General features: G+C 36.5%; 3 protein-coding genes across 3 annotated transcripts; 2 read left to right on the top strand and 1 right to left on the bottom strand.

The window, feature by feature from the left end:
* Positions 1 to 16,797: 16,797 nt before the first annotated feature.
* On the bottom strand, positions 16,798 to 41,184 carry LOC141607192 (uncharacterized). The gene is made up of 4 exons (XM_074426552.1): positions 40,008 to 41,184; positions 39,378 to 39,893; positions 38,259 to 38,789; positions 16,798 to 17,960 (listed from the first exon to the last, which is right to left on the bottom strand). The coding sequence occupies exons 1-4, from the start codon at positions 41,182 to 41,184 to the stop codon at positions 16,798 to 16,800; spliced, it is 3,387 nt and encodes a 1,128-aa protein (XP_074282653.1).
* Positions 41,185 to 55,549: 14,365 nt separating this feature from the next.
* On the top strand, positions 55,550 to 57,203 carry LOC141607191 (uncharacterized). The gene is made up of 2 exons (XM_074426551.1): positions 55,550 to 56,281; positions 56,364 to 57,203. The coding sequence occupies exons 1-2, from the start codon at positions 55,550 to 55,552 to the stop codon at positions 57,201 to 57,203; spliced, it is 1,572 nt and encodes a 523-aa protein (XP_074282652.1).
* A 924-nt stretch (positions 57,204 to 58,127) lies between these two features.
* LOC141607190 (uncharacterized) lies at positions 58,128 to 59,621 on the top strand. Its single transcript, XM_074426550.1, has 3 exons — positions 58,128 to 58,679; positions 58,977 to 59,275; positions 59,369 to 59,621. The coding sequence occupies exons 1-3, from the start codon at positions 58,128 to 58,130 to the stop codon at positions 59,619 to 59,621; spliced, it is 1,104 nt and encodes a 367-aa protein (XP_074282651.1).
* The last annotated feature ends 12,468 nt before the right edge of the window (positions 59,622 to 72,089 follow it).

Here is a 72,089-nt window from a genome sequence, read left to right as displayed (position 1 = left end):
ACAGAACACTGTTCATCAGCAGTTATAACCTTCCCCGGGTCTGATTTCAACACTTACGGTCACTCATATGAACGACCGCTCCTCAAATTAATTAAATTTACCGCCTCATGTGGATTTTTCTCAGTTTGGGACGGTAAATGACCCTGCTTCCTTGTGGATTGGTTAGCGGCTAACTGGGCAACTTGGGTTTCAAGTGCCTTTATAGATGCATCTTTTTGTTGGTCGCATAACTTCCACTGCTTTGTCAAAGACTGCAACATAGTCTTCAACTCACCTATCTCACTTACTCCACCAGAAGATGACGCACCTTGATTAGGTGTAGGAAAGGAAGGAGGCTTCTGAAAGCCTTGTTGAGCCTTGTGAGGAGGGACATATGACTACTGCTGGTGCGGAGGAGGGGTAGGATTGAGCACATTTTACTTGTCCACCTCAAATTGGGATGGACTGCCCCTTGGTTATTATAATAGGAACCCCCTCCTTGCATGTATTGTTGAAAAGCGAGGACCTGTTCCTTCTCTGTAAGATAGCTAACAGCAGTATGGCCGTCATTACTACCACACCTCTCACATGTGACGGTCTCCCCTCTAGAAAGCATATGGACCGTCTGAGGCTCCCCAGCAGAATGCAACTCCAACTTATCAGATCGTCCGTGAAAGTGATAAAATATCTATAGCCATCTCTAGCGGTGATTGACATAGGTCCACATACATCAGTATGTATGAGTCCTAATAGGTCACTAGCGCGCATTCCAACACCTTTGAAGGAAATTCGAGTCATTTTGCCGATAAGACATGATTCACACGTGCCAAATGAAGAAAAAACAAATGTGGGGATAGTCCCATTCTCAATGAGTTTCTTTACACGTTTTTCATTTATGTGTCCCATTCGACAATGCCATAGATAAGTTTGATCTTTGTCACCAACCTTTAATTTCTTATTATTCACATGTAATATATCTGTGGTTTGATCTAAGATATAAATTCCATTCATGGAAACTGCTTTGCCATAAACCATTTCATTAAAAGAGAAAATACAGTTCTTGTCCTTTATTGAAAATTAAAAACCGTTTTTATCAAGTACGGAAATAGAAATAATATTCTTAGATAAACTAGGTACATAGTAAAAGTTATATAAATATAACTCAAAACCACTCGGGAGCTGGATTACGTATGTTCCCATTGAGACTGCAGCAACTCGTGCTCCATTCCCAACTCGCAGGTCCACATCACCCTTTGCGAGAGATGTGATGTTTTTTAGGCCCTGCAAATGATTACACAGATGAGAACTACAACCAGTATCAACTACCCATGTTCCGAAACTTACATGGTTAATCTCAATCATATGAATATAAGATAACATACCAACATGAGTGACGCGGCCTGCTTTTATGTCCTCACGGTACATGGGACAGTTCCCCTCCAATGCCCAGTCTTGTGACAATGGTGGCACTCAACGTTACCGTGCTTGCTCTTTGCCTTGCCTAGTGAGCCACTAGTCTCACCAGGCCCACTCTTACCATTTCCTGACTTTTTAAACTTTGGCTTTCCTACAGTTAGGTCGCCGTGAGCCTTGCCCTTGCCCTTATTCTTGTTGGAAATCATGAGAACATCTTGCTTCATGCTCCCATTCAATTTCATATCCTTCTCGGTCTGTACGAGAAGTGAGTGTAGCTCATGAGGACTTTTCTTCATGTCATTCATGTAGTAATTTGCCCTGAAAAGGGTAAAACCATCATGAAGTGAATGAAGCATACGGTCAATGACTATGCTCTCACTGATTTTGCAATCAAGTGCCTCCAGTTTCTCGACATTCTCAATCATGTTAAGAACGTGTGGGCTAACCGGTTGGCCCTTCTGGAGTTTCGCATCAAAGAAGCGACAGGTATGCTCATAAGTAACGATTCTCGGTGCTTTTGAGAACTCATTAGTGAGCGTGGTGAAAATCTTGTTTGCACCTTGGGCAATGAAGCGTCTTTGCAAATTGGTTTCCATTGCAAAAATGAGTATGTTCTTTATCCCACCAGCTTCCATGACGAAGTCACTGTAAGCAAGTGACTCGTTGACTCTTGCATTGGGGCCTGGGTTTGGCGGTATTGGCTCAGTTAAGTACTTGAGCTTACCGTCAGCAATGGCAGCATTCCGTAATGATGCCTCCCAGTCTGCAAAGTTGGACCCGTCATTCTTCAGTCGTGTGGACTGATTCATGTGGTCCATGAAAGTTTTGAGCCAGGACTCGCGTGCAAGTGTGGCACTTGGCATATGGATATCATTATTTCCAGCCATTTGTTGTAAGCAGTATTATCAATATAAAACGAATTCTACACTGCGAAAAGAAGAATAAAAACATAATAAGCATACTCATCGTTATGATTTAAGTCTAATGCAAAATTGTTATAAGCGAAGACTCAAGCATTTATACAATTGACCTCCCTCAATAATTATATAAATGATCCCAAGACTCAATTATCTGTAGATTGATAAGCCAACCTCTTGGCTAATTCTACTGTTAGAATTCTTGGTTGATATATTTCTGTAAATTCTATCTTTAGTCCATCATAATCACGAGAAACTCTTCGGATTATAATGTTGAGGTAAAATAAGTCAACACAAACTACTTACCCAACGTAGAAGGGGTCACATGGAGAGTAAGGTCCTATATGCCTACTGACACGCCTAAAATGTCGCAATAAAAGAAGGCCAAATTAACAATTTATATACCACTAAACACACTAATTAACACTAATTATAAACTAGTAAAATAGTAAGCAAGGGATCGAACCCAAGAGAAGATGGGTTTTGCAATAGTGAAATTAAAAGAGCAATTAGAACAATTGTGACAACAATAACAACAAATATGTAAAAAGGGGGGTTTTTGGTTGAGTTTTCAAGGACAATTAAAAGAAATTCAAACAAGAGTATGAGGCAAGCAATCAAACAAGTGAGTTTTAAGATGGAAATTAATCAATTTTAAGAGAGACTTAACCCGACTCAAAGTTAGGCACTTTAGTTGACAAAACCCCTCAATCAATCCTTCTAATCAATATTATTGTCCTATTAGTGAGCTTAAATCTCCAAATTCCCTTAATTAGAAGTCAATCACAAGGAAATCACACTTAATAATTGACCCAACTTATCAACTCTTCTAGTGGAAATCACACACATAGATTCATTAACAAGAAGATGAAGCAATAGGAATCTAATAGGTGGAATTACTCACAATGAAATCACAATTAATGAGCAATCACAACTTAATCTCTCTAATGTTGATTAAACCAAGAAGAAATCACATTCATTAGTCTAATAACAAGTTGTTGCAACATGGGATTACAAGGAAATCACACTTAATAAACCCAACAACATATAAATTAATGAACTTGGAAAGATTATGTAACAAGAAAATCACACTTAATCACAATAATCTAACAAGGATTCCAAAATTAAGCAATTAAACACAAGAGATTAAGAACAATAATAATAATTAAGGAAGGATTAAGGAGTCTTACAACCAAAGATTAAGCCTTTGAGTCGGATTAAGAAAGGGAGATTAGTTCTCCATGCTTAGATCTAAACCCGATTCAAAAAGATGAATAATTCCCAAAATTACAACTTGATTAATTAAAAGAGCATAAGATGATCTAAACCTACTTGCAAATATCCTATTTATAGTCTAACGTAACCTAATAATTATGGGCTTAACAAAGGAAAGGCCCGTAATACAAAACGCCATCAAACCCAGATTTTTCGCACCGTGCGAGTTCTGGTGTCTGGAAACTCGCACGGTGCGAGTTTGGTCCTGGAACGCGCCTTTCTTTCGTGCTTTACTTGGTCCTTGAAAGGCTTTCTTATGGTACTTCTTCAATGCTTGTTCTTGGCTCTTCCGTGGACACTTCTCTCGATCTCTTGGCTTCTTATTCTTCACTTGAAATTATGCTAAATGGTAAAGCATTCGGAATTGGCTAAATAACGCCAAAATCGTCGAAAACCATCCCTAAATGCTACCAAATGAGCTCAAAATGGTGCCAAAACTTAGTAGAAATAGGAGCTCATCAAACACCCCACACTTAGCCCTTTGCTCGTCCCGAGCAAACTAGAGTAAACCTAATCACCACCTAGGCCAAGAAGTATGGGCACTCCTAATTCCCCTCTCTTCATCTCGCTCTTCCTACTTATATCATCCCTCGACCAAGCACATGGTCACTTTTCTTCATAGCTCCAACAAGTGATTAAATGACCCGAATTCCACCAATACGGACCTCTCTGTTAGATTTCTATATCTCGTTACTTGACATATTCATATATGTGTTGATTTAATTTAGTCATAAAATTAAATGTTGATCTTATGCATGCAAACAATAAAAGAATAAGAAAGAAATCATCATCTTACATTGAAGATTTCGGATTATTTGGGCACAAGTGAGTTCTCCTACTCACTTGTTCTTGAGCTTCCTTAAATGGATGAACAAGGATTCAAGTAGAGAATCCCTCCCAAGGATTTATACCCAAAGTAACAACTTAATAAAATTAATATTATTATTACTAGAACAATATTAATTTTGTATAAAATTGAGTCAAAAATCTTTATTTTGGTCTCTTAATTTTCGGTTAAGAGAGGAAGAAGTTTGGAGTTTTATTTCTCTAGTTTTCTTAGAGAGCTCGCTTATTTCTTACACTAGAAATATTGTGAGAATTATGAATGAATAATAATAGAGAAAAACTCTCTATTTTGTCCTTCAAAAACCGGTGGGAAGGAGAGAGAGGGAGCCAATGCATGGTCAAGTTTTTCTATCCAAGAAAACATAGGCTTGCATGGCTATGGCTAGGTGCAATTATATTGTTTTCCACTCAAAAATATAACATAATTTAAACACCATACTCCCTCATAATTTCGGTCTATTTAAGATAAAATGGACTCCATTTTATCTTTGTCAATTTGTCAATTTGTCACATGTCGCATGTCATGTAAAATTGTTATGCATTTTTAACATATTAAAAATCAACGCATTAATAAAAATACGTCATATACAAAATCGACTTAGTAATTCATAATTACTTGAACCAAAATAATTTACCAATTATAAATCACAACATCTTGTATTTATAATAAATTATTCATTCAAATGCAATTGTTTCATTAAACAATAATTTCATCTAAGTAATAAAACAATTCAATCACTTAGACCGTATCTTATTTAATCAAATTATAATAAGATACGTAAATATTACTTCCAAAATCGTCCGTCAATTTTAAGTAATTTAATTAACCTGTATCGTCATACGATCAATTAAATATTCAATTAAGAGTGTTACTCTTTAGGTATGACCTAAGGGGATCAACTGATCACCACCGTCGCACGACAGTAATGTCAAACTCTAGTCATCCAATCATTACCGATATGTGTGGACCAGTTGACAGTAAAATATTACTTCCCAATTGTATTCTTTAAAATGAGACTTAAACATGTGATCATTATGATCGACAGTTGTGATCGCATTATTGTCGGAGGACACATATTCCAACAATATCCCACTTGTCCTCGACAAGTGTGCGTCACCAATTCTCTTGTCCTATTACTATCTCCCACTCAATGCAAGGTGTCTTTCAGGTCGTACTTGCAAGTGATCATATCGAGAGTGGTTTCCTCGATCTAGAGAATAACTGATTGACCGGATTTATCTACCATAGATATCTTCCGAGCGTGGCCACGCATTTCCAGTTCATTACTCCTCGAGTGGCCCTGAGATATTGTTATAACCCTGACTAGGGGTGGACAATTCCTATCGCACTCATTCCCTTCGACTAGCCACAGCCATCATAACCCAAAATATGCCCATTTGACCCCATTTACGAAGGTCGTAGTAACACAAATCAAAGTTAATCAGAATCGTGCCATCTTAGGCGAATAGTCTTTAGTCAAAAGAATCGACTCATTAGAATACTATAGTAGCTCTCGCCACGACCAGGCTATATAAATTTGCCAGAACTCTATAAGCGGTCATAAGGCCCGACAAGGTGTCCCTAACAGTCTGCCTATGTGATCGACTAGTCATTCTCATATGACTCCATGGCACTTGAACTTGCCATCAATCGCATCACATTCTAATCACTTCGAGACGTCACCTCATGTAAGTTACTATGGGCGAATACAATGCTAATCCGCGTTCACTTTAACGGGGTTCAATTGTCTCTACAACCCGTTTGGATACAACAATGTATAAAGAAAGGATAAAAGACAAATTCGATTATGAACATGAACAAAAACAACACTTTTATTTCATTTCAAAATCTAACATAAACTTGGTACACGTTTAAGTCCCATGGACGCAACATGTCCATCATGCTTGGCCTGCGATAAAGGCTTGGTGAGCGGATCGGCTATGTTGTCATCCGTCCCAACCTTACAAATCGCAATTTCCTTTCTTTCAATGAAATCTCTTATTACATGATATTTTCTAAGTACATGTCTAGATCTATTACTAGACTTTGGCTCCTTAGCTTGGAAGATCGTCCCACTATTATCACAATAGAGAGTGATGGGATCATTGGCGGTAGGTACTACTCTTAGACCTTCCGTGAATTGCACGATCCACACACTTCCTTGGCGGCTTCCGATCCGCAATGTACTCAGCCTATGTTGTTGAATCGCGATTCTGACTTCCTTGAAGCTTCTCCAGCTAACGACACCACCATTGAGCATGAAAACGAAACCAGCTTGTGATTTCATGTCATCTCTATCCGTTTTAAAACTCGAGTCCGTGTATCCATTAACACGTAGCTCGGTATCTCCTCCAAACACTAAGATAGAATCCTTAGTTCTTCTCAAGTACTTAAGGATGTTCTTGACGGCTATCCAGTGACTCTCACCTGGATTTCCTTGATATCTACTCGTCATGCTCAAGGCATACGAGACATCAGGACGTGTGCATATCATGGCGTACATGATTTATCCAACAACGGAAGCATAAGGCATCATCTTCATGCGTTCAACATCATGGGGTTCGGAGGGAGATTGAGTCTTGCTCAATATAGTCCCAGTTACCATAGGTACCAAACCCCTTTTAGATTTGTCCATGCTGAACCGTCGAAGAATCTTATCAACATAAGATTCTTCACTTAGTGCCAATATCCTCTTGGATCTATCTCTATGGATCCGGATACCTAATATGCGTTGTGCCTCTCCTAAATCCTTCATTTGGAAGTGGTTACCTAACCACTTATTAACAGAAGACAACATTGGAATATCATTTCCAATGAGTAGTATGTCATCGACATACAAGATTAGGAACACAACATTGCTCCCACTAAATTTCATGTATAAACATGGTTCCTCAACACTTCGAGTGAAACCATTCTCCTTTATAACATGATTGAATCGATGATTCCAACTTCTAGATGCTTGCTTAAGACCATAAATGGATCTCTTAAGCTTCCACACTTTGTTAGGATTCTTAGAATCAACAAAACCTTTGGGTTGTATCATGTACACCTCCTCTTCTAAATGCCCATTTAGAAAAGCGTTTTTGACATCCATTTGCCATATTTCATAATCATGAAATGCGGCAATCGCTAATAAAATCCGTATGGATCTTAGCATGGCTACGGGGGCGAAGGTCTCATCATAATGGAGACCTTGGACTTGGGTAAATCCTTTTGCCACTAGCCTAGCTTTGTAGACATCATCATGTCCTTCTATACCATTCTTGACTTTGAAAATCCATTTGCATTGGAGAGGTCTTGCCCCTTTAGGCAAATCTACCAAGTCCCAAACTTGGTTTTCATGCATAGAATCCATTTCGGACTTCATGGCTTCAAGCCATAAGGAGGAATTAGGACTAGAGATTGCGGCCTTGTAGGTAGCGGGCTCGTCACTTTCTAAAAGCAACACATCGAGTGTTCCATCTTCTTCGATAAGTCCCACATATCGATCGGGATGGCGAATAACTTGACCCGTTCTTCTTAGTGGAGGAGGGACAACCGCGTTAGACGACGAAGGAACATCTTCTTGCGTCTCTACCTCGGTTTGTGGCTCTTGAACTTCATCAAGTTCAAAATTTCTCCCACTATGTCTCTTAGAAATAAAGTCTCTTTCTAAGAAGACAACCTCGCAAGACACAAACACTTTGTCATCTTGAGGTTTGTAGAAGTAGTATCCTCGAGAATTCGAGGGGTAACCTACAAAGGTGCATTTTTCGGATCTTGGGGCAAGCTTGTTGTCATTTTTTGTCTTGACGTAAGCATCACATCCCCAAATTTTTATGTAGGACAGATTAGGAACTCTTCCTTTCCACATCTCAAATGGAGTCTTTCCGGTGGTCTTAGTGGGACTATTATTCAAAGATATAATTGCAGTTTGGATTGCAAATCCCCAAAACGAGTTTGGTAACTCGGTTTGACTCATCATGGATCGAACCATATCAAGTAGGGTTCGATTTCTCCTTTCGGCAACACCATTGAGTTGTGGTGTTCCAGGTGGAGAAAGTTGTGATATAATACCACAACCTTTCAAGTGTGAATCGAATTCAAGGCTAAGATATTCTCCACCACGATCGGAACGTAGTGCTTTTATCTTTTTGTCCAATTGGTTCTTTACTTTGTTTTGAAATTCCTTGAATTTCTTAAACGCTTCACTCTTATGTTTCATTAAATAGACATACCCATGTCTACTCAAGTCGTCGGTGAAGGTTATGAAGTAGTCATAATTTCCTCGAGCGGTGATACTCATTGGTCCACACACATCGGTATGTATGAGTCCCAATAGTTCACTAGCTCGTGTCCCTTTACCACTAAAAGGATTACGAGTCATTTTGCCAAGAAGGCAATATTCGCATGTTCCATATGATTGAAAATCAAATGGTGTAATCACATTAGTCGAAATTAATCTTTTGATGCGATTCTCGTTTATGTGACCTAATCGACAATGCCAAATGAACGCTTCATTTGGGTCACTTGATTTGACTTTCTTTGATTGAATGTTATAGATATGATTAGTCGGATTTGAGGTTTCTAAAATGTAAATGCCATTAATAGAAGAAGCTTGGCCTATAACCAAGTCGTTCCTTGAAATAGTACAACGATTGTTCTTAATGACAAAACAAAAAACGTCCATGTCTAACATAGCGATTGAAATAATGTTTTTAGAGAGTGTAGGCACATAAAAACAATTATTTAAATACAACTCAAATCCGTTAGGAAAAGCTAATACATAAGTTCCTTTGGATTCGGCCGCTACTCGAGCTCCATTTCCAAGGCGTAGATCCACATATCCTTTGCTAAGCCTCTTCACGTCTCTTAAACCCTGTAAATGATTACAAAGGTGAGAACCACAATCGGTATCCAGTACCCATGTCGTAGTGGAAGTATAATTTATATCAATAACATAAATTTCCTTAGGAATTTTACCTATTGGAACGATGATTCCTTCCCTTATATTTCGCAAATATACGGGACAATTCCTAAGCCAATGTCCCATGCCATAGCAATAATGGCACTCATCATCAACTTGCTTGAAGTTTTTCACTTTCTTTCCCTTCTTCTTGAACTTTTTGCCCTTTGAAGCAAGAACTTGATTGCTTGAGCTCCCACTAGTTTTGGCATCTTTATCTTCCAGAGACAAAGATCCTATAGATTGTATGAGGCGGTCTTCCTGAGACCGGCTCACATGAGATCTAGTAGTAGTAGTAGGTGGTCTAGTAGAAGTGATGAAGTTAAGGTTTCCATCCGAACCTATCCCAAAATGAATTTCTCTAGTAGTGTCGAAATCATTGTTGGAGCAAACGTCGTCAAAAACATTGTGGCATGACTCAATAGTTATCGGTGCGGTAGCGTTTGATGGATTCATTGTAATGAACTACAAGTATGGAGGAAAAGGAAATATTAACATTTGTCTTTTTGAATCATACTCGTAAATAAATTAACAAGATATGAGCATTTATATAGTGACCTCTACCCAACTATTATAAATGATTCCGAGATCCAAATTCATATTAACTTGGGCACGGGATAGCCGATGAAACCCTTATCATTATAACTCGGTGGACTAACTCTTTAATCGATTCTACTTTTAGAATTCTCGGTCGATAAAATTACTCTAATATTTATCTATAGCCCGGAACACATGCGACTACGGTCACGAATACTTCCGTTGAGATCAATCCAAGTTTCAAATAAATGTGTTCATGATCCAAATTCACATCCACTTGGGGACGGGATAGCCGATGAAACCCTCATCGACACGAATTCGGTGGATAGACATTTATCACCCACTTCCCCTACGTAACAAGGTTTGTACCCCGGGATGGCCGAGTGCACTCCCTCGCGAAATAGGTTTTCATGGTTTCTACTTTTTGGTAAGGCTATGTCTCAATTGTTTATTTTTAGCGAGAGGTCATGTCAATTTATTATCTATCACGTTTTACGTGAACTAAAGCGGTGAACTACGATAATTTTAATTGACACGGTCGATAAACTCGATTAAAATGACAATGCATGTTTTAGTTATGGCGATTTAGCGATGCATGCAACATATAAATAAAATGCAAAGCATAAATTAAATCCTAGTATGGCCTTCCTAAAATAGAAAATCTAATTAATTATTACAAATTCGGAAACCAACTCCATTGGTCCCTTGAACTTCGGTTATAGTACGCATCTCGAGGTAACACCGTCTTTATGTATCGCCTTCTTGAGTGACACCGTCTTCAAGGAACTCCGGAATAAATAAATTACATAACAAATTACATAATTTCCTATTATACATTTGTAATTAAAATAAAATAAATCTATTAAATTACAAAACGGTGATACGAGATCACAATAAATTACAACCGAATCGATATTCCCATATATTTCGGGTAATACCAATTAAAAACTAAGGCCATACTAAGTAAAAATTACATAATTCAAAAATTACATAAAATAAAATTATGACAATCATAAATAAAATGCAGCATTATAATATGTATGAACATGCCCAATTTTATGCTAAATTGCCTTTAAGGAGCCAATATCGTATATTAAATGGTTTTTACGGATTTGCGTGATTCAACCTTTTAAAATCACAATAAAATACATAAATTCATATTTATGCACAAGTTAATTACCCTAACCTCTTAGGACTCAAAATTAGTCTCCACTAACTATTTGACTATAATTAACTCATATATTTTTTTTTTAAATTGTTCATTAATGGACTCAAAATTACAATAAAATGCTATAAACTCCAAATAAATCATAAAAATTTCAAATAAATTCAAAATTCAAAATTTAAACTTATGAACATTCTGGAAAAATACCATGACACTCATAATATTCAAAAACTTAGGTTAAAAATTTCGAAATTTATCGGGAAAAACAATGTTGCGGTTTATCGGATTTATCAATTATAATCATAAAAACATGAGAAAAATAATATTCATCAAATTTTCAATTTTAGATCTGAAAAAGATAATAAAATGCAACATGTGACGTTTTTCCTTAGTCATGAAGTATGTTTTAGCAATTATTCACTAATTAAGTCACTATTTATGCTATTTTTCATCAAAAATTCATAAATCATGCACGAAGACTTCATTATAGCCTATTATTTTACACACATCTTGTAAAATTTCATGTGACAACATACTAAATTTATATGACCAGAATCGAAATTTATCTCATATTAACCTATTTTTCATTTAAATACGATTTATATCATGAAAAATCCATATTTCGAGCATAAAAACTCCAAAAATTCTGAAACTTTACAGGTCATCTCAAAATAATATATGAGAAAACATATCCAAAACCCACTAAAAAATTCGAAGTTTAGCTAATTTTAGTCCGAAAATGACATTTTAATCATAAAATCACATTTTTAATGCCATTATTATATATGATGAACAATAAAAATCCATAAATTAACCAAAATATCCTAAATACATTTTAGGATCATAAACTTTAACATGCATAATTTATTTCGTGATATATCATAATAACACAATTTTACAAGTTTTATATGTTAATCGTATAACTCGGAAAAACTATAACCGATTTGCATGCAAACAACCAAAGGCTCTTGATACCGCTTGTTAGATTTCTATATCTCGTTACTTGACATATTCATATATGTGTTGATTTAATTTAGTCATAAAATTAAATGTTGATCTTATGCATGCAAACAATAAAAGAATAAGAAAGAAATCATCATCTTACATTGAAGATTTCGGATTATTTGGGCACAAGTGAGTTCTCCTACTCACTTGTTCTTGAGCTTCCTTAAATGGATGAACAAGGATTCAAGTAGAGAATCTCTCCCAAGGATTTATACCCAAAGTAACAACTTAATAAAATTAATATTATTATTACTAGAACAATAATAATTTTGTATAAAATTGACTCAAAAATCTTTATTTTGGTCTCTTAATTTTCGGTTAAGAGAGGAAGAAGTTTGGAGTTTTATTTCTCTAGTTTTCTTAGAGAGCTCACTTATTTCTTACACTAGAAATATTGTGAGAATTATGAATGAATAATAATAGAGAAAAACTCTCTATTTTGTCCTTCAAAAACCGGTGGGAAGGAGAGAGAGGGAGCCAATGCATGGTCAAGTTTTTCTATCCAAGAAAACATAGGCTTGCATGGCTATGGCTAAGGTGCAATTATATTGTTTTCCACTCAAAAATATAACATAATTTAAACACCATACTCCCTCTTAATTTCGGTCTATTTAAGATAAAATGGACTCCATTTTATCTTTGTCAATTTGTCACATGTCACATGTCATGTAAAATTGTTATGCATTTTTAACATATTAAAAATCAACGCATTAATAAAAATACGTCATATACAAAATCGACTTAGTAATTCATAATTACTTGAACCAAAATAATTTACCAATTATAAATCACAACATCTTGTATTTATAATAAATTATTCATTCAAATGCAATTGTTTCCTTAAACAATAATTTCATCTAAGTAATAAAACAATTCTATCACTTAGACCGTATCTTATTTAATCAAATTATAATGAGATACCTAAATATTACTTCCAAAATCGTCCGTCAATTTTAAATAATTTAATTAACCCGTATCGTTATACGATCAATTAAATATTCAATTAAGAGTGTTACTCTTTAGGTATGACCTAAGGGGATCAACTGATCACCACCGTCGCACGACAGTAATGTCAAACTCTAGTCAGCCAATCATTACCGATATGTGTGGACCAATTGACAGTAAAATATTACTTTCCAATTGTATTCTTTAAAATGACACTTAAACATGTGATCAATATGATTGACAGTTGTGGTCGCATTATTGTCGGAGGACACATATTCCAACACTCTCTTCTCTCACTCCCCCTCCTTATGTCATCCCTCTTCTAAGATGATCCTAAGTCCACCAATTCAACCACTCACCTTTTCCCAAACTCATCACATCCTCCTTATTACTCCCCCTTATCACTCCACTTGGTTCAACACAAGGCTACCATGGTCATCAAAGCCTCTCCTAATCTATCAATTGGCAACCTCAAACACCTCCATTTCAACAATTCTCCAACAACTCACAACTCAACAACCAAACTCAAACTCTCCAACCATGCATAAGACAAGTCAAAACAACTCAACTCCACACAACAAGTATGCCAAGCACTAGTAACAAAGTAAGCTTCCAAATCCCCCTCCTAGTCTTGGCATACTACTAACCTACCCTTCCGGCCTTCTAGAGCTCCACCACTTATGTTACCAACACTAAATGGAAATCGTCATGTATGTACATGATTTCAAGGCTTCAAAGAGGTCACAAGATGTTTTTCAATTTTTTCCTACTTCTCTCATTTTGCCTAAACCGCCCTTTCGGGTTTTCGGTTTTGCTCTTTTCCTCAGCTCTACTCTCGTGGCTCGCACTCTTTTCTTCATTTTCACCGGAGCGCCCTTTCGGGTTTTCACTCCGGCCTCGGCCACTTTCCCACTTTTGCCTAGGATGCCCTTTCAGATTTTCATCCTAGCCGGGGTTTTTTTTTTAATTTTAAAAATGATATACAATGCATGGAATTGAATATATTACAATATATACATGATACCAACTCATGCCCACCCCACCCTTAAATCTTCACTTTGTCCCCAAAGTGTGAGGTGAACACCCTAAACTCACTCAAGAGTGTGAGCTTGAGGCACCTCCATAGTCCGGAGGTCCTCCCCTTCTTCTTGATTCTCTTCTTCTTCTAAACCTAGCCATTTCGGCTCTTGTTTCCTCAACCTTAGTCTCACCATACCCTTGATATTGGGTGGGGAATTGTTGCATGAATTGAGCATTCATCACGGCCACCATATCAAAAGTTGCGTTTGAAGTATAACGCATCTCTTCCAAATCCTCTTGGTAGTGGTGGTAGCGGTTTTCGGTGATTCCCCACCGAGCATTCTCCGTAAGTTGTATTTGAGAAAGGGTAGACTCAAGGTTGGTGACACGGTTTGTGATGCTGGTTTGCCATGTTTGGAAGGCCGGGTAGTTGAATTGAGGGTCCGAAAAAGGATATTGTTGTTGTTGTTGTGGCATTTGGGGTGGAGTAAAATGGGGCTCATCAAACGGGGCATTAGGCATGGGTTCATCAAATGGTGCATCATTACGAGGCATGTCACCAAAAGTCAAAGCCCCCCCCCCCCCCACTTGCGGTTGCTCTCCTCCCTCATCCTCACCCGGCTCAACTACTTGGGCTCTATCAACCCAAAGGTACACAAAGGCATCGTCGGGAGGCATGTAGAAATCTTGTGCACTACCCCAGCCTAAGGGTGAGTTAGGGGGACGGGGTAGGAACATGTAATGCTTGGAGTTTTGCCCACCCATGCACCAAATGACCAAGGGGGTGATTTTGTCAACCACCTCAATCATGTGTGCGTGCTTCAAGTAATGGTAGTCTAGGAGACCACTACCATCAAGTTCATAAGCATTGGGTGGAAATGGTACACCCGTCTTTTGCACAATCAATTCGATCATGCCCCCAATAAAAATGGTCCCTTTTGGATTCTTTTGTAGTTCAAGGTAACCACTCACAAACAAGTCCACCCAATCCGATACTCCCCTCCCTTCTCGGGTCATCAACCATAGGCGTTGAATTTGTTGATATTGCATTTTTGTTGGTTCGGTCATGACCAAGAAGTTGGTGTTTATATGGCGGCTTAGGAGGCGCAAAACCGGGTTGGGAATGGTGGTGTTCTTTGAATTTCCATGACGCACATCTCCCGTGATATCATTCCAAAAGGCACTCATCAATTGTTTGTCAAGGTTTTCTTTGATGGGGGCTTTGGTGATATGTAGGGCCTCTCGTACCTCATCATATGTCAAGGTATGGGTAAGGCGGCATGCCCGAAATTTGATCCCCGGGGTCTTGTCCCTTCCCAATTTCACTTTTTCCAACGAAGAAAGAAACTCAAAGGTAACACCCCTTCGGGTGGGTGCGGCAATTTTAATGTAGGATTCAAGCCCGGCCTTTTCTAAGAGCATTCGGGTTATGGGAAGCATTCCCAACTCGGTAAAAAGGTTTTCATCAAGAAATTTTGTTTGTGCTACGGTTGACACCGAAGCAAAAGCTTTCCAATTTATGAGGGCCTTGTCTCGGAGGCCCTCCTTACCCGAGTATTCATTCTCATCATATGTCTAGGCTCCCTTTGGTCCTTTTGAGGAAGAAGCCTCGGTAGCTTTACCCTTGCCCATTGTAGAACAATTACTTTTCAGAAAAACACAATTTTTTTGGAAATGATTTGGGTGAGGCAAAAGAACAAACACCTAATATGCACTACAAAAAATGATGTGCTAATTAGTTATTTGTTGGAATAAAAACACCTCACAATTTAAAAGATTGTTTAAGGACAAATTTCAACACAATTAAACAACTAAATTTCGATTTTGAAGCACTCAAATTCGAAATTTAGGTAACTATGAATGACAAGGAGAAGAATAAGGTGTTATACCTCCCTTTGATCCTTGTTTGTGTTGTTGGTTGATGAATGCTAACCAAAAATGCTTAAATTCGTCCCTTCAATCCAATTTGCAACCCAAAAATCTTGAATTCTTCAATTCCTCGAAACCCTAGGTCGAAATAGTTGATGGTGTTGTGATTTTTCTGCAATTACCTTGCCCAAATTGATGTTGGGTAATGAAAGTTGATAAAACTTGAAGGTTAATTGCTTGAATTTGATGATTTGAGAAGGGTTTGATGAGTGATTTTGAGGGAGATTAGGGTTAGGGTGAAGAGAGAGGGTGAATGCTAAAGTAATTGGGGAAGAACAATGCTAGGTGTCGTTCAAAATTGAGCTGAAATGGCACTTATACGGTTTCTCGCACGGTGCGAGTTTTACACTCAGAAATGTCGCACCGTGCGACTTTGCTGCTGGAAGTGACTTTTTTGTTGCTTAATTCTCCACTCTAGCCAATTCTTTTACCCATCATTCTTCCTTCTTTTCTTCACATATGCCCTTGAGTTGGTATACTATCACTAAAACACACATTAAACCATCCTAACATGCTAAAAACATTAACGAAAATGTAAATGATTTAATTATAATGCAAGAATTAAAGGATGCGATTAATTTAAACATGCAAAATGCAATAAAAACAATGCAATGCGGAATTTAAATATGCAAGGGAAAGAAATATTTACAAACTTTTGCCGTTTATTTAACGTCGATGGCTCGACAAAGTTGCATCTTCATTAATTTGAGTAAACTGGATCAACAAGGTGGAGTGTTTCCACTTCACCCACTTCAATTCCTTCATGATAATGCTTAAGCCTTTGACCATTCACTTTCAACACCTTCCCAGATTTCAATCATTTGATTTCAATTGCTCCATATGGGAAGACACGAACCACTTCATATGGTCCCATCCACCTAGACCTCAATTTCCCGGAGAAAAGTCTAAGCCGATTTTGAAAGAGTAAGACTTTCTCTCCCACTTGAAACACTCTTCTTGAAATCATATTATCGTGCCATGCTCTTGTTCTTGCCTTGTAAATGGAAGCATTCTCATAAGCATCATTCCGAATTTCTTCCAATTCTTGAAGTTGAAGTTTCCTATGAAGGCCCGCTTCATTCATTTGCAAGTTGAACGACTTGACCGCCCAATAAGCTCGATGCTCAACCTCTACGGGTAGATGACACGGTTTCCCAAAGAGTAAGCGGTAAGGTGACATCCCGATTGGAGTTTTGTAAGCCGTGCGAAAGGCCCACAAGGCATCATCCAACCTCAAGCTCCAATCCTTGCGGTCGGGATTCACCGTCTTCTCAAGGATAGCCTTAATCTCCCTATTAGAAACCTCGGCTTGACCGTTGGTTTGAGGGAGATAGGCGGTTGAGACTTTATGAAGTACCCCATACTTTTTTAGAAGAGCTCCAATGGCTTTGTTGCAAAAGTGAGTGCCACGGTCGCTTATCAAGGCTTTTGGAAAGCCAAACCGATAAAAGATGTTGGTTTTGATAAATTCTCCAACTACCTTTGCATCATCGGTCTTGGTGGCTTTAGCCTCCACCCACTTGGACACATAGTCCACCGCCAAAAGTATATAAACATTGCCACAAGATGCGGGAAATGGTCCCATGAAGTCATTACCCCACACATCAAATATTTCACAATAGATCATGGGTGTTTGTGGCATTTGTCCTCTTTTTGAAATGTTGCCAACTCTTTGGCATCTATCACATGTCTTCACTATGGCATGAGCATCTCGGAATAATGTGGGCCAAAAGAAACCGCTTTCCAAGACCTTTCTAGCCGTCTTCTTGGCTCCAAAATGCCCACCGCAAGCATACTCGTGACAAAATTTAAGAATTGGAAGGATTTCGGTATCCGGGACACATCTCCTAATAACTTGATCGGCACAAAATTTCCAAAGATATAGGTCATCCCACACATAGTATGTAGCATCACTCTTGATCTTATCTCGTTGGGAGTGAGAAAGACCCTTTGGAAACTCTTGTAAGACCAAAAAGTTGACTATATGGGCATACCATGGTTCAATGGAGGACAATGCTAGGAGTGTGTCATCCGGAAAGGAAGCATGTATTGGTGATTCCAAGACTTCTTGAGGCTTCTCTTGCACAATTCTACTTAGGTGATCCGCCACCGTGTTAGTTGTTGATGTGACCATAATTAGAGCACATTTAGTCCCCGAATTAGCCTTGTTCCCATGCTTTTTAGTGCATATTTCGGTCATTTATTATCTTTAGTTCTTTGTTTTGCATATTCTTTGAGGTTTTGTGTCCTTGGTAGGAAAGGAGTGCAAACCTTGCATTTTCATGGCAAAATGAGACTAAATTGATTGAATTCAATGACCAAGCATCAAGGAGAGACAAGATTAGAAGGCCTTTGTACATACTATAGTAGATGGGCAATGATGAGAAAAGATCCTTGCATCCCTAAGGATTTTATGAAGAAAAGGGAAGAAAAGAAGAAGAAATGAGACTGCACAGCAATCCGTGCGTCTTCCCCAGAAAACGCCCGTCTCCCTCACCACAATCCGTGCGTCTTCTCCCCAAGACGCCCGGGCAGCAACTCCAGAAGACGCCCGTCTTCACTCCAAGACGCCCGGGCAAAGACCACAGAATCCGCCCGTCCCGTGCTAAAGACGCACGGATTCCCAGGCAGACAATTTCGCTTCTTCAAGCTTCAAGAAAGATGCCCATCCTTCCAAAAATACCGGCGTTTCCTTAAGTAGGGACTTAATCGCCATTTAAGCCCTTAGTTAACCCTAATTCCTGTTGGAATATGTGTCTTCCGACAATAATGCGATCACGACTGTTGATCATGATGATCACATGTTTAAATCTCATTATAAAGAATACAATTGGGAAGTAATATTGTTACTGTCAACTGGTCAACATATATCGGTAATGATTGGTCGACTAGAGTTTGACATTCGTCGTGCGACGGTGGTGATCGATTGACCCCCTAGGTCATACCTATAGGGCAACGCTCTTAATTGATTATTTAATTAATCGTATAACGTTACGAGTTAATTAAATTATTTGAAAATTGACGGACGATTTTGGAAGTAAAATTTACGTATCATATTAAAATGTGATTAAATGAGATACGGTCTGAGTAATCGAATTGTATCATTACTCGGATGAAATTATTGTTTAAAGAAACAATTCAAATTGAATGAATTTTTATAAATACAATCAGTTGTGATTTATAAATGGAAAAATATTTTGGTACAAGTAATTATGAAATTACTAAGTCAATTTTGTATGTGACGTATTTTAATAATACGTTGATTTTTAATATGTTAAAAATACACAACAAATTTATGCTACATGTGACATGTTACATATTGACAAATTGACAAAAATAATATGGATCCCATATTATCAAGTGTACCGAAATTAAGGGGTGGTTTAAGCTAATATTGTGTTTGATTAAGATAATGGAAAACACAATGATTACCTACATTCCTAGCCATGCAACCCTAATGCTCATTGTAAAGAACAATTCAAGCATGCATTGGCTCCCCTTAATCCCTCCTCCCACCCGGTTTTCCACTAAGAAAGGCAAAGGTTTTTGCCTTATATTTTTCAAATACACTACATTCATTTAGTTAGTGTATTATTCATTCAACCACTCATCTAAAATAAGAGTTTTTAGAGAGATAATAAGCTCCCATTCTTCCTTCTTCAAAACCGAAAATAATTAAGTGTTTATAATATTTTGGGTCAATTTTCTACTAAATTAATATTGTACTAGTTCATATAATATTAATTTTATTAAGAGTAAAGCCTTGGGTATTAAGCTTAGGGAGAGATCCTATACTTGGATCTTTGTTCTTCCATTAAAGGAAAGCTCAAGAACAAAAGAAAAGGAGATTTCTTTTGTGCCCATAAAACCGAAACATCCAATGTAAGAACATGATTTCTCCTCTATTTTGCTCATTTGTTTGCATGCATAAAATCCATATTTAATTTTATGACAAATTAAATCAAATTAAATCATAACATATATGAATATGTAAGTATTTAGATCTACTTTTCCTTCAATCGGTATCAAGAGCCACGGTTGTTTGCATGCAAATCGGTTAAAAGTTTTTCCGAGTTATAAAGATTAACATATAAAACTTGTAAAATTTGTGTTATTATGATATATCATGAAATTAATTCATGCATGTTAATATTTCAGGTCCTAAAATGTTTTAGGATATTTTGGTTAATTTTACGGATTTTTATTGTTCATATTATACAATAATGGCATTTAAATATGATTTTATGAGTAAAAATGTCATTTTCGGTCTAAAATTAGCTATACTTCGAATTTTCCAGTGATTTTTGGATATGTTGTCACATATATTATTTTGAGATAACCTGTAAATTTTCATAATTTTTGGACTTGTTATGCTCAAAAAATGGATTTTTCATTATTAAATTCGGATTTAGGTGAAAAATAGGTTAATATGAGTTAAATTTCTAATCTGGTCATAGAAATTTAATATGTTGTCACATGAAATTTTACAAGATGTGTGTAAAATAATTGGCTATAAAGAAGTCTTTTTGCATGATTTATGGATTTTTGAAGAAAAATAGCATAAATAGTGACATTATTAGTGAAAAATTAATAAAACATAATCTATGACTTAGGAAAAACGTCTAATGTTGCATTTTATTATCTTTTTCAGATCTAAAATTGAAAAGTTAATGAATATAATTTTTCCATGTTTTTATGATTATTTTAGTTAAAACCGATAAACCGCAACATTGTTTTTCCGGAAAAATTTCGAAATTTTTAACCTAATATTTTGAACATTATGAGTGTCATGGTATTTTTCCAGAATGTTCATGAGTTTAAATTTCAAATTTTGAATTTATTTGAAATTTTGTGATTTATTTGAAGTTTATAGCTTATTTTTGTAATTTTTAGTCCATTAATGAACAATTTTATAAATATGAGTTAATTATGGTCAAATTATTAGTGAAGACTAAATTTTGAGTCCTAAGAGGTTAGGGTAATTAACTTATGTATAAATATGAATTTATGTAATTTTTGTGATTATAAAATGTTGAAATCACGCAAATCCGTAAAAACCGAGTAATATACGATATTGGCTAATTAAAGGCGATTTAGCATAAAATTGGGCATGTTCATACATATTATAATGCTGCATTTTCTTTATGATTGTCATAATTTTTAATTTATGTAATTTTGAATTATGTAATTTTACTTAGTATGGCCTTAGATTTAATTGGTATTTCCCGAAATGTATGGGAATATCGATTCGGTTGTAATTTTATTGTGATCTCGTATCACCGTTTTGTAATTTAATAAATTTATTTTATTTTAGTTACAAATGTATAATAGGAAATTATGTAATTTATTATGTAATTTTATTCATTCTGGAGTTCCCAAAGACGGATTTCTTCAAGAATGGCGATACATAAAGACGGTGTTACCTCGAGATGCGTGCCACAACCGAAGTTCAAGGGACCAATGGAGTTGGTTTCCGAATATGTAATAGTTAAATAGTTTTTCTATTTTAGGAAGGGCCATACTAGGATTTATTTATTTATTTTTATGCTTGCATTTTATTTTATGTCACATGCATCGCTAAATCGCCATAACTAAAACATGCATCATCATCTTCTTTATCGAGTTTATCGACCGTGTCAATTAGAATTATCGTAGTTCACCGCTTTAGTTCACTTAAAACGTGATAGATAATAAATTGACATGACCTCTCGCTAAAACAATTAATTGAGACATAGCCTTACCAAATAGTAGAAACCATGAAAACCTATTTCGCGAGGGAGTGCACTCGGCTACCCCGGGGTACAAACCTTGTTACGTAGGGGAAGTGGGTGATAAATGTCTAATCCACCGAATTCATGTTGATAAAGGTTTCATCGGCTACCCCGTGCCTAAGTTGATGTGGGTTTGGATAATGGATACATTTATTCGAAATTTGGATTGAACTCAACAAAAGTAATTGATAAGGGTTTCATCGGCTACCCCGTGCCCTTGTTGATGTGTTTTGGGCTATAGATAAACATTAGAGTAAGTTTATCGACCAAGAGTTCTAAAAGTAGAATCGATTAAAAAGTTAATCCACCGAGTTATATTGATAAAGGTTTCATCGGCTACCCTGTGCCTAAGTCGATATGAATTTGGGTCTTGGAATCATTTATCTAGTTGGGTAGAGGTCACTAGAAAAATGCATAAAACTTGTTTAAATTAAATTTTTACGAGTATTATTATTATTAAAACAACATTTGTTTTACTCCTATTTTGTTTTGTAGACCGCTTCTATTTCTCATAACAAATGGCAAATCCAAACACCAACGCCACGCCTCTCACTAATACTTCATGGCTCCGATCCTTTAGGGATCGATGTAAACTTGAAAAGAATGGGTCAAATTTCTCCGATTGGGATGCCCAACTCAAATTAGCCGCCCAAGGTGACGACAAGCTTCGTTACCTTACCGAGGCCTCTCCACCCGAACCTAACACTAGGTCGACCACCGCCACTAGGGAAGCATATGAGGCTTACCATAAGAAGTCCGCCGCAATGAAAAATGTCTTGATATTTGCGATGGAGGCGGACCTCCAAAGGAGAGCCTTTAAAATGGGCAATGCTAATGAGATTTACTCCAAACTTGTGACCATGTTTTAACAAACTCCGCGGATCGTCCAATATGAGGCGGCCGCGGCATTCTTTGATCTCGACTTCAAAGAGGGCCAAAAGGTTAGCCCTCATGTGCTCAAACTCATGGAGCTTGTCGAGACCTTGAAAATTCAAAAGGTTGAAATCCCCAAAGAACTCATTGTAGATAGGATTCTACACTCCTTGTCCAAAGTGAAAGCGTATGTTCAATTCCGGGTGAATTTTAACATGCAAGACAAGGATGTGTCTCTTGAGGAGTTGCACAAGTTACTTGTGCAAGCCGAAAGGGACATGGGGTTAAATGTGAACCCTCCCAAGGATGTGCTTAACATAAGCACTAAGAGTAAGGGGAAGTTCAAGAAGAATGGGAGAAAGGGCAAGAAGCAAGCTCCCACATTCACCAAAGCTAAGACTTGTGAAGCTAGCACCTCAAAGATCAAGAAGGGTCCTCTTGATAAATGCCATTATTGTAATGGTATGGGACATTGGAAAAGAAATTGTTCCAAATACCTTGGTGATATTAAGGCTGGAAAGATCACTCCAAAGAGGTAAATGACTATCCTTCTTTTATGTTTCTAATTCAACTATGGTATTATGATGCAAAGTTGTGATAATGTATCTCCCTTTTTATTGTAAATAGGGCCTCCACTAAGCAAAGACAAGGGAAAGGAAAAGCAAGCATGAGAAACCATCAAGAAGCTAGGGATAGCTTTCATGGAGCTTTGCTTTTCATTGTCTTATTTTAAATTATGTTTTGAATTTTAGAACCTTGAGTTTCCGTGTTCGACATGGAAAGGTATTTTGGATAATGGTTTGTATTTTGGATAATAGTGACTTGGTTTGCAACCCAAGTCACCCGTTTTATCATTTATCCTTTTATGTTCTAAAATTCATCTTTAAATGCTTGCTCTTAGAAACATAAGATCATTCGCTTAAAGTGATCTAATAGACAAATATAATGACGGGTTTCATTATATGTCCACATGCTTAAGGCTTGTGTATGATCATTTATAAAGCAATTTTGAGTCTATGAACTCTCTTAAAGGAATGTCAATCACCAAGTACACATATGAAATCTAATACTATTAGTCAAACTATGAGGTAGTTCTCCTTATACTTCAACATCATTATTTGTGTCTCATATGCTATCTTTGAATCTATAGTGTATTTATTCTAAAGATAGAGTGGGAGAAAAATGAGGACACAACACACAAGGCAAGATAAAATTGTGTACTTGTGTAAATAAAGATCTACGCAAGAGAGAATGATTTGAATAAAGGTATATCTATTCACAATTGTATACCGAATAGATGAGATCTATGGTCTCAAGTAAGTTCTATATGACTAAAGAGACCATGTGAAGTAATCGAAAGAACATATTCTTGAGATAACTATGTGAGGACACCAAAAGAAAGTTTTGGAAGAAAAAATGACTAATGTAAAGTCTTACCAAGTTTTTGACTAAGTTCTATATGATAAATTTTGACCAATAGTTTCAACCTTGAGATTTACTTAAGAGCCTAAATGAATCAAAGTTACATACTAGTTATGATCGAGTTGCAAAATTTGATATACCGATATCTTCAATGGCCAAAGTTTTAACCTCGCAAATGTCATTGCTTAACCTCATTATCAAATGGTTAAACCTCCTTCCAAAAGGGTTTTTGCGAAGGACGTATTCTAGATATTGTTTATATTCGAATAATGACATTGCTACACATCATTATGACATGAGTGTATTGAAGATCTAAAATCTCTTTCCGTAAGGTTGAGATGAGACCACTTCAAAATAGGTATTTTGAAAGGATATGATGGGAACATATATGGTTTTATCCTAATAACTTGGCAATGCAATTTATATTTCAATTCTTGACAAATTTCGATTGAGAAGTCAATTTCAAAATGTGTGAAATTGAGTGGGAGTTAAGAAATTCTCATGTGGAGACATGGAATTTAGTGGGAGCTATCATCCTTTGAATGTTTACAACTCATCACTCATTAAAAAATGACGAGCTAATACCTTCTTTCATAAAGAAGCATTTGAGTTTTCAATTCTGGATGAAAATGGACTATGATGAATCCAATTACATCAAGGGATGTTGGATTAGTATTAAGAGATACACATCGTATCAACATTCACATAGGTTATTCATGTAAATGAAAATGGAATTGCCATTAGCAGTCATGGTCGTTCATTGAACCTATGAACGGTTGATCTCATGATTATTAGTAACTAATGTTTCCGCCATTAGAATAATCATGTACATGTCCAATTATGAATCATATGCATAAGAGCATGATGATGGATGGTAAGCCATAATAGAAACGTCATGAATTCTCGAATAGAATCCGATGAGCGATTTCGGTGTTTGTCAGAATGCTCTTATATGTGTCAAGAGGTTGCGCATATTAATGAAAATCCGAGCACATGTAAGGATTTATGAGAATCCTTAACCTTTCAAGCTAGAAAGAGAAATAAGAAGTTTTGGAAAGATACTTAGTTGAATAAGAAGTTACTCAAAACTAATCCTTCCTAACTATGCTAGGACTTGTGAGAAGTGCTAGGCTAATCATCTTGTCAAATTGTTGCAAGACTCTACAAAACATGTACCTAGTGCATTGTGTGTGGATGGAGTACTTGATCGGTACAAGTTATATCATTCACCACAAATTCGTTCGTTATGTGATAATCGATAAGAAAGTTCTTTCAAGTTAAAGAACCAAAACCAAGGTCGGGAACCTTGATGTGTACTTGGTAAGATTCATGCTATGAGAGAGAACATGAATGTAAAGGAAATTGCAAGTTTAAGAAGTTTGAACATATGGACACATGGCATGTTAAACTTCTATTGCAATCAATGAGTGTTTACACTTACGACATACATCACAAGGTTGTAATATGATATTGACTACCCGAGTGTGATGTCGACATTTGTCGTTTGAGTTATTATTAACTCACCTTGTACATTGTTATATCCAAACGGGTTGTAGAGACAATTGAACCCCGTTAAAGTGAACATGGATTAACATTGTATTTGCCCATAGTTACTTGTATGAGGTGACGTCTCGAAGTGACTAGAGTGTGATGCGATTGATGGCAAGTTCAAGTGCCATAGAGTCATGTGAGATGACTAGTCGATCACATAGGCAAACTGTTAGGAACATTTTGTCGGGCCTAATGACCGCTTATAGAGTTCTGGAAATTTATATAACCTGGTCGTGGCGAGAGCTACTATAGTATTCAAATGAGTCGATTCTTTTGACTAAAGACTATTCGCCTAAGATGGCACAGTTTCAGATTAACTTTGATTTGTGTTACTACGACCTTCGTAAATGGGGTCAAATGGGCATATTTTGGGTTATGATGGTTGTGGCTAGTCGAAGGGAATGAGTGTGATAGGAATTGTCCACCCCTAGTCAGGGTTATAACAATATCTCAGGGCCACTCGAGGAGTAATGAACTGGAAATGCGTGGCCACGCTCGGAAAGTATCTATGATAGATAAGTCCGGTCAATCAGTTATTCTCCAGATCGAGGAAACCACTCTCGATATGATCACTTGCAAGTACGACCTGAAAGACACCTTGCATTGAGTGGGAGATAGTAATAGGACAAGAGAATTGGTGACGCACACTTGTCGAGGACAAGTGGGAGATTGTTGGAATATGTGTCCTCCGACAATAATGCGATCACGACTGTTGATCATGATGATCACATGTTTAAATCTCATTATAAAGAATACAATTGGGAAGTAATATTGTTATGTCAATCGGTCAACATATATCGGTAATGATTGGTCGACTAGAGTTTGACATTACTGTCGTGCGACGGTGGTGATCGATTGACCCCTAGGTCATACCTATAGGGCAACGCTCTTAATTGATTATTTAATTAATCGTATAACGTTACGAGTTAATTAAATTATTTGAAAATTGACGGACGATTTTGGAAGTAAAATTTACGTATCATATTAAAATGTGATTAAATGAGATACGGTCTGAGTAATCGAATTGTATCATTACTCGGATGAAATTATTGTTTAAAGAAACAATTCAAATTGAATGAATTTTTATAAATACAATCAGTTGTGATTTATAAATGGAAAAATATTTTGGTACAAGTAATTATGAAATTACTAAGTCAATTTTGTATGTGACGTATTTTAATAATACGTTGATTGTTAATATGTTAAAAATACACAACAAATTTATGCTACATGTGACATGTTACATATTGACAAATTGACAAAAATAATATGGATCCCATATTATCAAGTGTACCGAAATTAAGGGGTGGTTTAAGCTAATATTGTGTTTGATTAAGATAATGGAAAACACAATGATTACCTACATTCCTAGCCATGCAACCCTAATGCTCATTGTAAAGAACAATTCAAGCATGCATTGGCTCCCCTTAATCCCTCCTCCCACCCGGTTTTCCACTAAGAAAGGCAAAGGTTTTTGCCTTATATTTTTCAAATACACTACATTCATTTAGTTATTGTATTATTCATTCAACCACTCATCTAAAATAAGAGTTTTTAGAGAGATAATAAGCTCCCATTCTTTCTTCTTCAAATCCGAAAATAATTAAGTGTTTATAATATTTTGGGTCAATTTTCTACTAAATTAATATTGTACTAGTTCATATAATATTAATTTTATTAAGAGTAAAGCCTTGGGTATTAAGCTTAGGGAGAGATCCTATACTTGGATCTTGGTTCTTCCATTAAAGGAAAGCTTAAGAACAAAAGAAAAGGAGATTTCTTTTGTGCACATAAAACCGAAACATCCAATGTAAGAACATGATTTCTCCTCTATTTTGCTCATTTGTTTGCATGCATAAAATCCATATTTAATTTTATGACAAATTAAATCAAATTAAATCATAACATATATGAATATGTAAGTATTTAGATCTACTTTTCTTTCAATTCCTACACCTAATCCCCACTATAAATACCCCATTAGTCTAATTAGAAGAGCATGTTCTTCTTAGCAATATTTAGTGTAGTTAATATCAATCAAATCTCTCTTTAATATTGTAATCAACAATTAATCAAGTTTTAATACAAGTTTTATTTCCTTAATCTCTCTCTTGTTCATCCTTTATTTTTGGGTAATTGAAGATTATTTGGGTTATTATTGGGAGATTGACAACCTTCCAATCAAGCATCAAGTACTTCTTTTATTCTTTGCTTTATTATTGGAATCATTAGTAGGTATAATTCTCTTAATCCCTTTTTAATTATTGCTAATTACTTTCATTTATTCATGATGTTTCACTTTGTTGGTATGATTGACAACCTTGCAAGCATGTTCAACATGATAATGAGTGAGTAGTTCCTTAGCTAGGGTTAATGGGTAATTAGGGGAAACCAACATGGGGAATGATTCATGCTTAAATTAATATGCTTTCATGGTTTATTTGCTTGCTTGCTTTGATCTCAACTCATGCACATGTTATATTTGATGAAATGCGAGCCTATGAATCCTTGCATTTTTTACCCATCGCCTATCTTTTCAATGAGACTTGTAAGACATAAACCAACTCGAGTCTCATTAGACCATGCATGTTGTTGAGTAGGGAAGACTAAGTCGACTTGTAAGTGTTGTACAATCTAATCGATTCGGCTTCGGGACCCAAACTTTCCTAGGATTGTAAGATATAAACCAACTCAATCCATCACAACAATAATTGCTTGCTTATAATTTGAGAACATGTTTGTATGATCAATTCCCATGAATCCCCTATGACCCCATGACACCCTAGTGCTTTTTATCAATTGTTTACATCCCTTTTAATTCATCTTGCTTGTTTACTTTCATTGCTATTTAGTTTAGTGATCTTCTATTCAAACCCCAATTGTGACACCCCTAAGACACCACTAGTTGCAATAGAAATCTCATCTCAATTCCCGTCCCTTGGGATCCGACCTTTACTTGCCTCTTTACTAATTGTAGAGTTGTTTGTGAAGTTATAAATTGTGTTTTGGTCTAGGTGCTCCTAACGACAAGTTACCGAAAAGATTGTCCCGACCAAAAATGGCGCCGTTGCCGGGGACGGTGTTAACTTGATTTAGATTTTCTTACATTGTTATTAGTTGTGTCTTTCTTTGCCTTGGGGAAGTAAAACTCCTCAAGGTTTGTTCTAATTGTTTTCAAGTTGTTTGATATTTTGCAAGATGGACCTTATAGATTGTTTTGTAGAGGACCACTTAAGTATACCTTTCTTCAAAGATCCCATGCAAGCATTGGAAGCTTTGGAAGCAAGTGAGGCTAAAAATATGTATTGGGAATTGGAGGTAGATCTTTTTGAGGCCGCTCTAGCTAACAAAGAACTTACTCATGCACAATCCTAGTTGGGGCATAACATCCTTGTGGAAGCATGTCAAGTGTCAACCTATAGAGGATGAGCAATCCATCCTAGAAGACATCTTACAAGCTCAAGAGCAAGGGGAATGCATCATGGAACTCGAATGTGATGAGATTGATGAGAATGAAGAACAAGTTGAATATGCTATGAGAATGGAATGTCTAATGGAAATGAAGCAAATTCTCAATGAAACCCCAAAGGAGGAAAGTGAGGTACAAACTCCTATCTTAAAACCCCTTCCCCCAAATTTGAAATATGCTTACCTTGATAAATCAAAGACCAAGCCCGTGATTGTTAATGATAGACTTGATGAGAACCAATTGGGAAAATTGCTTGATGTGTTGAAAAAACATGAGAAGGCTATAGGTTATAGTCTAGATGACCTTAAGGGGATAAGTCCCAACTTTTGCATGCATAGAATTCATCTAGAGGAAGACCATGGACCTACCATTCAACCTCAAAGAAGATTAAACCCCCACATGCAAGAAGTTCTCAAAGGAGAGGTTATGAAATTACTTGATGCGGGAATCATATATCCCATATCGGACTCTTTGTGGGTTAGCCCCGTTCAAGTGGTACCTAAGAAAGGAGGTACCACGGTAGTGACAAATGAAAAGAATGAGCTAATACCCACAAGGATGATCACCGGTTGGCGTATGTGTATTGACTACCGAAAATTGAATTCCGCAACAAGAAAGGATCATTTTCCCCTACCATTCATTGACCAAATGCTTGAGAGATTAGCCTCCAACAAATTCTTTTGTTACCTTGACGGGTATTCGGGATTCTTCCAAATCCCTATACACCCGGATGACCAACATAAGACCATCTTCACATGCCCTTATGGTACTTTTGCATATAGGAGGATGCCTTTTGGTTTATGTAATGCCCCCGCCACTTTCCAAAGATGCATGATGAGTGTCTTCTCCGACTACCTAGAGACCATAATGGAAGTTTTTATGGATGATTTTAGTGTTTATGGAAAGGACTTTGACTCATGTTTGCATAATCTTTCTCTTGTGTTGCAAAAATGTGAAGATGTTAGTCTTGTTTTAAATTGGGAAAAGTGTCACTTCATGGTCAATGAAGGAATTGTTTTGGGTCATTTAATCTCGGAAAAGGGCATCGAGGTCGATAAAGCTAAAGTTGAGATGATAGAGAAACTCCCACCTCCCGTGAATGTTAGAGGGGTGAGAAGTTTTCTCAGTCACGCGGGTTTCTATCGCCGTTTCATAAAAGATTTTTCGAAAATAGCGAAACCCCTCACTCAACTCTTGCTTAAAGATGCCCAATTCCATTTCACTCATGAGTGTGTTGAAGCCTTTAATAGAATCAAGGAAGCACTAATCTCGGCACCGATCATTCAACCTCCAAATTGGGAACTACCGTTCGAGATTATGTGTGATGCTAGTAACTACGCCGTTGGAGCGGTTCTTGGCCAACGGGTAGGAAGAGCTCTTCATGCCATCTACTATATAAGCAAGACTCTTTATCCCTCCCAAGTGAATTATGATACCACCGAGAAAGAGCTTCTTGCCATTGTCTATGCTTTAGACAAATTCCGTTCCTACTTACTTGGATCCAAGGTGATTGTCTTTTCGGATCACCGTGCTCTCCGACATCTCTTGATAAAGAAGGAGGCAAAACCAAGGTTGTTGAGATGGATCTTGCTTCTTCAAGAATTTGACTTAGAAATAAGAGACAAGAAAGGAGCCGAAAATGTAGTGGCAGATCACTTTTCAAGGATCCGGTTTCATGATGAACAAGGAGAAACCCCGATCAATGACTCATTTCCCGACGATATTTTGATGGCCATTCAAACACACCTTGAAAGGCATATCACCCCATGGTTTGCCGATTATGCCAACTATATTGTTGGATGGGTACTCCGTCCAAATTTGAACCACAACCAAAGAAAGAGGTTCCTATTCGAAGGAAAGAGGTACTTTTGGGATGACCCAAACCTCTACAAAGAGTGTAGTGATGGGCTCTACCGGAGATGCATCCCTGAATGGGAAGTCCAAGGAATCTTGGAAGGATGTCACTCATCACCCTATGGTGGGCACCACGGAGGAAGGAGGACCATTGCAAAAATTCTTCAATCAGGCTTCTATCTGCCTACAATGTTTCAAGACACAAGGGAATTCATCATTCATTGCGATGCTTGTCAAAGAACGGGGAATATCTCTTGGAGGAACGAAATGCCACAAAGGGGCATTCTAGAGGTGGATATCTTCGATGTTTGGGGGATCGACTACCAAGGCCCCTTTGTGACATCCAATGGGAATAAGTACATCCTTGTGGCCGTAGACTATGTCTCAAAGTGGGTGGAGGCAATTGCCACTCCAAATGATGATGCAAAAACGGTCACCAAGCTCTTCAAGAAAATAATCTTCCCAATATTTGGAGTTCCTAGAGCAATCATAAGTGATGGAGGAACGCATTTTCATGAAAAGAAACTCGCATCCCTTTTGATCAAATATGGTGTTCAACATAGAACCGGCTTGGGATATCATCCTCAAACAAGCGGTCAAGTTGAAGTTTCAAATAGAGAGATCAAACAAATCCTTGAGAAAGTTGTGAACAAGACCCGAAAAGATTGGAGCACAAAGCTTGATGATGCTATTTGGGCTTATAGGACGGCCTATAAGACTCCCATAGGAGCCGCTCCTTACAAGCTTGTCTATGGAAAAGCATGTCATTTGCCAATCGAATTGGAGTACAAAGCTTTTTGGGCAATCCGAGCACTTAACCTTCATCTCAAATTGAGTGGTCAAAAGAGGATGGTTCAAATTCAAGAGTTGGAAGAATTCCGACTACAATCCTATGAGAACGCCAAGATTTACAAAGAAAAGACGAAATTACTCCATGACAAGAGGATTCGACAAAAAGCCTTGCACAAGGGGGACAAAGTCCTTCTATTCAATTCCCGCTACCGACTTTTTCCGGGAAAGTTGAACTCTAGATGGATGGGTACCTACGTGATCACCGAAGTTGGAAGATATGGGGATTTTGAAATCAAGGCGGAAGATGGAACCAGATTCAAAGTCAACGGTCAAAGGTTGAAGCCATACTATGAGGGAGCGTTTATTGGAGAGGTCGAGGCCACCTACCTCGCACCTCCTCATCCTTGAAAGAACCATCAAAAGGGAGAGTTTGGTGGAGTCCTCCCTAAACCACCACTTGTAAATATACTAACCCTCTAACTTGTATTTATAATTTTATTGCATTTCTTTATAAACATAAACTCTTTTCATGAGAGTAGGTGAGGGAGGGTCACTAACAAATTTTGAATGAAGGAAGGAACCAATCTTCAAGTGTGGGGAAGCATTTATGAGAGGAAAGCAAATCAAAGGAAAGATTCGCAGCTAGAATCCGGGCGTCTTCCCTAGAATCCGCCCGTCCCGCTGAAATCCGAGCGTTTTGGGAGGAAACCGGCCGTCCTTTTTAGCTGTGAAATTGAAAGTTTTGGGACTGTCAAAGAATCCGAGCGTCTCAGTAGGGAAAACGCTCGTCCTGAGGAATCCGTCCGTGTTTGAGAAAAGACGCCCATCTCGTCTTCAGAGAATCCGAGCGTCTTGGCGTCGGGACGCCCGTGTTTTTGGCGTCATATTTATGGAAAGTTAACTGTGACAAAATCCGGGCGTCTTCACTAGAATCCGCCCGTCCCAAGAAGCTGGAATCCGAGCGTCTTCTGCTCGAATCCGCCCGTCTTCCTGCGCTAATTCAGCCCGACGTTTCTTAATTTTATTACACCCCACCATACAATTTGTGACACATCACCCTTCCTTCCACTTGTATTATAAAAACCCACCACCTTATAACTCCAAAGCACACCCCAATCACTCTTTTACCCTACAAAATCAAAAAGCCCCAAATTTCTGGGGTTTTAAAGGCAACATTCAATCCACAAGGAGCATCTTTATTCTTTAACAAATCAAAAATTCCAGCTCAATAATCAAGGAATGGCACCAAGGAGATCTTCTTTTAGGGATAGGAGGAGACCAAGGATGAGGGGAAATTCTTCTACCTCCCATGTCAACACATTAAGAAGGGAGCATGAAGAAATCGTGGATCTTACAAGGCTTGATGACTTCTCAAATGTCGAATTTGTCAATGATGTGCAAAGACTAGTCTTCCACCGGCTTCTTCGTAAGAACATTCTTCCTACTAAGTTTTTATGTCATGATACTTTGAGGAAACTTGGGATTTATCACCAAGTAGAAGCTCTCTTTGAAGTATTTGGTCTCTCTACCCTTTTCCACATGTATGAGCAAACTTACCGATCCCTTGTGCTTGAGTTTTTGAGCTTTTTGAAGATTACAACCTTGAATAAAACTATATGCATAGAGTTTAGGTTGGAGAATGTTTAAGAATGATGACCCTTGTGGAATTCGCAAATGTGCTTGGTCTCGATGTCTCGCCTACCCGGCCATCGAAACCAAAGAAATATAGTGTTGAACCTTTGTGGAGGGCCATGACCGGCCGAGATTTCATACACACCAAGGAATGTCTCGCTTTTCATATCCAAAATCCTATCTTGAGACTTACTTATCGGTTCCTCTCCGGCACTCTACTTGCTTGCCGAGATCCGGCCATTGTGAATCAACTTGACCTTGTGTTTATGGAATCTTACCTCAATATTCAAGGAAGAAGTGTGTACCACTTCAATGCGCCTCTTGTGCTACTCGAAAAATGGGCAGAGTTTAGGAATGGTGATGATGATGGGATGAAACACATTGTAAATGGAGGGCTCATTACTAGGCTTGCAAAGCATTTTAATCCGAGATTCAATGAGAATAATGAGTATGCTTCTCTTTCGGGAAACACGAGGATAAATTAAGATCTTCTTCTTATTCATCATCATTGGATAACCCTTGAGGGGGTTGATAAGCGGATCAAGTGGATAACGAAAGGAAGTGATCCGATCTATCTTCCAATGACCGGCCTACCACGAATTTCCTCAAGAAGAGGACCTTTATCACCAATCCCATCCTACCTCATCCCTCCAAACCCAACCCAAGCAAGACAAGCATCACCACCTCCAAATCCCCAACAACAACAACAAGAGCAACAATCTCAAGATGAGAAGATCAAAGTGCCTCCCTACCCATTCCCTTATCAACCGTATAACCATCCTAACCCCTTTATCCTTCCCCGTGATGACTTTGTCATGGGAATTCTACAAGATTTGCACTTCCGACAATACGAAACCACCATGGATAATTACTATGCACTCTATCCTCAATACCACGATATGGTCCAAAAGGGAAAGATTAGTGAGGAGGGAGAATTTCCCTCTTGGGCACAAATGGACTTACTCTTCCCCAATTCGGAGAGGGCAAATGAAGGGGCAAACGGGATACAAGAGGAAGGGAGCAACAATTCTTGCGGAGGGGACACGGTGGAGCTTGAAAGTGAAGAGGACGAGTTCATGGACCCGAATATGAGTGATGCATCAAAGGAGATATGGGATAGTGATCTAGAGGGCGATGATGCCGATCTCTAGAGGATTTCTTCATAGCTAGGTGGAGCGGGCGAGAGGCACCCATCACAAGCTTAAGTGAAGTTTCCTCATCTCTTCTCTCTAGTTTTTAAATTTTCATGAAAAGAAGTTTGTGTTTTGTTAACTTGTATTTTATTTAATCTTGATCAGGGTTGGAGTAGTCCTAGCAACATAGAGGACTAACACCTCGGCCCCATTGAGGTGTTCTTATTTTATTGTTCCCACTTTTGAAAATCCAAAATGACAAATTTAGTTTCATGCATTGCATTTGTGTGCATGAACTACACCCAATCTTAGGACATTAGAAATAATGTCTAACTCGGTTTGGGGAAGTACATGCATACGCAACGGGAGGTAATCTAAATTACGCTCTCCGTCATAAACAAAAAAAACATGCATCATGTAGTGTAGATTAGTGTAGCTTGCATTTAGTGTAGAATTCATGCATCATGCTTGCATGATTTCCCATCATTTTGGCCATTGAGGACAATGCCCATATTAGTCTGGGGATGGGGAACTCTAACTTAACTTTTATTCAAAAATCCAAAAAATTGGAAAATTTCGAAAAACCATAAAAAATTGAAAAATCGAAAAAACCAAAAACAAGTTCATTTCCTTTGTAGTGTAGTCATGTATATATTGTTGTATATATTTTGTTTGTTTTACCCTTGTTCACATTGATCGACTACGCCACATCCGAGACATGAGGATATTGAAGACCGCATGGTATGATCTTTCCAATCTCCTTTTTCCTCTTTATGTTAATGACTATGTGGCTTTATTTTGATTGATGCAGTATAACAATGTGAACTTAGGTCTTGCATTTAGTTTATATGGCATATTAGTTGGTAGAAGCATTTGCATTAGGATGTTTATATGCTAGTTGCATCATGGCATGTAGTTGCATGTTAGAAAAACTTTGCGAAACCGTTTACTTGGGAAGCTTGACAAGTGTATATAGGCCCTAGTAGACGCTTTTTCTTCTTAAGACTTTGCTTGTTAGAATACTTGTAAAACACCCTAGGATGTGTCATGCTAGTATCCTTTGACCCATGGATTAAGGCCTAGTCAAGAGTACCTTGTGGTGTGATAACTCCTTGGCTACCGTTTATTCCAAGGTGACCCTTGAAACCATGCATCCATCCATCATCCATGTTCTACCACATTTTTATCATCAAAGGGAATGGGCACAAAAAGAAATCAATTTGAGTTCAATGAAATGAAAAGTGAAAGAAAGTTTGAAAAAAAATGCATCAAATTAAAAGAGGAGCAAAAATAGAACTCCTAAAGCTTCAAATATAAGCCACCCTCACTACATATGGGGTGACTTTAAAAATGTTCAAAAGAAATGCAAAGAAAAGTTGAAAGTTGTCAAGTGTTGAAATGCCAAAAATCAAAAGAAATGGCAAGAAAGTGTTCTCAAATGTCAAATTCCACAAGAAATTGGGGGGAAAAACAAAAACAAAAGCAAACTCCCAAAGTAAAACTCAAATATCTATTGATCCCTTTATCCATCGTATCCATTTTTGTGCATGGTAGAGAGGGGACGACCCTTCTTCTTGTCTAGGCAAGAGGGGGAATTCCGCGATCCTCCAGTGATTCTAACACCATAGGGAGTCTATTCTTGACAAAAGCATTTAACGATTGAGGACAAAGGTACTCTAGCTTGACACAACTTGGAGGTGATTTATTGGTATCCTTCTAGGCTTAGTAGTTTGAACAAATTATATCTATGAAGGAATGTGTACCCTTGAATTGCTTCCCTTGTAGATAATTTCCGCCACTTAGATGAGGAAAGTGGCTATTCTTTGGTAGATGCATCCATTATTTGATCATTTTGTGTGCTTAATGTTTGGATGTGTCGCCATTTTGGCAAGACCCACCTTGCCTTGCAAGAAGGCATCCTACCTCATGGTTGTCTTGTTGTGAGTTGAAGGGGCGGAGTGAGACCCGCTAATTGTCTCATATCGGCTATGTTATTAGGTTAGTTTTGGTCCTAGTCTTTGTCACCTCTTTACTCGGGACGCGCAAAGGTTCGGTTTGGGGATATTTGATGTGACCATAATTAGAGCACATTTAGTCCCCGAATTAGCCTTGTTCCCATGCTTTTTAGTGCATATTTGGGTCATTTATTATCTTTAGTTCTTTGTTTTGCATATTCTTTGAGGTTTTGTGTCCTTGGTAGGAAAGGAGTGCAAACCTTGCATTTTCATGGCAAAAGGAGACTAAATTGATTGAATTCAATGACCAAGCATCAAGGAGATACAAGATTAGAAGGCCTTTGTACATACTATAGTAGATGGGCAATGATGAGAAAAGAACCTTGCATCCCCGAGGAAATCCCAAGGATTTTATGAAGAAAAGGGAAGAAAAGAAGAAGAAATGAGACTGCACAGCAATCCGTGCGTCTTCCCCAGAAAACGCCCGTCTCCCTCACCACAATCCGTGCGTCTTCTCCCAAAGACGCCCGGGCAGCAACTCCAGAAGATGCCCGTCTTCACTCCAAGATGCCCGGGCAGAGACCACAGAATCCGCCCGTCCCGTGCTAAAGACGCACGGATTCCCAGGCAGACAATTTCGCTTCTTCAAGCTTCAAGAAAGATGCCCATCCTTCCAAAAATACCGGCGTTTCCTTAAGTAGGGACTTAATCGTCATTTAAGACCTTAGTTAACCCTAATTCCTACACCTAATCCCCACTATAAATACCCCATTAGTTTAATTAGAAGAGCATGTTCTTCTTAACAATATTTAGTGTAGTTAATATCAATCAAATCTCTCTTTAATATTGTAATCAACAATTAATCAAGTTTTAATACAAGTTTTATTTCCTTAATCTCTCTCTTGTTCATCCTTTATTTTTGGGTAATTGAAGATTATTTGGGTTATTATTGGGAGATTGACAACCTTCCAATCAAGCATCAAGTACTTCTTTTATTCTTGGCTTTATTATTGGAATCATTAGTAGGTATAATTCTCTTAATCCCTTTTTAACTATTGCTAATTACTTTCATTTATTCATCATGTTTCACTTTGTTGGTATGATTGACAACCTTGATAGCATGTTCAACATGATAATGAGTGAGTAGTTCCTTAGCTAGGGTTAATGGGTAATTAGGGAAAACCAACATGGGGAATGATTCATGCTTAAATTAATATGCTTTCATGGTTTATTTGCTTGCTTGTTTTGATCTCAACTCATGCACATGTTATGTTTGATGAAATGCGAGCCTATGAATCCTTGCATTTTTTACCCATCACCTATCTTTTCAATGAGACTTGTAAGACATAAACCAACTCGAGTCTCATTAGACCATGCATGTTGTTAAGTAGGGAAGACTAAGTCGACTTGTAGGTGTTGTACAATCTAATCGATTCGGCTCCGGGACCCAAACTTTCCTAGGATTGTAAGATATAAACCAACTCAATCCATCACAACAATAATTGCTTGCTTATAATTTGAGAACATGTTTGTATGATCAATTCCCATGAATCCCCTATGACCCCATGACACCCTAGTGCTTTTTATCAATTGTTTACATCCCTTTTAATTCATCTTGGTTGTTAACTTTCATTGCTATTTAGTTTAGTGATCTTCTATTCAAACCCCAATTGTGACACCCCTAAGACACCACTAGTTGCAATAGAAATCTCATCTCAATTCCCGTCCCTTGGGATCCGACCTTTACTTGCCTCTTTACTAATTGTAGAGTTGTTTGTGAAGTTATAAATTGTGTTTTGGTCTAGGTGCTCCTAACGACAAGTTACCGAAAAGATTGTCCCGACCAGTTGTGCCCTTCTTGTCTTTGAGTTCAACGTCAAACCCGCTCAAAAGTAGCACCCATCTCATCAAACGGGGATTGGACTCCTTCTTGTTCACCAAATGCCTTAAGGCGACATGATCCATGAAGATGATGACCTTGGCTCCAAGAATATAAGGTCGAAATTTCTCTAAGGCAAACACCACCGCAAGGAATTCTTTCTCGGTAGTTGTATAGTTTCTTTGAGCCTCATTCATCATTGTCGACGCATATTGGATAACTTGAGGTGCTCTTCTTACCCTTTGGCCAAGTACCGCACCAAGGTCATAATTGCTTGCGTCCGACATTATCTCAAACGGTTCATTCCAATTGGGAGGTTGAATTATAGGTGCCAAAATAAGCTTCTCCTTGAGCATGTCAAAAGCTCCCTTGCATTCTTCACTCATGACAAATTCACAATCCTTTTGAAGTAGCTTGCATAGAGGAGCGGCAATCTTGGGGAAATCTTTAATAAAACGCCGGTAGAACCCGGCATGTCCTAGGAAAGATCTCACTTAACGCACGTCAGTAGGATAAGGCAAGGTGCGAATGGTATCGACCTTGGCCTTATCAACCTCAATCCCCCTAGAGGAGATCACATGTCCCAAGACTATTCCTTCATCAACCATGAAATGGCATTTCTTATGGTTGAGAACGAGGTTGGTATCAATACACCTTTGCAAGACCCAAGTAAGATGACTCAAACAATCCTCAAAAGATTGGCCATGAACGGTAAAATCGTCCATGAATACCTCAATAAAGTCCTCAACATGATCCGAAAAGATACTCATCATGCACCTTTGGAACGTTCCCGGAGCATTACAAAGACCGAAAGGCATCTTTATATAGGCAAACGTTCCAAAGGGACATGTGAAGGTTGTTTTTGTTTGGTCCTCGGGTGCAATTGGGATTTGAAAATACCCCGAGTAGCCATCCAAAAAGTAATAAAAAGCTTTTCCCGCTAACCTCTCCAACATTTGATCCATGAAGGGAAGCGGGAAGTGATCTTTTCGGGTCACGGCATTGAGCCTACGGTAGTCGATACATACCCGCCACCCATTTTGAACTCGAGTAGGGGTTAAAACACCTTCATGATTCTCGACTACCGTTAGCCCGGATTTCTTTGGGACAACTTGGGTTGGACTAACCCATTGACTATCGAAGATAGGATAGATCATACCTACATGAAGGAGTTTGAGTACCTCTTTCTTCACAACATCCATCATTGGAGGGTTCAAACGCCTTTGTGGTTGTCGGACGGGCTTTGCTTCATCTTCAAGAAGAATGCGGTGCATGCATAAAGTGGGACTAATGCTTTTGATGTCGGCCATTGTCCACCCAATTGCTTCCTTGTGTTGCTTAAGAACTCGGATGAGAGCCTCTTCTTGCTCCTTAGTAAGCTTGCTTGAAATAATTACCGGTAAAGTTTCTTCATTTCCTAGAAATGCATACTTCAAGTGGCTTGGTAAGGGCTTCAATTCAACAATAGGAGGCTTGACAATAGAGGGAATGGGTTTATCTTTTGGTAGATCTTCTAACAATTTGGAAGAAAGGAAGCAAAAGTCCTGGACAGGGGAGAATTCGCACCGTGCGAATTCTGGGGCTGTAAAACTCGCACGGTGCGAGTTTACTGCTGCCTTCCGGATTTCTTCCTTTTCTTCCCATTCTTCCATTGGGGGATTTTCCTCTAGGTCCTTGATTGTTTCCTGCAAATTACAAGACAAAGCATACCCCGTATCCTCTCCAACCAATCCATTAGTCAAAACAACATCTAATGCATCAACTTTGCACAATTCATACACGGTTTGCACAATTGGTTCAAAAATTTCAAGAAAACACAAAGATGAAGTCTCGGATGGGTATTTCATAGCCTCATGTATGCTATACTCAATCTTTTCCCCCTCAAATTCCATTGTGAGGCGTCCACTAGATACATCAATCTTGGTGTTGGAAGTTCTCATGAAAGGCCTTCCCAACAAAATGGGAGTGGAGCCATTCTCGGGTTCCATTTCTATCACATAGAAGTCGGCGGGGAAAAGCATTTCCCCCACCTTCACCAAGACATCTTCCACAACCCCCTTAGGATAGATATTGGACCTATCGGCCAAAGAAATGATTGTACGAGTCGGTTTCAAAGGCCCTAACTTGAGTGACTCATAAAGGTAATTGGGCAAGACATTAATGGATGCACCTAAATCAAGCATAGCATGTTGACAATCCAAGTCACCAATTTTACAAGGGATGGTGAACATGCCCGGGTCACTACATTTTTGTGGCAACCGTTTTTGAAAAATTGCCGACACATGTTCACTAGCCCTTACCTTTTTCATGCTCTTTGCCTTATTGGACCTCTTAGTAGTGCACAACTCTTTCAAAAACTTTTCATTCTTGGGTACACTACTAAGAAGGTCAAGAAGTGGAATGTTTACCTCTACTTTACGAAAGATATCGTAAAGGTTTGAAGTCTTATTGTCAATTATCCTTGTATCATTCAAAACACTTGGAAATGGAGCTTGTGGCTCATATTCCGGAAGCAGTTCATTCACCCTTACTTGTTGAGGTGTAGATGCTTCCCCTTGTTCCACTACCACTTCAATTTCATCTTCAATCACATCCTCCACTTCATGAACAATAGGAAGTGGTATTGCCGTATTAGGAGCCTTGGGTGCCTCTACCAACTCTTTACCATTCCTCAAAGAGACCGCTTTTGCTTGTTCCTTGGTGGGTGGAGGAATGGTGTGAGAAGGGAGACTCCCTCCTTGGATGGGTTGAAAATTGAGTGTAGTGAGGATTTGACCAACTTGGGTCTCAAGGTTAACAAACCTAGAGTCGGTGAGTCGGTTTTGTTGAATCACGGCGGTTTGAAATTCCTTGGTATTGTTTTGCATTGCCATTTGATTCATGGTAAGAGTTTTCATCATCTCTTCCAAGGAATTTTGTGATTGGTTTTGATTTTGATTTGGCTTTTGAAATGAAGAGTTTGAAACCCCTTTTTTATTTTGATTTTGTTTTTGATTTTGGTTTTGGTTTCTTCCCCAACCCATATTTGGATGAGATTTCCACCCTTCATTGTAAGTGTTGGAATAGGGGTCAAAATTCCTAAACCCAATAGCCTTCACCGCTTCAATTACCTCCTCCGTTTGCAAAGATGGACACCCATCGGTGGGATGAGTTGGGTCATTACAAAGACCACAAAATTTCACATGAGAAGCACTCCCACCTCCTATTGTAAGTTCCTTGACCAAATTGGTAAGAAAATCAACTTTCTCCTCCATATGGTTGGAGCCTTGCCTTGAAGAGAATGTTCCACTTGTCTTCTTAATTCTCCTCCCAAAATTCCTAGAGCTTCCTACCAACCTTTCAATCAACTCATTTGCTTCTTGGACCGACATATATTCAATCCCTCCTTGGGTAGCGGCTTTAATCATCCTAGCATCATCCTCAAGTAGACCACCACAAAAGTTCAAGAGATGGTCGTGGTCGGTATACCCATGGTATGGGCAACTAGCAAGAAGTTGTTTAAACCTCTCCCAATACTCATACAAGTTCTCCCCATCCATTTGTTCAACATTACTTATTTCTTTCTTCAAATGAGATGAGAGACTAGCGGGAAAATACTTTTCTAAGAAAGCCTTCTTCATTAAATTCGAAGCGGTGATGCTCCCGGTAGGAAGATAATAAAGCCAATCGTTTGCCGCGTCCTTGAGTGAAAAAGGGAAGGCCCTTAGTTGAAGTTGCTCATCGGTAACCCCATTAGGCTTCATGCTTGAGCAAACCACATGAAATTTGTTTAGATGCTTGTTGGGATCTTCCGTGCTAAGTCCATGGAATTGGGGCAATTGGTGAATGAGACCGGACTTCAATTCAAAAGTGGCATTTTCCGCCAAGGCCGGAAAGGAGATACACAAGGGCACTTGTGTGAGATCCGGGGCGGTAAGTTCCTTAATGGTTCTAGGCCTTGGTGGGTTCTCTCTCTCTCTCTCTCTCTCCATGTCCATGTGGTTGTTCTTCCTCACGATCACCCATGATGATTTGAATGGGTATGGGTATGGTTTCAAAGGAAAGAGTGTTCTCTCCCGCTTGGTCTTGTTGAGTCACGGGGTTAACTTCTTCGATAACCGGGGTGTATCTTCTAATACCTCCTCCTATCCAAGCAAGTGATCTTTGAATTTCCGGGTTAAATGGAAAAAGTGGTTCACTTGAATTCCTAGTATTGACCATAAACAATTCTACACAAGAGCACACAATCAAAAAGTTCACACAAGTGATGAACAAGACACTATCAAAGAAGAAACAAAGATTAACTAACACAACTATCCTAAAACACCAATAAAAACACTAGCAAAACCGTTACCTTCCCCGGCAACGGCGCCAAAATTTGACACGCCTAAAATGTCGCAATAAAAGACGGCCAAATTAACAATTTATATACCACTAAACACACTAATTAACACTAATTATAAACTAGTAAAATAGTAAGCAAGGGATCGAACCCAAGAGAAGATGGGTTTTGCAATAGTGAAATTAAAAGAGCAATTAGAACAATTGTGACAACAATAACAACAAATATGTAAAAAGGGGGGTTTTTGGTTGAGTTTTCAAGGACAATTAAAAGAAATTCAAACAAGAGTATGAGGCAAGCAATCAAACAAGTGAGTTTTAAGATGGAAATTAATCAATTTTAAGAGAGACTTAACCCCACTCAAAGTTAGGCACTTTAGTTGACAAAACCCCTCAATCAATCCTTCTAATCAATATTATTGTCCTATTAGTGAGCTTAAATCTCCAAATTCCCTTAATTAGAAGTCAATCACAAGGAAATCACACTTAATAATTGACCCAACTTATCAACTCCTCTAGTGGAAATCACACACATAGATTCATTAACAAGAAGATGAAGCAATAGGAATCTAATAGGTGGAATTACTCACAATGAAATCACAATTAATGAGCAATCACAACTTAATCTCTCTAATGTTGATTAAACCAAGAAGAAATCACATTCATTAGTCTAATAACAAGTTGTTGCAACATGGGATTACAAGGAAATCACACTTAATAAACCCAACAACATATAAATTAAGGAACTTGGAAAGATTATGTAACAAGGAAATCACACTTAATCACAATAATCTAACAAGGATTCCAAAATTAAGCAATTAAACACAAGAGATTAAGAACAATAATAATAATTAAGGAAGGATTAATGAGTCTTACAACCAAAGATTAAGCCTTTGAGTCGGATTAAGAAAGGGAGATTAGTTCTCCATGCTTAGATCTAAACCCGATTCAAAAAGATGAATAATTCCCAAAATTACAACTTGATTAATTAAAAGAGCATAAGATGATCTAAACCTACTTGCAAACATCCTATTTATAGTCTAACGTAACCTAATAATTATGGTCTTAACAAAGAAAAGGCCCGTAATACAAAACGCCATCAAACCCAGATTTTTCGCACCGTGCGAGTTCTGGTGTCTGGAAACTCGCACGGTGCGAGTTTGGTCCTGGAACGCGTCTTTCTTTCGTGCTTTACTTGGTCCTTGAAAGGCTTTCTTATGGTACTTCTTCAATGCTTGTTATTGGCTCTTCCTTGGACACTTCTCTCGATCTCTTGGCTTCTTATTCTTCACTTGAAATTATGCTAAATGGTAAAGCATTCGGAATTGGTTAAATAACGCCAAAATCGTCGAAAACCATCCCTAAATGCTACCAAATTAGCTCAAAATGGTGCCAAAACTTAGTAGAAATAGGAGCTCATCACCTACCGACGAAGAAGGGATTCATAGTTGTTTGCCCTTATAAAGACTAGTCTCAATTTTAGTTTTAGAGGAAGATCCCATCAACTTTATTTTAATTCATTTTAAGTGAACTAATATCTAGCATGCGAGAATGAATAAACTAAGATGATGGCTTAAAATTGTGTGACATCTTTATGTCCATGATAACTAACATTCAATCTATATGAGTCAATTTTCATGCATATAAGTAGTAGGTGGTTTGGTTTAGGCGGAAAATGATGCACTAATAATCATGCGATGAAAGGCAACAAGAAAGGAAAAACGTAAAACAAAAATAAAGTCCGAGTGTCACTACAAAAAAAACGTCTCGATGCGACGGACACGCTGCGACGGAATAATAATCCGTAGCAAATTTAAACCTGCGACGGACACTGCGACGGGCCTCATACTCTGCGACGGACTTGCGACGGACATTCCGTTGCAGCCTATTTTCCCATACCGCCAAATTTTCTGACATGGCGGGAAGGTCTGCGACGGAATTTCCGTCGCTATATTAAAATAATATTAAATTCTGCGACGGAAATTCCGTCGCTGAATTAAAATAATATTAAATTCTGTGACGGAATTTCCGTCGCAGACTTTCTAAAGTGTCCAGCTGTACACCTCTAAACACGCTGGAAAAATAATATTTTTTTATTCCTGCGACGGAAATTCCGTCGCAGAATTTAATATTATTTTAATTTTGCGACGGAAAATCCGTCGCAGAAATTCTTTATACGGGCTGCAGCGTAATCCTTCTTCTTCATTATCACTCTTCAATTATTTCGTCTCCCTCAAAAACTCCGTCTCCCTCAAAAACTCCCACCACCACTCCCACCACCACCACTCCTACCACCACCCTACTTCCCAAATCACTCCTATTTCTCCTTTCCCTTTTCCCCTTTCTTCTTCTTTCCCCTTTCTTCTCCTTTCCCCTTTCTCTTTTTTTTTTTTCTGCCGCCGCTGTTCCGCCGCCGCCGCTCCCTTCCTGCCGCCGCCGCTCCCTTCCTTTGTCTCCTTCCCTTAATTAATATAAGGTTTGTTTAATTAATTTTACTTTTGATTAATTAGGGTTTATGGTTATTGTTTTGATTAATTATGATTAGTTTAGGATGCTTAGTATTATTAGGATTGTTTAGTTTAGTTGAAAGCCAATTTAGGATATTTAGAATTGTTTAGTTTAGTTGAAAGCCAATTTAGGATGTTTAGGATTGTTAAGTTTAGTGAAATTTAGTTAAAAGCCAATTTAGGATGTTTAAATCAATTTTATAATGCTTAATTATGTTTTAGGGAATTATATTTTTGGTTTGCATGAAGTGAGCTAAGTATTTCAAAGCTCTTTTAAATCGATTATAGTTGATGGTAGTGAAATTTTGATGTAAATAATTAAATAAAATGAGGCTACTCGACATTGAAGCAATTTTGAATTCATCTATTGCTCATAATAATAGAGAAAAAATTTCATAAAAATGTTAGAGTAGTTAATTTAGTTTAGTTAAAAGCCAATTTATGATATTTAAACCAATTTTAGGATGCTTACTCTACTTTTGCTTAGTTTTATAAGGTTTATTAGTAATTATTAAGTTTGTTTTGATAAGTTGTGTTTTTTTGTGTCATGTTTATTTTTTTACAAATATTAATTCATCTTATGCTTGTGTTGTGATTGTTAATATATTTATGACCTAGTACCCGTTCAGGGATTACACATTAGGTGTAATTCTTGAATAGTCCCCTTTTGGGATCGTCTTTGAATCTTTTATGCCATTTAGGTGGTAAATACTCAATTTTTTTTCTTGATTGTTATGAGACAAAATTTGGTTGACATTTCCTTTAATGTTCTCCGAATACATATGTAGAGTGAGAATTCATTCTAAATAATGTATTTGGAGAACTGTAAGGAAGTCTTTGCCGAATTTTGTCTCATTACAATCAAGAAAAAAAATTGGGTATTTACTAATGGTATGAAAGATTCAAAGATGGGTTTAGGTTGGAGAGATAAGGACCCCAATCTGAAGTATTTTTTTTGCGAGTTGTGGTTGTGGTGGTTGTTGTTGTTGTTGTTGTTGTTGTTGTTGTTGTTGTTGTTGTTGTTGTTCTTGTTGTTGTTGTTGTTGTTGTTGTTGTATGAAAAATTCAAAGATAAGTTTATGAATGCTCTTACCATTTTTATTAATAATTTTTATTTACTAATATATATGTAGATTTGCAATGAAGAGATTAGAACGAAACTGGATGTATGAAAGGTTGGATTCCAATAAAAAATTAAGGAAGGAATTCGTAATAGGGGTTAATAAATTCATTGATTATGTTAAGCAACAAGACGAATTCATTAGAAATAAAGAAATTAGGTGTCCATGTAGTAAGTGCAAAAATAAAAAGCTTTTAGTTGAACAAGAAGTACGAAAACACCTTGGTCTAAAGGGTTTTTGTGACAACTATTATGATTGGGTGTGTCACGGAGAGAAATTCCCCGTTGAGGAAGAGGAAATGGCAATGCCCTCTGACAATCCTTATAGGGATATGGTAGAGGATGCGTTGCGCGATAGCATTGATCAAATTAGGGAAGAAGCTCTTAATGCTGAGGTGGTTGATGAATCTCCAAATCCCAATGTATTAGCCTTTTTCCAAATGTTAAAACGTCCGAGCAACCTTTGTCTACGAGGGATGTCGACTCTCATTGCTACGATCGGTCGCAAGGCTTGTCGCTCCGAAATGTGAACACAACTTAGCCCATAAATGTGTAGATGGTTTCACGTCACTCATGGGAGACCTTCTTCCTCAAGATCATATTTTGATGCGTAACTTCTATGAAACCAAAAATGTTCTCAAAGCTCTTCAACTTCCTCATGAAAAGATAGATGCATGTTTTAATGGATGTATGCTTTTTTGGATGGACGACGCTCTTCTCGACAAGTGTAGAAAATGTGGTAGAGCTAGGTACAAAAGTGCAAAGAATGTAAATGGCAAAAGGGTCCCCGAAAATTTCTTAAATTATTTCCCAATAGGGCCACGTTTGCAACGAATTTATGCCACAAAAAACCTCGCGGAACAAATGCGTTGGCATTATGAAAACCCCCGAGTTAGTGGGACAATGTCTCATCCAAGTGACAGTGAGGCGTGGAAACATTTTGATCATCTTCATCCTTCTTTTGCATCTGAGCCTCGGAATGTTAGACTTGGACTTTGCACCGATGGTTTCTCGGCTTTTGGGCCATTCGGGAACACATATTCATGCTGGCCGGTGATGCTTACACCTTACAATTTACCACCCTGGCTATGCATGAAAAGACAATTTATGTTCTTAACATTAATTATTCCTGGACCAAAGAGTCCCAAACAAAACCTTGATGTCTATTTACAACCTCTAATTCACGAGTTGAAGCAATTGTGGGACACGGGATTGTTTACATATGACGTGTCTAGGAAACAAAACTTCGACTTAAGAGTCGCACTCCTATGGACGATCAACGACTTTCCTGCTTATGGCATGTTATCTGGTTGGTCAACTGCTGGTGAGAATGCATGTCCATGTTGTACGAAAAAAGAGACTAAATCGACTTGGCTTCAAAGATAGCGAGAAAATGGAGTTGGTTTGATTGTCATAGACAATATTTAGACATTGATCATACTTTTCGCAAGGATAAAGTCCACTTTCGAAAAGGAAGAATAGAGAACGATGTTCTTTGGAACGAGGTTATCGGGCGAACAAGTGTGGGAATGTGTGAAAGATTTACCAAAAATCGTGGATGCATCGGACCATGAATTGAGAACGGTTAAAGCGAAACGAATTGGGTGGTGGAAACAAAGTATTTTTGGGAGCTTCCATATTGGAGCACACTACTAATTCGACATAACCTTGATGTCATGCATATTGAGAAAAAAAATTTCGAACAACTAATTCACACGGTGATGGATAGAAAAGACAAGACAACCTTGAACCCAAATGCACAAAAAGACATCTTACAACTTTGTTCAAGGTCGCGAAAGGTGGATTGATCGTTTTGAAAAAGAGCAGAAGAAAGTCTTGTGTGATTGGATATGTAATTTAAAGTTTCCAGGACGGCTATGCTTGATTTGAGAAGATGTGTCGATATGAATGAGTTGAAGCTACATGGCTTGAAAAGCCATGACTGTCATGTGTTTATGGAGCGTTTACTGCCAGTTGCTTTAAGGCACCTTCTCCCTAAAAATGAGTGGAATGCCATAACTGAGATTAGTCAATTTTTCAGAGACTTGTGCACATCATCAATACAAATTGAAAAAATAACAAGTCTCGAGAAAAATATTGTCGAGATAATCTGCAAATTGGAAAAAATACTTCCACCTTCATTTTTTAACTCAATGGAACATCTGCCAATTCATTTGCCATATGAAGTGAAAGTGGGTGGTCCTGTGCAATATCGGTGGATGTATCCTTTTGAGAGGTAATATCAATATCTTTTACGAAGCCTTCTAAGGTTATTACTTAATTTCATTCATTCTTAACCAATTTTTTTGTAGGTTCTTGAATCATCTGAAAAAAAAAATTGGAAATAAAGCTCGTGTTCAAGGGTCATTATGCAACGCATATTTGCTTGAAGAAATAGCAAATTTTTGTTCTTTTTACTTTGAAGATCATATAGACACAAAGGCAAAAGACCTTGACATAGGTCAGAAAAAGGCGAAGAATTCTACCTTGCCCGAACTATTTCAAGATCATGAGGGCACTACTTCTGGAAAATGTCGTGAAAGATTTTTGGAAGATAACGAATATGAACGTGCACACCTCTATGTTTTATCTAATTGTGATTCTGATGAGTTGAAACGTATGGAAAGGTAGGTGAAAAAAATTTTAATTTTAAACGTTGTTTCAAGTAAAACATGCAAAAATTAATTCAAATCTTAATTCGGCATTTTTGAATAGGTTGTTTGAGGATTACATCAAAAGAGAATATCCTGAGGTTTCTATGGCCGAGGATATTTGGAATAAATTTGAAACAAAATTCCCTAACTGGCTTAGAGGTCAAGTAAGTAAATAATATATAGAGTTTTTTGATAACTACTACCTTTGTAATACACTGTTTTAAGAACTACTACCAAAATAATTTCCGTTTAAAAACTACTACCACTAAGTTCGATTTTTTTAAAAAACACTACCAAATTTCATCCAAACTCAATAAAACACAATCTTAGCCATTTATTTTTGAATTTTCACCTTAAGTGGTCAATTTTATCCCTTTAACCAGTTACTTTAGTGAAGTTTTTAAGCAAGTTTTTACCTTAGATAAGTGAATTAGATAAACCTATGTTAAAGTGATTTTGCCCCAAAATGATTGTCAAACGGTAGTGTTGGTTGTCTTAAAGGGATAAAAGTTAGAACTTAATATAAAAATTCAAAAATAAATGGTTGGGATTGTGTTTTAGTGAGGTTTGGATGAGACTTGGTAGTGTTTTTAAAAAACATCAAACTTACTGGTAGTAGTTTTTAAACGAAAATTATTGTGGTAGTAGTTCTTAAAACAGTGTATTACAAAGGTAGTAGTTATCAAAAAACCCTAATATATATTCTATAATGCTTATTTAAATTATATTATTATTTGGTAAATAATTGGTTCATTATCATTAATTTTAGGTAAATAATTTAAAAGATCCAGTTGTAGTTGCCTTAGCAAATGGACCTTCAAAAAAAGTAAGAACATGGAAGCGTTATTCCATCAATGGATACAAATTTCGAGCTTTCATAGATGGGAAAGATTTGGAAAAGTCTACAATTAACAATGGAGTGTGTGTGAGTTCGATCAAGGAGTGACTACTATGGAACCCTAAATGAAGTTGTTGAGTTGTCTTATACTGGCGAGAAAAACCCTTACAACGTTATTTTATTCAAATGTAATTGGATAGATAACTCAGAAAGAGGAATGCAAGTACATAAGGAATATAAACTTGTGGATGTTAATCGGAGCAAAAAATTTCCAAAATATGACCCATTTGTATTAGCATATCAAGTGGAACAAGTTTGCTATGCTCCTTATCCAAACATCAAAAGAGATAAAGATCGGTGGTCGCAGTATTTAAAATAAAGGCAAGATCACAAGTGGATGCTCCTACTGATGAATCTATCTTTCAAGAAGATGTTAATAATGGTGATACAACATTGACAATAATTGAAATAGAGGATGAGAATGAAAATGTGGAGGAGGAACAAGAAGAAACTCAAGGAGATGAAATGCAAGTACAGAATGATGATATGCAAGAGGAGGAAGATGAGGAAGAGTTAGGAGAGGAGGCTTTGAAGAAGTATTTAGAAGAAGATGATGATGAGGATTTTTTAGAATCGCTTTTTGAAAGCAACGAAAACACTAATTTAAGTGATGATGATGATGATGATGATGATGATGTCTAGGATTTATATTAGTTGTAGATGTTTTGTACCCTTTCTTTCAATCTTATTACTTTGTTGGTACTATTAGTTGTAGACGACGTGTATGGCTTAATTTAATGAAATCTAGTTTGTTTTCATTCAATCTTACTTTGCCAATTTCTTATTTGGTAGCTATTATTTGATTATTTGATTTCTTACTTTGCCAATTTCTTATTTTGTTGCTATTATTTGAAGCTTTGATTTCTTACTTTGCCAATTTCTTTTTTTGTTGCTATTATTTGATTATTTGATTTCTTTCTTTCCCAATTTCTTACTTTGCTAATTTGTTATTTGGTTGCTATTATTTGATTTCTAACAATGTTGAAGAATTTAGTTGGTTTCTATGGCGTCGAGGAGACGAAGACATGGTAGTAATAGTAATGCAGGAAACCAAGGACAGGGAAACGAGAATGAAGAAATACCAAATGATTGACAAAATTCCTCTTGATTCTCTTGAGCAAGAAGGCGTTTGGTAAGTATGTTATTTTTTCGTAATTAATTATTTTTATAACGATTTATATATATATATATATATATATATATATATATATATATATATATATATATATATATATATATATATATATATATATTATCTTCTCATTCTTTTTTTCAGGTTCAGTAATGAAAAAGTTGTGAACTTGATATCGGATACTATTGGATGCAACTACAAAGAACATGCTCCTAATTGGAAAACGGCGTCATCTACTCTAAAGAAGGATTGGTGGAATTGGTTTGAGGTATTAGCAATTGTCATTTAATTTAATACTAGGTATTTTATTCATTTATTTTATATTTATTTACAATAAAGTTTATTTTCTAACTTTATTTTTTATTGAACAGTGGCGTGTTAGTTACGATCCTCGTGACAAGGCAAGGGTTAAGAAGGCTTGGGAAGATGCCATGAAGACCCGTTTACGGCAAATGATTTATCGAGCTTATCATAAGGAAGAGCATGAAAAGCCGGATTGGATTAGTGTTGACTTGCACCGTCAATTGAGGAATAGACCACTTGAAGATCCTAGTTTCACGGGAAGATCGGAGCAGAATTCGGCCAACTGTAGGTCGGGAAGTGACGAGAAAGGGAAGGCGTTGGCTACTCACGTAATGGGTCGAAAAAACACTTTGCAATATATGGACTCAATGGTAATTTCTTCACTTTTTTTTTAACTTAGTACCTTTTTTTTCTTTAACTTTATTTAAAGTTACTAATTATATTTAACAAGTATCAAAATTGCAGATTGATAAAGATGGGAAAGGAGATATTCCGTCCGCTTTGCAAGTGTTGGAGAAGACAAGGAAGCATAGCACAAAAGGATGGTTATCCAAAAAAACTGGTCAACTCTTCGTAAGTTACTAAAATTATTTAATTTTTAACTCAATTTTTCAATCATGATTATTTAGTAGATGGTATCTAATCTTTCGTTTTTTATTGATATAGGGTAAAATCATCACAAAGAAAACTCAGCTTCAGAGTCAAGGGGTCGAGAACATCGATGATAATGAGATTTATATTGAAGAACATGGAGGATTTGATAAGAAAGGTAGAGTACTTGGCGCGGGAAATGCAGCACCACAAATTTGGGAGCACCACCGCCGCTCGACTGGTAACCTCTTTTCTACTCCTCATACTCCGGGTTTTGTTGGTAGAGTCGCAAAAGAGAATGCCCGACTTAAGCAAGTCGAGGCCGAACAATCTCAAAGGCTTGCGGCAATAGAGAAGTTCTTGAGCCAACAAGGTTTTACCACTCAAACTTGTAACCCCGGAGGTCCATCTCAAACTAGGAATGACTTTGATGATGATGGTGGCGACAATGCTAGGCCTACTCCTACTCCCACTCCCGTGTATTGATGTAGTTGTTTGTTGATTAGTAGTTATCATTCCTACCCCGTAGTTTATGGACTTATTTGGCTTTCTTTGTTGAACAATTATTGTACTAAACGGTTGTAAACCTTTTATTTTAAGTTAATGCGAAGACGTTGTTTGGGAATCTCGTCTTGAACGAGTTGTGAATTTGTCAATTGCTGGATTTTCTGTATGTTTGTAGGACACCGGGAGTAATGTAATTGCTTTCAAAGCAATTTGGGCGCTGGAAAAGCGCTGTAAACCCACTGGGCATTTAATCCCTGCGACGGAATTAGCGACGGAAAATCCGTCGCAAGGTTTGACTTTCTGTTTGACCTTGGGGACACGTGGCCCATGTGAACAGTGATCTGCGACGGATTTTCCGTCGCAGATTTTGACTTCCTGTTTGACTTTAGTGACCACGTGGCCTATTTGAACAGTGATCTGCGACGGATTTTCCGTCGCAGATTTTGACTTCCTGTTTGACTTTAGTGACCACGTGGCCTTCAATGAACAGTGATATGCAACGGATTTTCCGTCGCAAGTCACTCTTTTGCGACGGGTATTTGCGACGCACTGATCCGTCGCAGGTATTTAGCAGCGACGGAATTCCCGTCGCAAAACCAAAATTTGCGACGAAATAGAGCGACGGATTAAATCCGTCGCAAGATCTATTTTTGCGACGGGATTGACATATTTGCGACCGAGTTTTCCGTCGCTATGGAACCTTTTTTTTGTAGTGTGTGGCCTATCTACCAAAATGAACATAAATACAACTTTGGAATCCATCCTTGGATCCGAGAAGCTTGTCTTGATGTTCCATCTTGGTCTATGTAGCGGGAGTGAGCAATCCAATCTCCATCTTTAGTCTTCTCAAAATTACAATAAAATTACAAAATAAACCTATTTACATTCTAATTTCAAAAACATAATACTAAAGAAAACCAAAAGGAGATTCGGGATCTCAAAATTACATAAAAATTATGTTTCCATCATTACGAAAACATAATTAACTAAGGCCACACTAGGTATTACAAATTACAACCGATTGCAAAATACGTAAATAAAACCATTCAACAATTCATTCAACTAAATAAAAATGCATCAACTATAAATTAATCATTCAAGACATAATTCCTTAATTATGTAGAGTAATTTATCCAAACCACCTATTTAAAAATATCAAAATTATGTGACAATTCCTCAATTACTCACAATAATTCCAATTTTAATACACATTAACTTGTAATGTGAATTATTCAAACATTATTTTAAACCTCTTTAAAATAATTGGGTATCTAAAATTTTGTGAATTTTTTCACAACAAACAATTATACATTATAGAAATGATGTATAATAATCATTATTGGCCAAAACAAAAACAAAAAAAAAAACAGAATTTTTTTTTTTTATTTACAGCTCTCGGCTGCTCTCGGCATAATGCTCAAAAATAAAATAAAAAACCTTTTTTTTCTCTTTTTGCTCTCGGCATTATCAGACAAAAAACGAAATATATATTTTTTTTTTCGGCATAAACGCCCTAAAAACAAAAAAAACAGTTTTTTTTCTTTTTTACGAAAAAACAACCCTTTTAATATGAACAATTTGTTTAATGTTGCTACTAGAACAAGATTGGCATAATCATCAACTATTAATTTAAACATAGATCCAAACTAGATAATTCAAATTAACCTCTTAAAATGAATATCTAAATTACGATTAAATCGATTATCCGAATATTTGATTCATCACAATTGATTTGAACATTATTAAATTTAATGAATCATGATTCTAAACAACAATTTAAAACCATGTATGCCAAAAAAAACTATATAGCAAAACAAATGAACATCATCAAGTTGAAACAATTTCCATTTACATTTCAATTTAATTCTTATAAAATCAAAACATCTACAAATTTATCATATTATCATCTTAACAAATTAAAACAACAATATCAATAAATCAAAATGGAACAAAACATCAAAAACAAAAAAAATCCTCTCGGCAAAAAAAAATTTGAAACGGCCGAATGGTTTTTTTTTTCGAGAAAATATTTTTTTGTTTAATTCATTTATGAAAATCATATGAAATAATTTCGTGGCCTATGCTCTGATACCACTTGTTGGAAATATTGGTATACTTCATCAAGAATTCGGATTATAACGAAATTATAATTATGAAAATACGAGTCATAAATGAAATTACATGAACAAAAGGAGTAGAGATTAGAATCAACCTTTTGTCCTAGCAATTTGGCCTAAGAACAATATCGAGATCGATATTTTCCTAATCGTTGTACCCAAAATGTTTTGAGAAATGCCTATTTTCTTTGCTAGAATAGATCCCTAATTTCTAATGATTTTAGGGTTTTGATGAGAGTGTGAGGGGGAGAAAAACAAGTGAGAAAAATGATCCCCTTTTTCCTCCTCATATAACCGTGTAAATGGAGTCAAAATGGGAAGATATTTTTCTTCCTTTTTTTCTCTATTTTCGGTTTCACCAACCACCAAAAATAAGGAGAAAATCTTCTTATTTTTGGTTGTTGTCAAAAATGTATATAATGTGTATTATTTATCAATTATCATTTATGTCGTCCTGTATTAATAAGTCCACACACTTAATACCGGTCCATCATCATATATTATGACAATATCGTATAATATATACATTAACTATAAATATCGCATATTTATAATTTGCTTACTAAATATAACCGTTTACGTTTAATTACGAATTAACATCTTAATTCGTTTAAGCTAACATTATATACAATAATTAAATATAACAGTTTATATTCAATTTACGAATTAACAATTAATTCGTCTCAGCTAATATTATTTAATTGTATTAAATGATCGTCTGATCATCACATTGACTAACCTTTTAGTCAAATACTTGGACTAACCTTTTAGTCATATAAGGCATCAATGTGATTATATTTACATATAATCACATCTCTCAAACACATCCTTTAGGTGTGACTTTTAGGGACCAGTTGATCACCGCCATCAGTATGATAATAACGTCAAACTTCTAGCAAGCCAACCGTTATTAATAAACGTTAATCAACTGATAAAATACTAAGTATACCCTTGTGAACCTATAAGAGATTTATATATGTTATCACACTAACTGTGAAGGACACAAGCTCCAACACTCATATCACTACCCTTGACATTATGTACTTTGCAAAGGGTTGGTAATACTTCCGCTTTGCTAGTGCAGAGGATATGGAGAAAATTCGGTCAGACACTTGGAATGTTAATGGGTTTCCTTTGGTTTTCAAGCCGTGGAGTCCTACTGTTGTCGATGAACTCACTATAACTCATGTTCCTGTCTGGGTGCTTTTCCCTAACCTAGACCCGTGCTTTTGGTCTCAAGCTGGCCTTAGCAAGTTGGCTAGTGCAGTGGGCGATCCTATCTTTGCAGATGAACACACTACTGCTAAGAGTAAGCTTGCCTTTGCCAGAATTTTAGTTGATGTGGATCTTTCTAAGGAATTACCTAAGGCTATCAAGATTAACTCCCCTTACCGAGGTTTTCTGCTGCAAAAGGTTGAGTATGAATGGGTTCCTCATTTCTGCACATCCTGTAAAAGAGTAGGACACATCAAGGATAGATGTAACCCCAATAGTAAACCTAAAGCCAAGACTGTCTATAGGACTAAACAGTCAACTCAGACTGCTGTGCCTCAGAAGCCTGCTGTAGTGGTTGAGAATCCTCATGCAAACTGTTCAGTTCATAAGGATAAAAGCCCTCCTCCTGCTAAGGGCACATCTACCGTGGCAACTAAGCTGTCTAATAGGTTTTCTCTTCTTCAAAAGGAAAATCTTATTGAGCCAGTCTCTGAAGATTCATCTGAGCTAGTCAATGTGGTTGACATTGATCCTGGGGAAGATCAATCTTTAGATTTGGAGAGTGTTGTTAAAATGGCTACTGAGTTGGATCCTGGGGACGCAGATGCATCCCATGATCCTCACAACATGGAACATTAGGGGTCTCAATGACCCCTTAAAGCAGCAAGAAGCTCTTCAATTCTTGCAGGCTCATAGGGTGGATTGTGGTGCAATAATTGAAACTCATGTCAAGAACAATGCCATCAAGGAGATTAGTAAGGTTTTTACTGGCTTTCAGCTGATCCATAATAATGACTATCATCATAATGGTAGAATTTGGGTTTTATGGAAACCTCATATCATCTCTCTTACAGTTCTTCAAAAATCAGCCCAGCATATACATTGTTCCTTACTCCACCTTGCTTCTCAAAGAAGGGTTGAAGTGACATTTGTCTATGCCTATAATACAAGATCTGATAGGAGAGACCTTTGGAATGCTCTTTTGGATATTTGTGCTCAAGCTATCTTTCCTTGGTTGTGCTCGGGGGATTTTAATGTAGTGTTAAATATGGATGAGAGATTGGGTAGCACTCATTTGAACTTAGCTGATATGAATGAATTCAGTCAATGCTTGGATACTTGTGCTCTGGTTGATCACCCTGCTACGGGTTGTCACGTTACTTGGAACAATAGGCATGGTGATGGTCTTAGATGGGCAAAAGTGGATAGGATTTTAATCTCTCAACAATGGATTACCAATCTTAATTCCACTGCTGCCTTTCTGACTGCAGGGATCTCTGACCATTCCCCTTGCTTAGTAACTATTTCTGATTTGTATACTCCTCGACCCTCCTCTTTCAAATATCTGAATTGCTGGGCTTCCTCCCCTCAATTTCAGAATGTTGTGACTGATGGTTGGTCATCTCATTACTATGGTGGTCATATTAATTCTCTTTTCCAGAAATTGAAAAGGCTTAGGAGCTGTTTGAAAGGCATCCATACCACCTCCTTCACTAATCTCTCTGAAAGGGTGGCTGCTGCAAAATAAAAGCTCAAAGACTGTCAGATTAGGCTTAGTAGTTCTCCTATGGATGTCTCACTTATTACAGAGGAAGACAAATTGTTACAAGACTACTTAACTGTGAAGAGGGCTGAGCTACGAGCTCTTCAACAACGAGCTAAAGTTCAGTATATTCAGCAAAATGACCTTGGTACTAGTTTTTTTTACTCTAGCATTGCAGCTAGAAAAGCTATAAACACCATTGGTTGTATTTTGGACCAGACTGGGCTTTTGTGTACTGGTACTAAAGCTGTTGCACAGGGGTTTGTCTCTTATTATCAGACTCTTTTGGGATCCTCTACTCCTGTTCAGCCTTTACCTCCTCATTTATTTCAACAGGACACTCTGCCCCTGGCTGATTGTGAATCTCTGGTGCAACTAGTAAGGGTGCAGGAAATTCTGGACGCCCTTAGGTCTATTGATAGGAACAAAAGCCCTGGTGCTGATGGCTATACCTCTGGTTTCTTCTTGGATGCCTGGAATGTGGTGGGTCTGGACTTCAAAAATGTTGTTCTTGAGTTTTTTCAGAAAGGGGCTCTTCCTAAGGCTGCCAATACTACCTTGTTAGTTTTGATTCCAAAACTGGAGACTCCTCTTTCTATTAAAGATTTCAGGCCTATAGCATGTTGTACGACTTATTATAAAGTTGTTAGTAAAATCCTTGCTAACAGATTAAGGCAAGTTTTGGATACCATTGTTGGTCCTGAGCAGGCTGCCTTTGTGGCTGAGAGAGACATCTTTTATAATAGTATGTTGGCTTACGAATTGGTTTCTAAGTATGGTCGTACTTATCTGACTCTTAGGTGCCTTTTAAAGGTGGATATCAGGAAGGCTTTCGATTCAGTGAACTGGGATTTTCTTAAGGAGAGTCGTCTGTTGCTGAACTTCCCTCCTAAGTTTGTCCATTAGATTATGGCCTGTGTGACCTCACCTAATTACTCTTTGCTTATTAATGGTGGTGTTGAAGGCTTTTTTCCTGGTAAGTATGGTCTGAGACAAGGGGACCCCCTCTCACCCTATCTCTTTGTTATCTGTATGGAGATTCTGTCTAGGCTATTTAGAAGACTTCCTAGAGCGCCTAACTTCTCTTATCACCCAAAGTGTGTGCAGCTAAACCTTACACATCTTGTTTTTGCGGATGATCTTCTTGTTTTTACTAGAGGTGACCTGCCTTCAGTTAAAGGAGTTGCTAAGTGTCTGGAGTTTTTTAGTGAGCTCTCTGGTCTTCATGCTAATCCTGCTAAGACTGACCTCTATTTTGGTGGGGTAGCTGATGGCATCAGAGACTTAATTCTTGCTGAAACTGGCTTTAGTGCTGGTGAGTTTCCTTTCAAATATTTGGGTCTGCCACTCTTTAATGCAAGGATTACTCAAGATATGTATCAACCTCTGCTGGATAAAATTAAGGCCAGAATTATGCATTGGGCTAACAACAGTTTGAGCTATGCAGGCAAAACTCTCCTGGTTAATTCAATCATTTTTGGCTTAAACAATTTTTTGGGTGCTAGTGTGTTGCTTCCCCGAGGCATAGCTAAGAGAATCAACAAATTATGCAAAGATTTCATTTGGGGGATTGAAGATGGGTGCAGGAGACACACTTTCTTGAAATGGCAGCTCTTGTGCTCTCTTAAGACAGAGGGGGGCATAGGTATATAGGAAGTCCTAAGTTGGAACAAGGCACAGATGGTTAAACGGGCTTGGAAGCTGATCTATAGGCCTCATAGTATTTGATCAAGATGGGTTCATACGTATGTTCTTAAGGGTCATGATCTCTGGTTTGCCACCACCAACATTTCTCAATCATGGTACTGGAACAACGTGGTTAAAATGAAGAATCTTTTGCTTGATATAACTGGATCCCCTGCTCAGGTTCTTCAGTTGCTTGAGGGTTGCTCTACTAACCTTAAGTCTAATACAAGCTTAATGTATGATTCTATCAGATCTTGCAATCCTAAGGTTAGTTGGCATAATTTGGTTCATGGTAAGGGCTGTCATCCTAAGCATTCTTTTGATGGGATGATGGTTATGCATAATGCTCTTCCTACTATTGATAATCTGATGTGAAGAGGCATGTCTTTAGTCAATAGGTGCGCTCTTTGTGAGGCTTGCAGTGAGGATGTCCATCATATCTTCTTTGACTGCTCTTATTCCAGGCATCTCCTGCACTATATTGGTATCTGTCTGTGTCTTTCACTACGTTCATTTTCATTGTTCACTATTGCTCAAGATTTTGCTTCCAGGCGCAGTACTTGCAGGCACAGGATTGGTTTCATGGCTACTATTTACTACCTTTGGAATGAGAGAAATGCTAGGATATTTAAGGGGGTCAAGTCCTCTGTGGATACTCTTAGTGTCAAAATTAAGAAAGTTGTACATTTACGTCTATATGGTTTTGGGCTTTCTTAGGCTTTTTGTGTAGGCTATTTCTCTTTTTGTTTACATCTTAGGGGGCTACCCTGGTCTCCTTTGTAGGAAAGATTGGAAGGGATCTTGTATATTCTGATTATTTTTTGAAATATAGATCCATACTTTTCTGCAAATAATAATAATAATAATAATAATAATAAGATTTGGGATCATATGGGGACAACCCTTTAGGTGAGAACGGTGAGAACACTTTTCAACCATTAGATTTAACTCCACTAAATCTAATCTAAGGGTTGTGATTAACTCTATTATACAACCACCGATCACACCCAATCCATTGACCGACATTGACCCACCGGAAAAGTCAACGCCACCATGGCGGTCAACAACAGTGGTTTGGCCGCCGGTCAAGGAAGGTCAAACTTTGGACAAATTTAGTGACCCGTCGGAAAAGTCAACGCCACCGGTCAATGGAGGTCAACGACCGGACAAATTCAGTCAACGGCGGTGGCTGGCAGTGGTTGGCGGTGGCCGGCGGTCGGTCAGCGGTGGTTAGCGACCGGTAGTCAAAGATGATAAACCATTAACGGTCAATGGTGGTCGTCAACGGCGGTGGCTGGCAGTGGTTGGCGGTGGTCGGCGGTCGGTCAGCGTTGGTTAGCGGCCGGTAGTCAAAGATGATAAACCATAAAGTGAAACCTCAAAAAGGTTGTTAGTGAGGCTTGAACCCAAGACCTCTTGGTTGGGATGCACTTGCTATTACCACTATGTCACAAGCATCTTGTTGCTATTTTTGTATCTCTTTTGATATATGTATGTAAGTTACGACCTGAGTTAAAATAATATGTACCTATAATAATTATTAAATGTACTTCTAACTTATATACAATGTACATTCAGTATAAAATCAATGTAATACTTAGTTAGTTAAATATATTTGATAAAGATTAAACAAAATATCGTATGTACTTATAATAATTTGTACTGATTATTTACATAATTATTATAAAATTTACATTTGTTATAAGTCATATTATTTTAATGAAAAATATATATTTATGCCGAAGGTACATTTTATTTTCATTGGTGGTACATAATATATTCTTATATGACATGTCATGTATATTTCAATTATTTATTAAATTCATATCATTAATTCGTATCATATATATATGTATGGGGTACATTGACCATATGATATAGGTACATCTATAATAAAGGTACACTTTGTAATAATTATAGGTACATATCATGTTTACTACAATTATTTATTAACTTTATTTTGCTTATTTATCGGGACACATTATTTATATTGGAGATACATTAAATATTAAGTATAAATACAAAGAATAATTATCACAAGTACATAAAATATGTTGTTGAATTTTTGTCAAGTACCCTTAACTAACTCAGCATGTACATTGATTTTATACTAAACGTACATTTAATATAAGCTAGAAGTACATTTAATATATAAAATCAATGTAATGCCCGGTTAGTTAAATGTACATGATCAAAATTGATCAAAATATTTTATGTACTTATGATAATTATTATTTGAATTTATAATTTATATAACTATTATAAATTAACGAATAATGTATATACGTACAATATATTTATGTCAAAGGTACATTTTATTAGCATTGAAGGTACATAATATTTTTTCTGTATGACATGTCATTATATTTCAATTAATTTTCAAATACATATCATTAATTCGTTATGTGCATCTTAATATATATATATATATATATATATATAGAATTAGGATCACATGAGTCCACCCTATCTTTTTGAGTCCGTGAGTCTATGATACAATATCACACGTTATATTAAACAATATCACAGCTTACAGTATCACACGTTATACTAAACAATATCACAGCTGGAAAAAAAAAACTTTTTGAAAAAAAAAAATTGAAAAAAAAATCGTGATATTGTTTTGTAATACAATATCACACGTTATGCTAAACAATATCACACGTTATACTAAACAATATCACAGCTTTCACGAAAAAAAAAATTGTTAAAAAAAAATTTCAAAAAAAAAAATCTGAAAAAAAAAATTTCGTGATATTGTTTTGTAATACAATATCACAAGTTATGCTAAACAATATCACACGTTATATTAAACAATATCACAGCTTACACGAAAAAAAAAATTTCAAAAAAAAAATTTCGAAAAAAAAAACTCGAAAAAAAAAATTGAAAAAAAAAAAATTCGAAAAAAAAAAATTTCGAAAAAATTCTTTTATTTTGATAAAAAAAAAATTTGAAAAAAAAAATTTCATGATATTGTTTTGTATAGTGCGTGATATTGTTTTATGGACTCATGGACTCAAATATTTAGGTGGACTCACCGGATCCCCCTCTATATATATATATATATATATATATATATATATATATAGTGTTAAGATCAAGTGAGTTCTCCTCTTACATTTGAGTCCATAAGTCCTCTTGAGGACCATTAGATGGGAAAGATGAAGGGCAAGGATTGAAAGCAAAAAAAAGGAGATTAATTCTAATTAAACACTCTCCCTCTCTACTTTTACTAACCCACATTAATCAAACACTAATCTACTATATATAATTTATTTTTCCACTCACTTATCTCTCATTCACATAATTCATTTCTCCACTCTCTCTCTCAAAAACCCAAATAAATTCAAAACCCAAATAAATTCCTCACCAACCGAACACCATCAACCACCGCCGCCTACTCTCACGGCCACCACCCACCCCCGTGGCCACTGCCACCCACCCCTACACGCCTTCTTTTAAATTCTAGATCATGCCAACCCCTATGTATTATGCACTCCACTTGTTCTCAAACCACACACAAAATCTAATCTTTTTACCACATGGACTTGCACACATCATACTTATATATCGCTCCATTCAGCCACAGCGAACATTTAACAAATGCCAAAGCCCTAAATTCTACCTGACAACAAACTATGCATCATCATTTCTTAATACAAATCATATGACTTGTTCACGAAAGCATTTGATATCTTTTGAAGGCATTTGCGCTTGGATAAGTCATACACAATCTCTTTAACATCGTCCAAAAAATCGCCAAAACCCTAAGAACAACATGATAAACCATCGAACAACCGGGCTTTGGTGTTTGTGTGTTTGACTGGTGCCGTTGAGGGAGAAGGTGCGGTGATGGGTGGCTGTAGGTGGCAGCGCGCGAGAGTGAGGGAAGACGTAGTAGATCTGAATTTTTGTCAAAATCAAAAATAAGATGTTTTACTTGTAAATAGTAGATCTGAGTTTTTGAAAGTCAAATTTTTGTTACCTTGTGTCCTACTTGTAAATTTGTCTTTAAATCACTTGTAAATTTGTCTTTTTTTAAAAAAAAGTGATGTAAACCACGAACAATAACAACACTAATAAGACGTTTCATCTCAAGCCTTTTTTTTTTGTTTTTTTGGCCTTCTCAGATCTAGGTGTTTCATTTTTTCCGTTTTCCAGATCTGATTTTTTTTTTTTTTCTTTTTTTTTTTTTTTTTTCGTTTTCGTGTATTTTTCTTTAGATGCTAAGTTTCTTAATGTAGATGATGGCGTTGTTGTGTTTTGTTACACCCGACGCGGTTTGGTTTATTGTTGGTGTTTTTTCATTATTTTTTGGTGTTTTTTTCATTATTAAAGATCCGAAGGTTAATGGTTTTTGTGGAGTGTTTTACAAAAATTCAAATTTATTTTGTGGTGTTTTGGGTTTTTTCTTTAATTAAAATTACACTTATATCCATTAAAATTACACATTTTCTCCATTAAAATTACACATTTTAATTAAAATTACACATTTTCTCCATTAGAATTACATTTTTCTCCATTAAAATTACACTTTTATCCATTAAAATTACACTTTTATTCATTAAAGTTCTATTATTAAAGTTACACTTTTCTCCATTAAAATTACACTTTTTTCTATTAGAATTACATTTTTCTCTGTTTAAATTACATTTTTTCGTGTTAAAATTACACTTTTTTCTGTTAAAATTACACTTTTTTGTGTTAGAATTACACTTCTTCTGCTAAAATTACACTTTTTTCCGTTAAAATTACACTTTTTTCTGTTAGAATTACATTTCTTCTGCTAAAATTACACTTTTTATCCTTGGAATTACACTTTTTTTGCTAGAATTACACTTTTTTTCTGTTAAAATTATACTTTTTTCTGCTAGAATAACTCTTTTTTCTGCTAAAATTACACTTTTTTCTGTTAGAATTACACTTTTTCTGCTAAAATTACACTTTTTATCCTTGGAATTACACTTTTTTTTGCTATAATTACACTTTTTTCTGTTTAAATTATACTTTTTTCTGCTATAATAACACTTTTTTCGGCTAAAATTACACTTTTTGTTGTTGTTAGAATTACACTTTTTTCTGTTAAAATTACACTTTTTCTGCTAAAATTACACTTTTTGTTTTTGTAAAAATTATACTTTTTTCTGCTAGAATAACACTTTTTTCGGCTAAAATTACACTTTTTCTGCTAGAATTACACTTACTACTATTGGACTAATGTTACATTCTCCATGGACTTGGTCATATTCTCATATTCTCATTGGACTAATGTTACTCTCAATGGACTAAAATTACATTCTCAGTGGACTGAAATTATACTTTTCTGGACTAAAATTATACTTTTCTGGACTAAAATTACATTCTCCTTGACTAAAAATAACAATCTCATTGACCGGAATTACACTTACGGACTAAAATAACACTTTTTGTCATTAAAATAACACTTGTAAAATGCTAAATTACAATAACTTGTGATAAAATGACAAAAATTCAAAATATTATTCGTTAAAATCACTCGGAAAAGATTGAAGTTAAACTTGTAAAACGCTAAATTCTCGAAAATATTCCTTAAAATTACACTTTTTGCTATTAGAATTACACTCGTAAAATCCTAAAATGTCGAAAACTTGTCTCGAAAAAAAAAACGAAAAAAATCGAAACAGGAAAAATGTTAACAAAATTTTCATAAACTTTGAAGTATAAGACAAAATATGGTGTTAATTGTGTATGATAATGAATTAGTGAATGTATTATTAAAACTAGAGAGAGAAGTGAATTAATTAGTGTTAAGTGTGTTTTTTGCTTTCAATCTCAACCTTCCACCATGCATGATCCAAGGGTTGTGGGAGGGACTTATGGACTCAAAAAAAAAAAAAAAAAGAGACTTAGAAGAACTTTGCTCTATATATATATATATATATATATATATATATATATATATATATATATATATATATATATATATATATATATATATATATATATGTAGGGCGTACATTGACCATATGATATAGGTACATCTTATAATAACTATGGGTACATATCAAAGTATTTATGTTTATTTTAATTATTTATCAATCACGTTTCAACAAATCATCAAGTACCTTTAATTTTTTTAGGAGGTACATTAAATATATCTACAATAGGTACATTTATTAACGATTTTAGATTCATATCATCTTTATTTTAATTAATTATCTTGCACGGATGAATAAATCATTTACATTTTATGTATATGAGAGGTACATTAAATTTATAATATAGGTCCATATAATACTTATTAAAGGTACATATCATATTTATTTAAATTAGTTATCAATTATGACTCGATTTTTTATTATGTACATTTTATTTATATAAGAGGCGCATTAAATATATATTATAGGTACATATAATGAATATTAAAGTTACATACAATGTATATCTTAATTAGTTACAAGACATTTTTTAATAATTATTCAAGTACATTTTAATAATATAGAAGGGACATGAAATATATAATAAATGTACAATTTAATAATCATAGCTACATATCATATTTACTACAATTGTTTATTAACTTTTTTTCACTTACTTATCGGGGACACATTATATATATTGAAGGTACATTAAATATAAAGTATAGATACAAAGAATAATTAACATAAGTACATAAAATATGTTGTTCAATTTTTATCAAATACACTCAACTAACTCATCATGTACATTGATTTTATACTGAATGTACATTAAATATAAACTGGAAGTAAATTTAATAGTTATTAGAGGTACATATTCTTTTAACTCAGGTTCTAACAAAGATATATTTATTAAAATAGATACAAAAATAACAACAAGATGCATGTGTCACAGTGGTAAAGTAAGTGCATTTCAACCAAGAGGTCATAGGTTCAATCCCCATCAACAACATTTTTGAAGTTTGAAATTGTCAATCATCATTGACCATTAGTGGCTGTTGACCACCTTCAACCACCGGTGGCCACCGTTGACCCTCCGCCTTACCAGCCACCGACCACCATTGACCGGGGCGTTGACCTTCTGCATGACCGGCTGTCGGCCTGTTGACCACCTTCAACCACCGGTGGCCACTGTTGGCCCATCGCCTTATTCCGGCACCACCATTGACCACCGGCGACCACCATTGACAGGCAGTCACTTATTCCGACACCACCATTGACCACCGGCGGCCACCGTTGACCGGTGTTGTCTTTTTGTTCATTGACTTTTGGGTGGATTGTGTGTAATATTAAAGCTTAACCTTTAAGATGATGTTAAATCTTATCCCTTAGATCAAAATTGAATGGTGGGGATTGGTTCTCACCGTTCTCACGATAAGGCTCGTTCTCACCGGAACTCTCACCAGGTCTTCTCCTTTGACTCAGACTGGGATGACGAATTTTGTGCCTGGCCGGGTTGTTGCTGATGCTGCTCAGCGTAAGTGTGCTAAGTATGGGGATTTGTGCGCGGCAGCGGGTTATGGTTTCCTTCCTTTCTCTTTCTCATCACTTGAGGAGTTGGGTTTGATGATCTTTGTTGCCTTGCTCAAGCGGATCCAGAAATTCTCGGTATCTCAGGATGCGGGGGCTCGGGTGGCCGCTTACATTTTTACTAGACTTAGCTTTGCTATTGCTAAGGGTGTGGGAGCCCAGATTGTCTCTCGGCTCCCCACCAATTTCATGTAAACTTTTATTTCTATTTTAATGAAAGCTGCGCGCATCCCTTTATAATAATAATAAAAAAAAAAATAATAATAATAATAATAATAAAAATAACTATAATAATAATAATAACTATAATAATTAAGTTAAATTAAATTAAATTAACTTAATTTAATTCGGATCTTATAAGTTCAGTTCTAATCTAAGTTCAGTTCATATCCTATAAGTTCGGTTCAGTTCAGATCCTATAAGTTCAGTTCAGATCAGATCCTATAAGTTCAGTTCAGTTCATATCCTATAAGACCATAGTAGAGGTAAGTCGGGTGTCGAATCCACAGGGAAGGCGAAGTAAATAACAATCAATATATATTTGAGTCTTTTTTCGAGCGATGTGGTAGTCTTCAACATTTGTAAAACACTTAATAGATTTTAAAATTAAAAAATATATAATATACTAAGAGCGGAATAAGAAAAGATATACAATAGACTAATACTAGTAATAATTTAGGTTTAGATTCCTTATAAATGTCCTGATTATTTTACTTTAGGTTTATTTGACTAATTGTTGATAGCAAAATTATCAAATAACTTGATATTAAGCACACCAATGAATAAGATTATTATGTAGCATTTAAAAATTACTCCATATTAAAGAGATCCCTCTTACTACATACCACCTAAATCACAAATTAAATTTATGTAGAGTTTGGAATGTAGTACGTTGGTCTCTTAATGGTACGTAGGATTAGGTTGATATTATTTATGTCATTAACTAAAGAGGTATATTGTAGGGGACATATCATTACTATTATTATTACTAATAGCATAAGAATGAACTTTTGTATCTACAAGTCTACACCTTACATATGAAGTAGTATTGTAATTAAAGTAGGGAAGTATTGAGGTCTTATAATTTAAGCGCACAATTTGTCTCTCTAGTGCGATACTGTCATATACTCCAACTTCTTCTTGCTACTTCAGAAGTAAATAATCTAAAGTAGTTTATTAGTGAATAAAAGTCTAAAAAGCACCTACATTATTTTGTATGGTCATGTACAATGGAAGTTAATAGTATTAAATAATGTTAGGCTATAAGGATCACCATCAAATTAATCTTAAATGGATAATTAAGGAAATGAAAATGTGAAATACTATTTGTTTTAGCAGGATTTTCCCTGTAAGAATCCGGCTTTGATTATTAGGTAGTGAGGGTATCTAGCTTTTATATTAAGGAGATAAGTATAAGAAAATCAATGGAAATAATGAAGCGTGAATGATGTTATTTGTATTTCTTGGATAAGTTGAACAATAATACGGAATAAAGATTAAGTAAAAAACAGTAGACAAATAGTATTGAGAATGATATCTTTTTTTCTGTCCCCCTTTACAAAAATTCTATCAAGCTATTTATAATCTTTCAATATTAACGTTGCATTCAATACAACGTTCCCCTTGATCGTTGGAGTTGTTAGCTGATTAATAGGGCACATCCCCTATTAATCCGGTTGACTTGTTCTTCTTCAACAAACTTCTATTCTTATCCTCTTGCACGTTCTGATTTGTGAAAATAATGTGCTCTTTGTAGTTGGACTTGGTCTTCCATGAAAATAGGACGTGGTCATTTGTTTGTATAACCGTTTTTCTTGTTTGTCAATTTGATCCAGCCTGCTTGAGTGTCCCATCAGGCTATTCTATACCTTCCATCAGGTTTTCCTTCCAAGATTTAGTAGCTTGCTTGCCTTATGATATTCTTTATCTGCCAAATAATAATTAGATTTGTCCGGTCCTTGGTTGCCCCAATCAGCCTAATAAGGTCAGGCTAAACTAAAGTCAGACCAGGCTAAATTGGGCCTAACAATTGTGTTGGGCCTGGAATTTCGCACTACTGACAGTATGGAATTCTACCCTGGCCTGACGATCAGGGCAGGTCCGTCAGGGTAGTCCAAGTTTAGCACCAGTCGATGAGCCTAGACTCCCGCATCATCTTCAGGATCAAGTTCAACCCTAGCCTCACAGTCAGGGCGTCAGGCCATCAGGGTATAGGGACGTCAGGCTATCAGGGTATCAGAAGACAGACACCAGGCCGGAGAGGACAACGGTCAAGCGTAAGGTCAACATTTGACTAAGTTAAAGACAATTATATGAGATTATTACCTCATTAGTATGGTAATTAAGAGCATATTAATGGTGAAGATTCTGTCATAAAGAGGAAGCATTAATAGGCATTAATGCGCAGTAAAGACAACAATTAAGGAGGAATATTCAGCATTAAGTACAAAGATTTGGCAGCCATTCAGCCTGCCTATATAAGGAGCATTTGAAGATCATTTGGGAGGAGGAGACATACTTCAACAAATACAACACACACTCTACAAGATTACAAGCCACGCAACACTTAGAGAAATATTACAAACATTGTCATTATCATACTTATATTCTCTCAATATCATAGTGAAATCCTTTCCTAGCTTGGTGCCCGTGGTTTTTTCCCATTCAAGGGTTTTCCACGTACAAATTCCTTTGTCTTATTATTCACTTTATTTGCATTACTTTTATTATAATCAATTCTGTCTAGGGACGATTACTTCGAAATAGGATAATACTAGTTAACCCCCATACTATTCTACCCTGGTCATATTTCCAGCCTTGCGCAAAATATGGACAAAACAATTGGCGCCCACCGTGGGGCAACTAGTTTATTAATCCTACAAAAATGGTAGCAAGAATTTTTCTTGTCACAAGTTTGAGAGCCTTGAGAAAAATTGGTACAATGGTTTTTTATAACTCTCGTTTGGAACGAAGAAATGCTAGATCCGAGGGAAATATTACTAAAATAAGTCAAAAGTCCTTCCAACGATCATAAGTGTTACAACCTCCGGTATTGCCTAAGGAGAATTCAAGGGCATATTTATCACCAAAGAAATTCAAAGATAAGTTCTTCCTATACCTAATAAATGTTTTGCAAAGTATAAGAAATATATTTTAAAATTTTGGTACTTTCTTTTATTCTACGGTGAATTTTCCTAATTATAATAATTTGATGTTTTTAGGAAATGTAGCCTTAAAATTCAAAGAATTCGAGCCTGGCTGGAAAAATTAGTCCTGACCGGAACAGGCTTCCAAGTCAGTTATGAATAGTATCAGTGCAGGCCTTATCATCACTTCAAGCCTGAATATTCAGTTCAACCCTGAACGGTTATACCAAAGCCAGATTATTCTTAAGATCTGATCAGGATAGGTCAGCCCTTTCAAGGCAGAGAATGCTAGCCTGATTATTTGTAAGATTTAGTCAGGTCAGGTCAGTCCTTCTACCGCCATAGCGCAAAAATCATAAAGGTAATCAAGTATTCCTGCAATGGTAAGTTGTTATTCTTTGCATAACGATAAAATAAATAAATCATACCACATATTGCAAGGTAGATACGAATTAAATATTTTTCAGTGACCATATTACACATGACAGTTTTTGGGCAGTCCTGATATGTCAGGGTCAGTCAAGCCTATCCTGACCTGGCGTATCAGGGAAAAATAAATCGACCAAGCCTGACCTGATTGTCTTTTTGAAGGATGAATTAACCTATCATGACTAGCCTGACCTGATATACTTAGATATTTTATCACGCTACTATTATAAATCCTTACGTGATTACTCATTAGCTTTCCATTATTATATATCAAGCATGTCTAACATGAGATTAGAACCTTTGATCAATAGAATTTTTAATATTAACATGTTACACACATTACACAACATGAACGTTTGGAGACATAATCTATCCTGGCCTGCTAGTTAACATTGTTGTGATTTGTAAGTCATGTGTATCATTTATGACCTACTTGTGATATCCTTGTAAGATATTTCGGTCCTGCCAAGTACAACTTTATGTGACATATGGTAAGTTTATCAGTTACACGGTGACCAAACGAGACATAAAAGTTAGTCCTGAACGGATTAAAGCAATACTGGAGTACCAATTACCAAAACCAGTCAGGGGCATCCAAAACTGACAGGCCGGATTCTGACCTGAATAAAAATCAGCCCTGGATTGTTATTTTGAAACCTTAAAACCTTCTGAGTCAGGTAAGTTTCTCACCTAGCAATTACAGTACCCAGTTAGGGGCACATGTGTAGCATCATCCGGCATAGAAATAGATCAGGTATGAGTACCCTGATATGCATGTCCTAATAAGATCTCACTCCCCTGATTCTGTCAGGCCTGAATTAGTAAGTTTCTAAAAAAAAAAAAATTAATATATATATATGTTGGAGTAGTGTCTTCCACAATGAGTGCGTTTACATAATAAATCTCGTAAAAGGAATATCAGGGATTTATTTATTTATTCGTCAGCTGGTCATCGTTAATCGGTAATGATTGGCTGACTAGAGTTTGACATTACTGTCGTGTGACGGCGGTGACCAGCCTGATCCCTTTAGGTCACACCTATAGGAAGGATCCCCAACTGAAAAACTAATTATTTGCATTAGATACAGTTTAATTAGTCCCTTAAATATTATTAACTAAAGGATAGTCAAGTGAGTTTTATATTTGATGACGGGTTACGAACTCGGGACAAGGAGATTTATTATTTAATTATGTGATATTTAAATAATAAATAAATTAATTAGAATTTATTAATTAATTAATTTTATACGATTGGTGTATTTTGTGAGGCGGATGTAATTAGCTATTAAATTTTACAAGGAGTTGTAAAATTAGCTAAATGAGTTAGTATTGACACATTGTATGTTGATAAAATGGTCTTATGATTATTTAATAGTTAAGTAGTCATTGGTAGTTAATTTATATTATTTAAGTGTTAAATAAATTAAATTAATATTTAATTATGTAAGATAATTAAACATGTGACTTATAAGCATTTGTGGGACAAATGTCAAAAGTCAAATAAGACCCATAATTATTAAATAGGCCGTTTTTGGTGAGTGGATGATCACCAACTATTTGGTAAATTTTTGCCAAATTGTGATGTCATTATCCATTCATGTTCCCCATTATCCTTGCCTATAAATACAAAAACACATAATGGCTTTGTGGTGTTAGAATTTTTTTGTCAAAAATTCCACAAGAAGCTCTATGTTGGTCGGTTGTGTTTTTGTTCAAATAAGAACAATTGTTATTCTTATTTCACCATCCAATCTTTATCAAAGATAAATATAAACTCATCTTATAATAATATACATCAATATTACTATAGTAGTAATATTACTAATATATTTAAGGGTTATTTCTACTTATTATCTAGTCAATAATAGTAGAGATTTTGGGTACTTCTTGGGTGCCACCATAGGAGGTACTCAACTTTGGGTACTAGTATTTGGAGGATCATCCTTAACATTTTAGCACAAGAACAACATCAAGGAAGGAGTCCTTGAGTTGTGCCCATTTTGCCTTATAACAATGTAAGGAACTTTTGTCTTAAGATGTTTTAAAACCATCTTTTATACATTTTATTTGCATGCATGTAGATTTAGACCACATTATATTAATTTGTAACTGTAATATCA

This window comes from Silene latifolia, chromosome 10 (assembly GCF_048544455.1).
Source record: "Silene latifolia isolate original U9 population chromosome 10, ASM4854445v1, whole genome shotgun sequence".
NCBI lineage: Eukaryota > Viridiplantae > Streptophyta > Magnoliopsida > Caryophyllales > Caryophyllaceae > Silene > Silene latifolia.
Note: the sequence above shows the minus strand (reverse complement) of the source record. Positions and strands in the feature narration are given on the sequence as shown.

Coding starts and splice junctions, on each gene's coding strand:
- LOC141607191 (XM_074426551.1), top strand. CDS start 55,550: ATGGAGAAAATTCGGTCAGACACTTGGAATGTTAATGGGTTTCCTTTG. Junction 56,282..56,363: donor TGGATCCTGGGGACGCAGAT/GCATCCCATGAT, acceptor CAATTCTTGCAG/GCTCATAGGGTGGATTGTGG.
- LOC141607190 (XM_074426550.1), top strand. CDS start 58,128: ATGGCCTGTGTGACCTCACCTAATTACTCTTTGCTTATTAATGGTGGT. Junction 58,680..58,976: donor ATGCAGGCAAAACTCTCCTG/GTTAATTCAATC, acceptor TATGTTCTTAAG/GGTCATGATCTCTGGTTTGC. Junction 59,276..59,368: donor CCTACTATTGATAATCTGAT/GTGAAGAGGCAT, acceptor CTCTTATTCCAG/GCATCTCCTGCACTATATTG.
- LOC141607192 (XM_074426552.1), bottom strand. CDS start 41,184: ATGGCAATGCAAAACAATACCAAGGAATTTCAAACCGCCGTGATTCAA. Junction 39,894..40,007: donor TACGGGGTATGCTTTGTCTT/GTAATTTGCAGG, acceptor CGAGTTTTACAG/CCCCAGAATTCGCACGGTGC. Junction 17,961..38,258: donor TGGTCGGGACAATCTTTTCG/GTAACTTGTCGT, acceptor ATGCCCATATAG/TCAACTTTTTGGTCTTACAA.